General features: G+C 36.3%; 4 protein-coding genes across 6 annotated transcripts; 2 read left to right on the forward strand and 2 right to left on the reverse strand.

The window, feature by feature from the left end:
• Positions 1-35,341: 35,341 nt before the first annotated feature.
• LOC110913672 lies at positions 35,342-36,245 on the reverse strand. Its single transcript, XM_035984563.1, has 2 exons — positions 36,041-36,245; positions 35,342-35,740 (listed from the first exon to the last, which is right to left on the reverse strand). Exons 1-2 carry the CDS (start codon positions 36,238-36,240, stop codon positions 35,392-35,394), a joined length of 549 nt encoding a protein of 182 aa, XP_035840456.1. The 5' UTR covers positions 36,241-36,245; the 3' UTR covers positions 35,342-35,391.
• A 4-nt stretch (positions 36,246-36,249) lies between these two features.
• LOC110913673 lies at positions 36,250-36,651 on the reverse strand. The gene has a single exon (XM_022158498.1). The coding sequence runs from the start codon at positions 36,649-36,651 to the stop codon at positions 36,250-36,252; it is 402 nt and encodes a 133-aa protein (XP_022014190.1).
• Positions 36,652-37,257: 606 nt separating this feature from the next.
• On the forward strand, positions 37,258-41,830 carry LOC110911576 (amino acid permease 4). 3 transcript variants are annotated; one of them, XM_035984564.1, is made up of 9 exons: positions 37,258-37,410; positions 37,481-37,616; positions 37,711-37,756; positions 37,880-37,944; positions 38,219-38,312; positions 38,459-38,673; positions 40,256-40,413; positions 40,613-40,840; positions 41,287-41,830. In XM_035984564.1, exons 1-9 carry the CDS (start codon positions 37,363-37,365, stop codon positions 41,710-41,712), a joined length of 1,416 nt encoding a protein of 471 aa, XP_035840457.1. In that variant the 5' UTR covers positions 37,258-37,362; the 3' UTR covers positions 41,713-41,830. The 3 variants fall into 3 exon arrangements, with proteins under 3 accessions (XP_035840457.1, XP_022011892.1, XP_035840458.1); XM_022156200.2 differs by having other exon boundaries at positions 37,711-37,944; XM_035984565.1 differs by lacking the exon at positions 37,711-37,756 and having other exon boundaries at positions 37,870-37,944.
• A 17,528-nt stretch (positions 41,831-59,358) lies between these two features.
• Positions 59,359-59,909, forward strand: LOC110913674 (cellular nucleic acid-binding protein-like). The gene is made up of 2 exons (XM_022158499.1): positions 59,359-59,541; positions 59,643-59,909. Exons 1-2 carry the CDS (start codon positions 59,359-59,361, stop codon positions 59,907-59,909), a joined length of 450 nt encoding a protein of 149 aa, XP_022014191.1.
• The last annotated feature ends 9,915 nt before the right edge of the window (positions 59,910-69,824 follow it).

The following is a 69,824-nucleotide window of genomic DNA, read 5'->3' on the forward strand; positions in this document are numbered from 1 at the left end:
TTGGGTAAATCGATCCATGATTACTCAAATCGCATTATTACCTTTTCTGGTTTTGGGTAACTTAGTAACAAAATCCTTTGTTAAGAGTTCCTATTTCCATATAGGCATTTCTAATTGTTGGAGTAATCCTGAAGGTTTCTAGTGCTCTGCCTTAACTTGTGAACAAGTAAGATACTTAGATACATGACTGGTAATGTCCATTTTTCATTCCTATCCACCAAAAGTTATTTCTTAAATCTTGGTACATCTTATTGTTACCTGGGTACATGATATACCTAGATCTATGGGATTCCTCTAGAATCTTACTTCTTACTTTTCCCTGCTTAGATACCCAATTGTTTTCTTAGGGAATTTCCAAATTCTATCACTTCCTCATTTTAATTCTTTGGCTTGTCCTTTTATTCCTTCAGCATCGTCTTCGATTGCTGTTTCTTGAACTTTCTTTAGTTGCTCCATTAAATCTAACCGTAGATCTACTCTAAGAGCATGGACTCGCTTTTGCTTTTCAGGATACTTACGACTTAAAGCATCTGTAACTACATTTGCTTTTCTTCGTGATACTGGATATCACAGTTGTATTTATTTAGGATTTCCATTCATCTTCTTTGCCTCATGTTTAGTTCTTTTTGCCCAAATACGTACCTTTAGCTTTTGTGATCTGTATCTACAGATAATGTCTCCAAATCTTGAGGGCAAAATTATAGTTCCTAATTCTCAATCATGAGTTGTATAATTTTCCTCGTGCTTTTTCAAGTGCCTGGAGGCATACGCAATTACCTTTTTGCGTTGCATCAACACACATTCTACTCCTAATTTTGAAGCATCACGATATACTTCAAAATCTTTAGTTCCTTCTGGCAATGCTAAAATTGAAGCACTTGTTAACCTTTGATTTAATATCTTAAGAGCTTCTTCTTGTCTAGGTCCCCACTCAAACTTTAACTGTTTTACAGGTTAGCTTAATTAAGGGTTTAGTTATCTTAGAAAAATCTTTAATAAATTGTCTATAGTATCCAGCTAAACCTAGAAAACTTCGAACTTTTATGGCTGTTTGCGGAACCCTCTATTTAGTAATTGTTTCTATTTTAGAAGGATTTACATGGATACCTTCGTGATTTTCGAGATGACCTAAGAATTGTACTTCCTGTAGCCAGAATTCATACTTCGAGAATTTGGCGTACAACTTCTCTTTTCTTAACAAAGTTAAGAGTGCATGCAAATGCTCACAATGTTCTTTTTGACTGTTGGAATAAATAAGTATGATAACTTAATTTATATACATTAAATGGTTATTATTATGGTTGGATATTGATTAGTGCTGCCTTGTTTAAGCATAGGTGATCGGTCCATGCCTAACTAAGGCTAGGCTACTCAATATCTGCTCCAGACAATAACCAGAGTATTTAAAATACTGATATATTATCATAAACTTAAATCGGAATAGGAGGTGAATTTGTGTATCATTATCTGAGTATATGATTGTTTTAAGATTGCTTATATAGAATAAATTAATAAGGCAAATTTAATATAAATAATTTTAAATAAATAAATAATTAAATCCGAGATTAGCGAAATCTTCAGATTTTGTGGAAATGTCACCAGAGGGTGATCGTGATCAAAGAAACATTTTAGTGAAGTCGAAGGCCAAAAACATGTTATAGTTCAAGAGAATCAAAGTGTTTATTGGGATTAATTTGGATTTGAATATGATGCCTTAACATATCATATGGGACCTGGAATTGAATACAAATTGCGAACAATTTAACTGGGTTTGAACAAAACGAGTTGTAATAAGGAAGTTCGGACATCATTACAACAGAAACCATGAAAATCGAGTTTTTCAAGAAATTGATTTGATATTAAAGAGTCATCGCTTTGTAAAACGAGGTTTTATTATGCAAAGATCAATTATAGCGAAATGATATTTGAACTTTTGATAAAACAACAATTGGTATAATGTCCTCCTATGGTCTTCCTAATTTAAATGAACCATAAGTACAATGAACGTGTGGATTTACCAAGAAATGTAAAAATTTGCTACTATGAAAGAAATCCTCATGGTATGATGCCTATTAGAAGGAGTAAAAACACGAGAGTTAACTTACTATAGGCAGAAGTCAGAATTTCAATAATATAAAAACTTTACTTGGAATTCCGTGTGATAACTAGTGTGACGTTATTATGGAATGTCGTAAATAAAACAAAATAGAGAATTTACAAAGGTATGTGATTCCTTTTTGCAGTGTGATGATGGTTAAACTGTGCACCGATGTTTGTGAAATCTCGTTACAACGTATCTTAGCGAGATTTGTGTTGTTTGTAGAATCGTGTGGCAAGAGTGTTTCTTTCTAATTAGTCGTTTTTCTACTGGCGGAAATAGTATTGATGTCATAGTGCCCAATTTATAATTTCCAAAGGTCTTGCCTTGGAAGTCGTGTGTGATAAACTTTGACGTTTGTGGACATATAATTTAATAAGTTTCATGTGCTTTCTTGTGCATTAGCACAACTTTATTTGCGTAAATCGTATATGGTAATTCTTTTAGAATTTCTTTTACTCTTAATGATGTCCCAACTTAATGGGTTTCCATTGTCAAACGAGCTACGGGACAATTGATCAAACGGAATAATGTTTGATATCGGAAAGGTATTCCTGATAAAGAAATCTAGACACAGATGCTAGTGCTTTATTTCAAATTGTCAATCCTTATGGTTTTTGGATTTCCTTATAGATATACCTATCTATATAATCACATATTTCACATGCTGAAATAACCATACCATTTATCAGGTCAACGTATTAACAAAGTCATATTTCCAAAAACCAATCCAATATCTGGTCATAATACTATTTTAGGGAAATCTTGTCACTTGTTTGACATATTATATACCCCGTCTTACCCGGTTCGCGCCGGAGAGGTAATCTCAGTATATCCGGACAAACTGGAGAGTCTGCTACTCTATACCCAGTTTTGCCAGAGAAAATATTCTATTTCCCATAAATAGCATCTTTTCAAGATTTTTAAAAGTGCCTCTTTCATTAGGGCTTTTATCCAGAATCAAGGAAATTTGTATTTCCCTAACATATCTTATTCCCGACTAAATAATATCAATAAGTAAGAAGCAATTACGTGCTATTGCCTGCTAATTGTCATTTTTATGGAATACCAATATCCATTACATTGTACTTATATAAGTAATTTACCTTTAAAGTTTATTTAAGGCAAAATTCTTAAATTCAAGTCTAAATATCATCCGGAGTGTTATCAGATAATATTAAGCTTCAAATTTTCCGTTTAAACTTAGGTATTATTATAACACCTAATTGCGTAAACAAGTGGCTTAGCTTATACTAAGGCATCTTTTCTTATGTTCAAGTCTAAATGTTATCAGATGTGCTACCCGTTAATAGCAATCTCCTAACTCTTTTATTTAAGTTTAAGTATCATTATCACAACACTTATAGGCTTAAGGCAGTGGCTTCGCTCTGATACCACCTTTACTGTCACGACCCCCGACCCCATCCTAGCCGGAATCGGAAGCCGCGAGCAATCCAGTGGTACCGGTGATTATTTTGAAAAACATTGCAGCGGAAATTTCATCAGGACCGTGAGTTAGGAAAATATCAGAGTTTAGAAACACCGGATTTTATTTAAATAGATGGAATAAATTCCATGTTTTACAAAGGTAGCTTTTAATAAAAACAATATTTCATAATTTCATTTAAATAAATAAAATAAGCCACTTCTCGAAGTCTTTCAGTGTCGGATCCACTCCTTACTCCAATCTACTTGTAATTACCTGAAACGCGTTTTAAAAAGGTTTTGTCAGCGGGAAATACTGAGTGAATCATTCAGTTTACTGAAAACGACACATTTGTTATAATTCACAGTATTAAGATCTTTTACATATGTTTCTGATATCAACCAACTACCCACAGTATTTGTCACTCGACCGGATCTGTGACAGTGGTCATATCACCATTGGCTGCCCCAATGAATGACGTATCACTAAATTTTAGGTTCGCCCACCTAAAGTGATAAAAACAGTAGTAATGTGCACAATACCCCACATACTGGCTGTAATTTGGTGATTACATCAACTTAATCACTGTAATTATAATTCTGAAAATAGTTTGGAGTATTGTAAAACATTTGATAAAAAGAGAGAATGACTCACATTATAATTATGCAGATTCATACGGCCAAAGTTTAGTCTACAGATAAGCCTTGATATATTGCAGATTTATACATGCAGAGCTTAGCCTATTGATTTAGCCTTGTAATCTAGTGCATACGAACTAGGTAAGTAACTTAATACAACAATTACGATAACTCACGAGATCAAATTCTCACAACGAATGACAAAGTGCGATACTTAAACATCCATCGATTTAACGACGAACGACAAAGTATAACCCTAATGTGGGCGGCACTTAAACATCCATTGGATATATTGATCGGTCGGAAAATGAATCGTAATAGCGATCGAGTTAATACCCTGTATCGTAGCAGCATCCCCTCTACTAATTAGTGATTTTATAGTAATTGAACTATAACTCAGCGTAGAATTGGAATTTCTACGTCGTTTCAACTCCCAGATTCAAGTCCCAAGGCCCTCTATTTATACTGAAAATTTGCATCTCCCGCGTGTCGTGGAAGAATTCGTGGAACCTCCCGCGTATCGCCTGGGATGTCATTTTTAGGGTAGGGTAGGTACGTGTCCAACTAGCTCAGGTGAGTCGACAGTTTCGATAAGTTCAATTTAGACAACGAATTCAAAGGATAATCATCAACTAGGTTTTACCCCCCATGAGTTTTAGGGGCCCTGATCCTGATTCCGATTGTTCTAAAAATTTTAGGGTTTATGCGGAATTACTTGGGTTCCTCAATTAGGGTTTCCTTAATAGATGATTAACACACTAAGTATTAATTTTAGTGAGAGTTGTTACAGTTTTAACCCAACAATGGTTTCAAACCTCCGTTTTAACCGAACAGTAGTTTCAAGCAGTAGTTTGAACAAATATTATTTCAATTTTTAAACTCAACTAAAACAAATTAATAACGTTAAAAATTACGATCATTAATATACCTTCATGATGATAGCATATGCATGATTTTTCTTTGCGTTGTGGCATTCATGAAATATTAACACCTTGATAATATCCAACGTTAAGAATCTATGCCTCAATGCATTCCTTAAAATGTCAGGGGTCATGACCAATAGCTGTAAGAATGATGTATAACATATACGTGTGTTCAGTTTAAATTGAAAAATAAAAACTACATGATACAACAAAGGTAAAGAGTAACACAATAAAAGTTTATTACTCAAGACTGCATTTGTCTGCCTCAGGGGTACTTTACGTATTTGATCATTAGTCATAATTCTGATGAGATTGTATGCGGTCAACAAAAAAGTCAAATGTTGACTTGTCATACATGATTCTGATATCGTTGTTTCTTCCAATCAGCAGCATTCCAAAAATCAACACCTTTTTCACCCCAATACTCCTCCACTTTCAAATCAAGGTGCTTTCTCACATACTCCGCTTGCTAATAAGACAGACAAAGCTTCCATTAGTATGCTTTAACCACATGTTGAAAACATGTTCAAGAAACAACTAAGTCAACCGACATACCTGTTTGACCAATACAATAGTGGGTACCAACTACCAAGAACACAGCAATACACGGGGAGGGTTTTTTCAGCAGATAAGCGTAGTGACATAAAAGCATAATCGCGATCAACGTATTGCCTGATCCCGTCTCCAAGAACACTATAGTGTTCTCCTTAATTGCCTGAGCTAATGCTTCTATCTGATAACTACTATATTAGCCATAACATAAGAACAAATACACCCCAAATAGAACAAAAACAACAAACAAACTACAGAGAAGCCTATACAAAATCAAAGTTTTACAAAATTATTCCAGCTATCTAAGGTGAGATCCGCAATTTTTCTCCTTTTAACCATCCACCGGTATGATTTCGTTTCTGCCTTTATACTTTCCAGGAGATGTGTTGATGTATCCATATACTTTAGCTCAAAAACCCTCTCGTCTCGGTTCTTCCAATAAAGCTCTAAAACCATTTCATAAATTCAGCCAATTTCACTATATACAAATAGAAAAAACGTAAATGGAAAGAACTACATTGATATGAAACCACCAAATCACAAAACCACTTTATTACCCTTCGCTTCCACACTTTCAACACATCCAAACACTTTCAACACGCATCCAAACAGTGGTTCCAACCACTGTTTTAACCCAACAATGGTTTCAACCCTCCATTTTAACCGAACAGTAGTTTCAAGCAGTGGTTTGAACCGCCGTTTTAACCCCAACAGTGGTTTCGACCAACGTTTTAATCCAACACTGGTTTCAACCACCGTTTTAACCCAACAGTGGTTTCAACCACTATTTTCTACACAAAACACTGTTTAACCCAACAGTCGTTTGAAACATCTGTTTTATATTCTAACATCTGTTTACAACAAACAGAGGTTTCAAACATAAAACAGACCTTTGCCAAATACATGTTTCACAACAAACTTAATTTATACTATCTATTACCTAAACCGCTTTTCTGAACCACAAGTGATGATTGCATAAGGATCCAACATTCCATTCAGATTAGCACCAATAAGATTCTTCGCTGCTAACAGTTCCATTGAGATTAGCATAAGGATCCAACATTCCATTCGATTCGATTAAACCAAAACTCGTCCGATGAAACAGGTGCCCACTTCATCCATCCATCTCTACACAAAATTCAATCCCTAAACTAAATAATAAAAATGAAGATGTTATCATGCCATGAAATTAATTTGAACCAAGAATATGTGAGAGCACATACCTTGGTTTACCAAAACTTTTGGTTCACATTAATAAACTTAATTAAAAATCAAAATCCGTTCAGTTAGTCGATTATTAGGCACAAATTATCACAAGTTCAAATCATAAACATAAAGCACAATCGGTTTAACAATTGTGAATACAATAAAGAATTTTATTTCAACCCGCAAACCTTTGCAAAACTCACCTACATCAACAACTACTGCTACTGCTGCTGAATCAACAACTGCTATTGCTGAACCTCACAAATTCAATCTTCATATTCCTGAACCTCACAAATTCAATCATTTTGGTTTAACAATAGTGAATACAATAAATAATATAATTTCAATAAGTCGATTATTAACTGAACCTCACAAATTCAATCTTCATATTCATGCATCAACAACTACTGCTGCTGAATTTGCCGTTGATTCGGCTGCAACACAACTGGAGCTAGAAACCCAACTGTCTCTTTCTTCTCTTTTCATGGTGAAGTTGCAAAACATTTATATTTTCAGAGGGTCACGCTCAGATTAGGAGGTCGGTGACATTGTCGAGGGTTGTCAGGAAATGCTATCACTTTGCATTTCCTGACAACCTCGACAACGTCACCGACCCCTCCAAGTTTTCCTCCAAAACACTCTCACTGGTTGCTTCTTCAACAAAGTTACATACAGCCTCAAAAACTTGGATTTCTTACAGTTACATCGCTTGCAAGCCTCCACCTCTCCAGCAGTTTCCGCTCTACGCCTATAAAATTCAACCAAAACGTTAATAACCATTACGCTTAGCATATTGAAACGTTATACACCGACACTATAATGATCTATATATCTATATATAAAACTGAAACTCATACCTGAAAGTCTTTCTTCTTGCCACCGGAGCTTTCTCCGATAACGTTGTCATCAATTCTAACTTCACCTTTATAAGCAAGAACATATCTTCCTTTATAATAACTAATAACTAATAACTCTTAAGTTGGTTCTCATACCTGAAACTCTTTCTTCTTCTACCACAGATACATACTGATGACACGGAAATCCCCATTACCTAAATTAACAATCAACTTGTTACTCACAACCATAGTAATTAGTAATTTCAATAAAAAAACTCGTTCATCACCATTTGTAAGATCGGGGTATTCATATTTTTTTTAACTCTGTGTAAGATTATACTGCACAAATATCAGCTCATAAAACTCTGCCAAACATAAATGCTTTTTAACCTAGTGAAATTTGCTCATAATACTCTGCCAAACATAAATGCTTTTTATCCCCTAGGTTATTAATGATATATGTTTGTTTATGGGCTCATAATCTACACATCGAGGGTCAGGTAACGATTAACAACAGGTCATACAAATACAGTAATATTCAAATCGATGGTAAAGATGATGAATAAACAGTACATGAGGGTCAAGATTCGGTGTAATATTCAACTACCTGTGACCTGATGACTCTAAAAACCCTAATATGGTTCCAGTAAATAAAAAGTAAGAAATCGAAAGAAAAGGCAAGAAAACCAAGATTGAATGTTACCAAAGAGATAGAATTGTACCTTTGTGATGAAGATTTCGTAAGGCTGAAGGACGGCAGACAGAATTAGGGCAGAAGATTTCGATATGAAGAAGAAATTGAAATAATTCCAAATTCTTGCCAAAGAAGAAAGATTTATCTTTCAAAAGAGGGGCCTGCTACTGTGAACCGAATGATTTATCTTTCAAAAGATTGTGAATTTTAGAGAGAGAGAGTTGAGAGAGAAATTGATTAGAGAGGGTAATTGATTGAAGAAGATGATAAGTTATATATCTGGAGCCATAATTTTGAATTTTGAATTTGGAGCCATAATTTTGATTTTGAATCATCAGTGGTTGATTTTGAATCATCAGTTCGTGACTTTTGGAGTTGGCCAGTGGTTTGGATGATCATCAGTGTTTGCCCTTTTGCCCATTTAGATACTGATTATATATTTTAGATAAATTATTAATTAATAGATATGATTACTTCTTACAGTGCATTAATTGCTGATTTCTTCTCCCCATGCAATTTCAAACTTCCCTCCTAAAGAAATATCTTATTTACTAATAATAAAATCTGATTATATATTTTTGAAAGATTTATACATATCTAAATATTGAAAAAGGAATTATGACATCAACGATTACATGTGGCATACATTAGAAATTGACACATAGGCAGTTTTACATCAGTTCATAATCTCTTATTATAGATAGTATAGATTCTTAGTGTATGTATCAATGCAAAGTTTGTTCAAACTTTGTATGTTAGCATCAATGATTGATGTAACCTATTATAGTTTTTTTCACAAATTCAAATATATAAAATTGATGTTACTTACAAAACTTGGTTGGGTAAGTTTAATAATCCAATTTGTTATAGAATTGTAGCATTGTGTTATTGTATTAACTAGTAATGAATGTGTGAGATTTGGGTTTGAAGGAGGAAGTCGTGAGATGTTTTGTATTCTCTCATTGGGATATTTAGGGGGGTTTGTTTTTCTTGAAAAGCTCTTCTTCTCCTTTTATGTCTGCGCCACACAGACCACGCGCAGACGTTTGAGTCTGCAAATTGTTTGTTTTCTAGAAGACATTTCATTTAAAAAGGTTTGTCTGACCTCTTTTTGGTGCAGATGTGGGAAAGGGTCTTCTCACCTTTTCTAACATCTTCTTCCCTTTCTTTCTACCTAAATCACAGATACACAACACAAACCCTAGCACAAATCCTCCTTCTCCTCCACCACCCCTCCTCCATCACTCCAGTTGCCGCCACCGTTCACCTTAGCGTCGACGCCGCCTCCACCTTCCACCGCAGCCACCTTCCACCACCACCTACACTTGACATCGCCTCCTTCCACCGCAGCCACCTCCTTCCACTGCGGCCTCCTCCTGTCGTCGCCCTTCAATACCAATTCATATTTTTCCAATCACCGTGTTCGTCGCTGGAAAACAGACCAGAAATCAACCGGCAAAATCAGTCTTCGTAACGTTTACGAAGTCATCGGAAACTTTTGATTGTTCAATGCTTGAATTCCACCGTAGATTCGCCGAAATCTGTGTTACAGAATTGTCGAAGATGTCACCGGTAAAGAGAAAGATAAGAGAGGAATCAAATCAGTTATTTGATTTAATCAGAGAGGTAATGTTTTTCCGATCACCGAATTCACAGTTATTTGTATTCGTTTGTTCAAATTTCATTTTTTAGGTCAATTCAAGATTTAATGTTATTGTTATGTTTTTCTTTTTAGAGAAATTGCCCCCAATTCGATTTTGTTCATTGTTATATTGTTTTGAGTGAATCGATTGTTCTTGTTGTTTATGCAAATCGATTGGTCTTGTTGTTTATAAAAATCGATTTTTCTTGTTGTTTTGAGTGAATCGATTGTTTTTGCAGAAGTTAAAAAACAAACAGTCTTCTTCTTGTAGACTGCAAAGGTTTGGTCCACTTCTTCTACTACAGATGTCTGCAAATGTGGTCCGCAGACTGCAGACATTTTACCTCTGAAAAAATAAACAACACCTAAAAGTGGAATGGCGGTGGAAAGGCTTCAGGTTTTCTAACTGGTTCACTGACTACGAAAGGTTTGTAATTTATTAAATAGTGTAAGGGTTCGTGTTTGAGCTATGTAAGATATAAAATAATAAAAACATAATATATTGTTCGTTTCTCTTTTTAGACCGAGTGTAATGGAGTGGCATCGGGATCCACATAAGCCACCAAGCACATGTGGCACGGGGGGGGGGGGGGTGTTTCAAGCACCTTGTTTAGTCAATTAAACAATTACGTATAACACTTCTTTTTTTATTTTCTTTTGACTTTATTTTATTTGTTTCACTGAAATCGTCACACACGTTTAGACCATTAAACATTGTCTAACATTTTTTTTGGGGAGGTTCGGATGATAAACAAAAGATGTGTTGTGTAAAATAGGAGAAAGCGACGAGACCGAAGGAAAATGGGGGCCTTGGCCTCACCCCGCTGCGAAACGCGAATATTGCTTTATTAACCAAATGGTGGTGGCGGTTTAAATTAGAAAAAAATGCACCACGGAAAAAGGTTATTGAAGCGATCCATGTCAATAAGAAAGAACACGCCTATTTGGCGGTGGTCCAGTCGATGGCAGGAGTGTGGAAGGCAATTGCAGGGTTAGGAAAAGATCTAGTACAACATGATTTAGATCTAGAAAAATTGATGGAAGCTAAAGTGGGGAAGGCTGTCGACATCCGGATGTTGTGGGACATGTGGGTGGGGAGCGAACCGCTTTATAAAAGTTTTCCCAATTTATATAAGATTGAAAAACAAAAAAAGATCATGATAAAAGATCTAGTACAACATGATTTAGATCTAGAAAAATTGATGGAAGCTAAAGTGGGGAAGGCTGTCGACATCCGGATGTTGTGGGACATGTGGGTGGGGAGCGAACCGCTTTATAAAAGTTTTCCCAATTTATATAAGATTGAAAAACAAAAAAAGATCATGATAAAAGACTGCTTTAGCAAGGAGAATGGAGAGAAGAAATGGATATGGAGATGGAAGAAACAAAGGCTTAATCAAAAAGAGAAGGTATGTTCTCAGTTGCATCAATGAAAAGCCTTCTAAGCAATGCGTCCCGGATCCCAAATAATTTTGCTTGGAAATGGAACGGATTGGTTCCCATTAAAGTAAATACTTTCATGTGGAAGGTTGTGAACAACAACATCCCTACTATGTTAGCTCTCAGAAGAAGGAATGTGAATGTGGATGGCACCTGATGCAAATAGTGCGGAGAAGTAGACGAAGACTCAGATCATCTCATGTCTTATTGCTTGGTGGCTACAATAATATGGCAGTTTATTAGTGACTGGTGCACGATGCCATGTATTTATGCTTTCTCAACCAGTGGCGGACCCAGGAATTTTTTCATGGGGGTGCGGAACATTTTTAAAAATTTTAGGCCCCTAGGTATATAAGTAAAAAAATCGGTTCGTATCGGGTCGGGTCATGTAAAATAAACGGACATCAAACTAATTTTATATAATCATCAAAAACATGTCAAACCTTGTTACAAAGATAATTAAAACGTCGACGGCCTACGGGTTTTCATTTTTTGAAATCTATCCAAAACATCATCTAAAGCTAATTTCTTAAGCAATTATTTCTCTATATAACATAAGTTCATCGCTCCATAACATAATATTTCAATTTTAATTTTCAACTATTCAAGCCCTAGAAATCATAACGTAAGTTGTAATCACCCTAAAAAAATATAAACAACATAATCACTCTAAAAATCATCTAAACAATCATAAATAACGTCAAAACACACAAAATTTCAAACCTATTTAGCAACTTTATTACCCTTTTCTCCTATAATATCAACCAAAATCATCAAAATAACAAAGAAACTTACCCGTGTTAGGATTCCGGTTAGATTTTGTGTCGAACGACGGTGGTATGGTGGCTGATTACGGTGGTTGCCGGCTGCTGGACTGTTGTCGCTGGGTGATGTTGTTCGTTGGCAGTGCAAGGACGTGCGCGCGCGCGCGCGCGAGAGAGAGAGAGAGAGAGGGGGGGGAAGAGAATTTCTAAAGGTTTTGGGCTTTAATTATTTTATTATAGTTTGAAATATTATTGGATTTGGTTAATGAGCTAAGACTTAGTGGGCTAGCTAGTTAGGAATTATAAGTGGGTAAATGTATGGATATTTGGGTTTAGTTAGTTAGGTATTAAAAGTTATATAATTTAGGTAGTATTTTTTTTTTTTTTAAATAAGAGTTTACTAAAAAAATTTTAAATATAAATTGATAACACTTTTTACCTAAGGGGTGCGGACGAAAAATTTCAAGGGGTGCGGTCGAAAAATTCCAAGGGGTGCGGACGGGATTTCCGACGGAACTTAGCACTAAATTTTTTTCCCCGGAGGTGCGCCCGTCCACCTTGGGCTAGGCTTGGGTCCGCCCCTGTTCTCAACTAAAGATTTGATTGATATCCACAACCAAGTGAAGGCGAGTAATACTAAGAGGAAGGCTGTTCAAGCTGTAATATTTACGGATGTCTGGTGCATCTAGAACGCAAGGAACGGGACTGTTTTCTAAAACAAAACGATAGGTGTAAACAAGATAAGGGAGAACATAAAGGCTTTGGGCTATCTATGGATAAAAAACCGATCTCCTTGTTCGGAATACAATTGGAGGGATTGATATGTTTTTGATTTGTAACGTTTATGTTGTTTTGGGCGCTAGCGATTTGCTAGTGTTTTCCTTTGAATGAAAGTGGTTCAAAAAAAAAATTAAAAAAACTCTTATACATAATCTTATTATACGATCCTCACATTATGACAACGATTTACAATCACTTTTTAACTATTTAGTTAAACCATTACATATAGTCTAACTATACGATATAAACTGAAACAAAACCATAAGATAATTATCAGTTATTTTTTATAAAAAAAAACAATTTCAAAGAGAATATTTTTGGTAACTTTGTAGTGATGTAAATGGGTATGCCGGGCAAGTTGATTCATGTGACACCAATGATTTTCGGTGGATTGGATAATTTTGCCCCCTTCACCTATCCTTTTTCCTGTTTTGGGTTATTGTTATTCTTTTAAAAAGTGGAATTATTCTTTTACATAAAACAAGATATATATTATTGGTGTTATCGATAAGTTGTGAGAGGATGAGCAAGAAATAAGAAAAAGTTTGCTACTTTGTACTCATTAAATTATTTTCTTTTAAAAAAACACGAGATACATATATTTTTTATTAGCTAAACTAGGTTAGAACCCCGTGTATTACACGGGTTGAATAAATATAATTTTATATATCAAGTAACAAAATAGTTACATCTTTTAAAAACTAGTGTATTGCACGATTTGAATAAACACATGTCTTACACGAATAATATAATCCGTTAAAACATTTAGTCATCAAGATGTGTTTTCTAATAAAAGGAACTTTTAGATACTATTTACTTATTGTAACATCTTACTTTATTTTTTATTAGGTTAAAAAATTGTGTATTACTACATGGTTTATAACATTTTACTTTGTTTTTTTATTTATTATTAGGTTAGAAACTTACGTATTACCTGATGTTGGATAATTAGCAGAAAAAAAAGAAATATTTTAGTAAAAAATATTAAATATACAAGAAATAAGCTGGATATTATGATTTAATATTATTATTTTATTGGAGTATAAAACGGGATAATGAGATCCTTTATTAGAAATAGAATTTTAAATATACCATGTATAAAAAAATATATATGTTCTACATGTATTGAATAAATCTTTTTAACGAAATAGTTGATTAAAATAAATATTTTTATTTTAATATGTGATTATCAGTTATTCTTGTCCTTATCATCAAAATATAAAAACAATTAAAAATACCAGTTAAATAAAATCTTTATCTTTATAAATATTTAAAACGCTAATATATTTTTTAAGATTTTAATAGTTAATATATGATTATAATAATTAATTTATTATTATCAGTTATCTTTGTCTTTATCATTAAAATCTCTTCTAAAATTTTAAATTTAATATTATCAATAATAACTTTCCATAATAAATATTTAGAAAAATAATTAAAACTGTCTCATAGAACGCCATGTGTCCCTAACATGGTTTCTTTTATTATAGTAGATAGATTTGTAACATTACATGAGACGTATTTGGTTTAAATCATTGATATTGTTATGGAATTATAAACCGTAACAGACGTGTTACTTTCTACAACGATAAATAGTGTCAACGTGTAAAAATTACAAAAAAAAACTTTAAAATATGATTCATTAAAAAATAACTAAACATTAAAGTATGTAAAATCACAAAAAAAAAAAAAAACTTTAAAATATGATACATTAAAAATAACTAAACATTAAAAAAAAGTTCTTGTAATAGTTTAGTGTTTTGTAGTGTGTGTAAATGTGTATGTGTGTCCTATAAGTTTATACTAAAAAGGTATAAAATAGTTCTAGGTAGAGGGTTTACCTGCTAAGGTGTGAGGATATTGTAATATAAGTTTACACTAAAAAGATATAAATGGTGAAGTTGTCTTGATGACTTTATAGGTAGAGGATTCTGTAAAAAGTGCTCAAAGTGCTCAAAGTGTATTATAACACTATATATAATACTATATAACACCATATAAACACCGTATAACAATATGTAACACTATATAACATTATATAACAAATATAACACTATAGTTTGTCTGATAGCATGTCTATGATAGATGTATAGTGTTATATTTGTTATATAATGTTATATAGTGTTACATAGTGTTATATGATATTATATGGTGTTACATATTGTTATACGGTGTTTATATGATGTTATATAGTATTATATATAGTGTTATAATACACTTCTCACACTTTAGGCCCTTTTTACACTATCCTTATACTTGTAAAATAAGGAAGTGTCGCTAGGGGAGAGACTCGTACTTGAGATGTCCCCTATAAAAATGTGAGAAACAAACCAACTTCATAAAAAAATTATATTGAGATATAGATACAATGCATATCGTCGCAACGTTGTATTCAAGATTTAACACTATATATGAAATCTTATAAAGGAAAAAAAGAACTTGTATTGAAAATAAAGAAATAAAAAATCGATTATGTTTGATCCGAAGTGATTTTGAATAGAAATTTATATTGAAACGTTGATAATTGTAAGCACATCGTAACGTTAAATTCGAAATTTCATAAAACATTATATTCTAAAAATTATTTGAGAAAAAAATATGTTAAAAAATAGTTATATTATTCAAAATAAACTCCTTTAAAGACTTGTATATCTATAACTTGCACCATGCTGTTTGATTTTTACTATTCAAACAAGTTTCGGTGTGGTTTCTTTAACATATGGATATGTGCATATGTAATAATTAGGCTATACGGTATGGGGATCGGCTTTGGACCGTCTCCATCCGTCGCCGACCATCCAGCCATGCCGCCCCCCAACGTCGTGTCGTCTCCGTCGGTATTCCGACGTCCAGGACGGAGCAAAACAGTGGGCCCCATTTTTTTTGTTTGTTTGTTTGTGGGATTTGTACATTATGCTTTAATACTTATACATAGTTTTGTGGGGTAGAATCATCTAGCATCATCCTCCCATGCCCTCTAGTTTTGGAGGATTGACCATCTTTGGGAGGACTATGACGCGGCGCCTACGTAGCGGATCATCCTCCAAGGATGAACCATCACCATACCCAGTAGCCTTAATGTGTGTAAAATAAAGAAAGTGAGATCGAGACTCGAGAGTGAGAAACACTGTCATGGCGCCAATATCTTTCTAGATCTCTACCAACCCAACAATTATTATCTGGCCATGAGCCAACCAACCATCACACCTTTTCAATTATTGGTCATTTAATTATTGTAACAACATTTTTTCAATTCCCCCTTTTGATCTTTTAAAAAATTGAAATTATGGTTGTAATCAAATTATCATTCTCTTCTAACTAATACGTAAATAAGCAGCACTTTTCATGTGTTATGAGAGACTCTAATGGGGCTTTATAAGAAAAAGAATGCTTTTACATGTCGTTATGTAGACATGATATAGACACAAGAGCTTTCACATTTCACATCTTCAAACCTTTGTCGTGGCCACATGTCCCTAGAGCCCCTCCCCCTTCAGAAAAACCTTCGTTCCCCTTGCCCTACACCCGTGACTCCAATCAAGTACTTGAGCCCGCGCCCTCATTTTTAGCAATGAATATATTGTATCAAGAAAGAAAAGGTTTAGCAAGAAACTACCCAGAGGTATACCAATGCTATATTTCACAAATTTCATTGAATTTACACTAGATGGACCATTCAAACCATTTTACCCTTGCCATATTAAATCCACAGGAAAGCCATGACTTTTATGTCCTCCATGACCCTTTCTGAGTACAATACCTTGTTTTTTAAGAGTTTGTCATTTCTCGATCTCCATATACGTACCATATTGTTGTTGAAAAAGATCATATCAATCGCCCTTCTATGGGACTCGATCCTTAGGATCTCGTAGTGAAGAACGAGCCTGGAAAATCAATCCATCATCTCCAACAAATTATGCGATTTTACCACATTTCCTTGCAACCAGGTTCTTGTATTAGGATCTTGACAACTCTCATAAAATATGGGAATCTTGTCAGTTGATCCGTACGATAAACATAATAGATTAATAATTATTCTATCAAAAAACAAGATGTTAGACGTTTTGTTAAATGGTGGTATACGACATGGTCGTATGATGTGAGAATCTCATCATCTAACTCTTTAATTAACCGTATACAAACATATAACACTAATTTCTCATATGGCCATATGTTTCATTTCATTATTCAATTTCCAATACTTTTCTCTCAAAACCATATGCTGATTTATATTTGATAAAAACAAATTAAACAAGATTTATATATTTAGCTATTAAAAACCTGTGGTATTGGTTTTAGATGATCAATAAACATATACACAAGATTTCTAGAAGGAGCACTTAAATGGGTAACATAGAATATTAGAATATGTAACCACTTTTTACCAAACTTCGGTGGTGAGGTATGAAGGGACATGATTAACCACTTCTTACCAAGATGAGTAAACTATTGAAATAACAATAAAAAAGGATGTAATAAAAAAAGAAACAGTTTTTCAGTGTAGTGTAGGGCCGGTTAAGAGTTTGATATAAAAGAAAGGCAGTTGAAACCCCTAACCCTAAATGAAGCCACTGCCCCCCTTCATTACTTTAAAATGAAAGGAGTAGCTATTCAAGATTCACCAACTTCTGTTTATAGTTTGTTTAATGGTGTTAGGTACTCACACATTCGAACCTTCCATAGGTAAACAATAGCATACATACATATATACACATATGTTAACAAGTTTAATAAGATGTTTAAATGTATGTATGTAGAATGATAAGATAGTTATTTCATGTATATTTAACAAAACTTTAACGTCGTCTGTCAGTATTGATAAGTACTAAACAGGTTTCGACTTTGTGGTAAGTACATTTGTTTAGTTTTACTCCCATGTCTATTACATCTACGTTTACGTGGACGAAGAGATGGGTGTAGATCTTAATTGGGGCAAAAACCATTTGGGTCATTAATCTTATGTGCACCCATGATTTGTGGACATGAATGAAACTCTATAATCTTGATTTTGTTGAACAGTTTTACTTTGAACCACTATATTTTTTTCTTCAAATTTGTCATTGTTTTATTGTTATAGCTTTAAAATATGCATCTCAAACTCAATACTTAGGGATTACAATTTTCATATTGTACAGTAATGAGGGAGATTATAGTATAAATAGATCTCCTAGTCGTTAAAAAGAAAACTAATGTTATTAATGAGGGAGATTCTTAACTTAATTAATTAAGTTTATGATTTTCATGGTATAAATAGATCTCCTTGCTCCGTTGGAAAAATAAAATGAAACAAAATACAAATATAGGTTTCAAATATATACAAATTTACAAATAGGAGAGGAGTTATTTCAATTTTGTTCAAATTGATGAATAAATGTTCTTACACCAAATTTACATAAGCATTTGATATATACATTAAATATAATCTTAGATTGCGATGTACCTAATATTTTATTGGTTTGCCCAACTACAACCAACATCACATGCATATAACTAGTGGGGTTATGCCTAATGCTATTACATTTAATATTTCATCTTCAATTATATATTACATTTGTGGGAATCTAAACATAAAAGTATATGAATTTGACAATCAAAATCAACTTTCAAATATATTACATTTGTGGGAATCTAAACATAAAAGTATATAAATTTGACAATCTAAATCAACTTTCAAAAAATAAAGTAAATGCATTAAAAAATGTTTAAATACGTTTAATTATAAGCTTATGTATTAACATTGAACAGCCACGGGGGTATTTTCAGAGTAATGGAGAGATAGACAGCGACGTGGCTCACCGTATCCAGGTTGGATGGTGTAGGTGGAGAGCAGTCACGGGGGTATTGTGCGATAAGAGGTTCCCTGATAAATTAAAAGGGAAATTTTATAGGGTTGCAATTAGACCCTCTATCGTATACGGAACAGATTGTTGGGCCATCAAGAAAATGCATGCTCGAAAGCTAGAGGTAGCGGAGATGAGGATGCTAAGATGGATGTGTGGGCATACTAGGTTGGACAAGATAAGAAATGAGGTTTTAAGGAAAAGACTAGGAGTCGCTAGTATTTCAGACAAGATAAGGGAGGGGAGATTGAGATGGTTTGGGCATGTCAGGAGGAGGCAGACGACAGACCCGAGTAGAATAGTTGAAACACTCACTGTAGATGGAAGGAGGAGTAGAGGCAGGCCGAAAATGACTTGGGATGAGCGGATTAGGCAAGATTTGCTAGATTTGCACCTCTCTGAGGACATGGTCGAGGACAGAACTTCGTGGAGACGTAGGATTAAGGTTAAGGACTTTTAGGATTGTGGCCTGATTTTTGGTTTAGGTTCTCGTCTTATGAGTTTAATTTTTCAGTTTGTATAAGGTGTGATATAGCTTTTATAAGTTCTCACATAGTCCCGGTGTCGTAATTTACTAACACGTACTTATTCATTTATGTGTTTATTTTTATTCCCCCTTTTTAGTAGTTGTGTGCTTATATAATGTCCCAGAAGCTTATGTCTTGATTATGGTTTATAGAGCCGGGGGTCTCACTGGAAGCAGCCTCTCTATCCCTGGGATAGAGGTAAGGCTTGCCTACATCCTATCCTCCCCAGACCCTATCAATAGCTCTGCTATAGGTGGGATTATACTGGGTATGGTTGTTGTTGTTGTTGTATTAACATTGAACAGCATTTTCAACCCTTCCAAAATTATTTAACATTTATCTGTCATATTTTATAAAATTTTAGTGTAGTATGCTAAAATTACACAAATCAATATAAAAGAAGCTTCAAAACTCAACAAAAAAAAAAAAAAAAAAAAATCAAACGTCAGTTAATTTTTCTTTTTGTCTTTTTAATAGATTGATATTTATTAAAATGTTTAAATAAGTCGAATCATTTAAACTAAAATAAGTCACCAGTTCTACCAGTTTGAGATTTATACAGTTAGCATGTGAAACATTGATGGTGTAGAGCGAAGAACTGCTTGGCCATTTCAATTGGTAGTTTTTCCATTTTACAAGTTTACAATTATGTATATCTATTATACAAGTCAAAAAACAATATTATTATTTTATAATTATAAATTTTAATACAATCGAATATATCAAAACAGACCAGATCAAATCGTCAACCGCTCGGTCCCGCTACCCCACTCGGCCTGTAGCCCTGGAGGGTTTAGTTTGGCATCAACAAACTATAGTTAATAGTTTCACCCAAAATTTGTATACACAACAAAGTGCTATAAAACTTGATATAAACTCTCTAATCAAGGTATCATAGTGATATAATTTTTTGATGTACTCTTTTCACTTCATTATTTGACACAAGTAAACTTTCACTTCACTATTTGACACAAATTTGTTGCAACAATTTCTAGCACATGTTTCTAAAATTCCTTTTCTTATAAAATATAACATAAAAGAAATTTTAATTTATAAGATATTCAAAAAAAAAAAAAATTCATATGGAGATCTATAAATAAACATCGTTTTGAGCATGGCTTCTAAGTTATTTTTGTATCCACTTATTTGTCATTATATAGCTAGTTAATTATTAATTAAATAATTAAGTAATAAATTAAATGTTGTTTTTAGTTTTAGTAAAAAAGTTAACTAAAAAAATCTTAATATGCAAATTCAGATTAACTAAATTAACAACACTTGATGTAAAATCATATATAGTCATTTTGCACCGAACTTACATAAATTTATAGAATTGCATGTTGTAACCATACATTTAAATTCGGCTCCTTGGCGCCGGAGGCGGTTCAGTTCTTGGCTAGAGTTCAGCGTGTAGTCCACAACAACTTTTCGACCCTAAGGGGCGAGGCTTTGTTTTTAGTAGATTAGGGTTTTCTATTCAGAAGGGGATGTCGACGCAGTTTGTTGCTCGTCTACCTGCTATTCTTATGTAATTTGCCCTGATATTTGGAATGGAATATAAATTTTCCCTTTGGTGTAATAAAAAAATATCATCTCAATTCCAAAGAATTTTGCAAACCAAACGGCCATGAAGGGTTGATAAGTTCATGAGTTTCATATTATCTAAGCATGTTATAAGGCTAAAAGTTGTAATTTTTAACGAGTCAGGTCGGTTCAGCTTATTATCTTTTCATTTTTTTAATCCCAATCTATAACAAATTAAGCTACCAACCCATTTTTTACAACCTAACCCTATCACTTTTCTATCATTTTTATATCAAGTCGTACAATATCATAAATTTTAACTTGTAAACTTTTATACGTTAACCTTTAGACATACCTCTTCTTCAATATCTATTATATAGTATAGATTTTTTTTTCTGCAAGTTTAGTTACCTAAACTATATTTAATTCTTATCTTATTACTTGGATAATACTATATAAATTGCGTCTAATATTTTAAAGTTAAAATTTAAATTTAAATGGACTTTTAAGCATACAAAACCCATGCGTGATGGTAATGGCAACAAGAAGGGTGTGAAGTATGCGGCAGAAAAACGTCAATATCCCATGAGCCATAACCTACCTGCTCCTCCTGGTAGTTGGCTGCTGCCGACGTCAGATCACGTGCTCGGTTGCGGCGGCGGGTCCCACCATGTGGGCCCCTTTATACAAGGATAATCACGAAAATCGAACCTTATCATAACAGAAGCTTCACATGACACCAGCCTACCTTTATTTTTTTAATCATTTTCAGTTTCGCTCAACACTTATAATAATAGAATAACAATAAGCCCAAGCCCAAGATACTTCGACATAAAAAGCCCAGAATGCATAGAGCTTGAGAAAGCCCAGGAGTACCCATCCAACCTTTTCCTCTCAAGTAGGGATGTAACTGGTACTGATATCGTACCGAATCGATACCGTACTATATATTACGGATATTGATGTTTTGCTAAAATCAAAAGCAAATAACCGTATCGTATATGTTCAATCGGTAACGTTATGGTATAATACTGCTAAAAGTCCCGAATTGATACCGTACCACATGGCACCGATATCAAAATTGAGTTAAACTCATAACCGAGTATCGTATCATATATGTTTAGTTTGTACCATATCGAAATTGAGCTAAAGTTATAAACCGAATATTGTATCATATATGTTTGGTTTGTACCATATGGTATAGTACCGATATGATATCAGCAGGGTACTGGTTTTAAGTTAAAAATTCTTATACCTGCTCTCAAGAATTCTATTGTATCAAGATTATTGTAAAACGCTTGTCACTTAAATTATGTTAGTTATATAGTGTTGGATCAAATACAAACAAATTTTAACGTGCGAATGATACGGATAACTAGATTAATTATACTAACAATAGGTTAATTATTGTTACATTACTGGTTTATAGTGTAATGCTAATTACTGCAGTTCATTTTGTTGTAGTGTCAAAATTATTAAAATACAACAAAATGAACTATCGTTAACGTTATTAAACTACTTAAAAACCAATGCATCTTTAGCGTAATAATATTTACTCTAGTTCATGATGCAAACAACTGAAGCAATTCAAATTGCTTAAATACACTAAAGAATATTATCAAACGATTGGAACAAAAAGGTTTTTATTAAGATATAAACTAGGAAAGTAGATAAGATTCGAAATTACATAAAAGATATAGACATAAAAGTTATTAAAATCTTGGTCTTCATCCTTGGCACCCCAAACCGTATTCCATAGCATAGCCAATTAGATTGTAACACCCCAACCCAAATAGGGCTGGTGTATTACAATAAGACATACTTTCATTTAGTTTTAAAGTTGGAAATACATAACATAAGTCAACTTGAACCCGAAGGTCAAACATAATTTACTTAAAGTTCAAAGCTAATGGACAACATTTGATTTATCCTAAAGCATGACTTAGCATCTTCAGATAGCATCCTATGGTTTTATTCCACTCTCTCCATCCCGCCCAAAGTAACCTATGATGGGAAAAAGGTTTACGGAATGAGCCAAATGCCCAGTATGGAATAATAGGCACAAAATAACAACGATGACTGCAATAACAACGGAAACTGTAATAACAACGAAAACTGTAATATAACCACCAATATACATAGTAAACAGAACATAACCAGTTTTACGACACGGTATAGTGTAACTCAAAGAAACAGATCTTATCTTACAGATGTACCCATGAGCCCACATAAACAATAAACATAGCATGACGATACACAGGCGGCCATTCCTGTGTACCAACCACATGAAATAGCGCAAGCTGGCATACCCACAACCATTTCCCGTACCAGAAACAATAACATAGCTAGGATCGATCCATACGTCTCCTAGTAGCTTTGTACCATACTTGTACCTAGGGATGCCGTGAACTAATCTCTCAGTCACGGAAGGAGCACATGTTATTGATGCAATAACAACACGCTCGTGGGGCACTCCACGAGAAGCTAAACTCCGGGTAACAGAGCGCAATATCTTAAGCAAATAATCTTATACAATAACCATAGTAATGACAATCATAACAACTTGTAACATATATTAGAACATGCAACAATGAGTTTAAGAAAGGATAAATCTACCGCATATAACGAGGTCAAAGTCAAGACATTACTGCAAAAGCATAACAGATACTAGTCATAATATGAAACTCGTATGTCCGGATTAACGGTACCTTGATAATGTAGCAGGGTGTTTATATATAGGAAGTACCGCAACGTATCCACCACACGCAAACACGTTATCAAAGTTCCATTTACCAAGATATTCGAGATTCATATACTTTCCTCAAACAACATATTACAGTAGTGGAGTACAAATTATAATCATAAAGAACATTAAATGACGAACGGTCAAATGAATCGAGTGTCAAAAGACGTTAGGAGTTCCAAATGTATATATATAATAAAAATGAGGTTTTATAAACAATCGAACCAGATAACAAAGGAAGAGGGTAATGATCGATACCTGAAAAGATGATTCACGGTTATATTATAACTTTTTTTTTCTTGATGGGGGTTGTTATATCCTAAAAACAATTATACTTGATGAGATTTATACTTTTAACATCCAAATGTCATATAATTTAGTGTTAACATTAATTGTTATGCGTGTTTATTTTTAAACTAGATAAAAAGTAGACAAAAAATGTTGAATTACGCATGCGCGTTGCGACATGTTAACAAGCCAAATTTAGAGCGATAATATAGTAGTTAAATAAATTAATAGAGTATATGGTTTATAAAAATTCAAACTAAACCATAAGGGTTTTTTGTTTTGTTTTTTTTACTAATTCTCTAAGATAATAAAAGTAAAATATATCACATGCAATAAAAGTTTGTACATAGAGCTTGTAGTTAAATAAAATAAAATTTATAAAGTATATGATTTATTATAATTCAAACTACGCCGAAAGGGTTATTTTGTAGTTTTACTAAACCTTAAGGGAATAAAAGTTATAAAACTAAAATATATCACATGCAATTAAGACATATACATAGAGCTTGTGAAGATATAAAATAAGGTGAGTGTGGCTTCCAAATTGTCTCCACCAATTGGTCAAAAAATTGAATAGTAATATCTTCTCACAAACAAAATTAATAAGGGAATTGGTCTGTAATAATCTTAGCTAGACGTTATTAGACCGTCCGTAGTGGGGCGTTTTTTTTAAAAATTTTTGCCCGAAAACGCCCGATAACGCCCAACCCCCCATTACATGGGGCGTTTTGGGGCGTTATAATTCAAAAATTTGGAGGCCGGCGTTTTTATTAAAACGCTTATTTGGTTCCTTGTGTGGTTTGACCCACCAATCAATTTTAAGATTCCCTGACAACTTTTTGAGCAACCAATCAAATATGCTGATTTGTTTTTTTTTTTTAAACGCTGATTTGTTTTTTTTTCATTAAAAATAATATGGGCGTTATTGGCATAATGCCCCACTACGCCACTTTTGTTATAATGCCCCAACGCTGACTAGGATGCCACGTGTCGGATAATGCCCCATGGTGGGGGCATTATAACCCTCTACCACTACACATGGTCTTAGTCATTGTCAGTCTCACATTTGAATATTCCCAATGCCAGTCCCACCTTTCACTTATTTTTCCTTCACCGGTCCTCAGTTAAAAAAACTTAACTCCGTTTAGTTTTTTTTTTCTGAATTACAAGCTGACTTTTTAGGGTTTTTGATCAGAACGAGGATACGAGTCGAATAATGTAAAACTTACCTTGAAATTGTGCTCCAAACGATGAAAACGGTGCTTCAATTCGGGTGTTTAAACTTCCAATTAACAAAAATCAAGTCGTTTGGAGCAGCGTTTTGAGGTAAATTTTACATCAATAGACTCGTATTCTCGTTCTGATCCAAAGCCCTAATACGTCAGTTTGTAATTCAGAAAAAAAAAAAACTTAACTCCATTAAGTTTTTTTAACTGAGGAACGTTGGAGGAAAAATATGTGAAAGGTGGAACTGGCATGGGGAATATTCAAATGTGGGACTGCCAATGGCCAATGACGTCTAATTGAGATTATTACAGGCCAATTCCCCTAATCAATATTGGGAAATATTTTATTATTATCATTACTTTTGAAAATATTCTATCTTTTAGTTATAAGCTTTTAAAATACGGTATTTTATAAAATTCCAAGTATGCTATTGTGGCGTACTTATTTTAATATACGTTCAGATATAAATTTTACTCCAGATACAAGTATACATGTCATCAAACCTACATCATTATATAATATTTTTTTTCTTTTTTAGAATTATGTGTATACCCTTTTATTTATTAGAGACCCAATTTGAATGCAGGCCAACTATAACATGAAGCCCATATGGGTAATTAAATTGATGGCCCATTCCATGCTTTCTTTCTTTCTTCCTGCACGTTAGAAGAGAATTCAATTAACCACATCATAATCACTATTAATTGTTGCCTCGCTTCTCGTGTGCATATATAATGTATATATGTCTGGGCGTTCGGAGGGTAAAAGTGAAAGGGTACTAACTTTAATGTTATTTTACTAATCTTGTGAAAATAACGTTAAAAGTGGTGGATGGTTAATCATGCATCATGTGATGACGTTGATAGCTGAAAGACACGGGGGTACATGCACCAATAGGTCTCTGTCCTGATTGTTTGAGTGTTATGTGTCTTAGGTCCAAGGCTTGATACAAAACTACAATCGAGCCGGGGGTCTCACTGGAAGTAGCCTCTCTATTCCTACGTGACAGAGGTAGGGCTATCTACATCTACTCTCCTCAGATCCTACCTTAACTTTGATATTGATGGGATTTACTGATGTTGCTGATGATGATGATCACTATTAATTGTAATCAGTTCAATTGAATGTTTTTTTTTTCTATCGTTTGCTCCTAACTATCCAAAAGAACAAAATAATTCTTTTAATCATTAATTGCCATATTTTCCAAATTCATTTTATTGTTTATTTGTTAATAAATTCATTCACTACAATTAATAAGTATATGTTTAAACACATTAAACTCATTTTAAGCTAATAATTTCTTCAAACCAAAAACTTATAAAAACCAGTAAAAGGAACATAGTTTATACCAACATCAGTGCATTTGTAAGAAAACTAGTATTCATTAACATTTACCAAATATGCACTGATCACTTGCGATGGGCCAACTTTTGTTGGTTGAACCATGTTGGGTTGAGCTTCTGGTATCGCGGTTTGTGAACCTCGGGTGTTTAGATGGTATTCGTAATAAAAGTTCGACGCTACGGCTTGTGGTGACTCAAAAATTTGATCCACAGCCGGCCGATAACAACCGGTGAAGAGGTAGTTGTTGGGTTGAGAGTTTGTTGTGTTGGGGATATTTCGTGTGTTGGGAGTATTCGGTATGCTTCGATAGGGATTCCTTAGGTCTATGTTGTCCCAAGGAAACATGATTTTATAAAAGTGTTCGGAGTTTTATAAAATGTAGAGGAAAGAAGGTTGAAAGCGGGTGTTTGGTATACAAAATGTGAATGAGGTGGAGATTTATATGTAATTTTGAATTGAAAAATAAATAATTTATTATTATTATTATTATTATTATTATTATTATTATTATTATTATTATTATTATTATTATTATTATTATTATTATTATTATTATTATTACAATACTTTTGAACTGTTATTGGTTTAATTTCCGTTGACATGACGGCCCAACACCGTCAATATCTCCACGCCGTTTCACCCCTCATGCCAACTCCCACCCCACCCTGTCCATTGGTGTTCCGGGTCCGATCATGCCGAGCCCCTTACCATATGATAGGGGCGTCACTCAATAGAGGACAACCTGATAGAAGATGCATTTTGACAAAGTTAATATTCTATAAATTAAATCTGTTTTTTTAGAAATGAATGCTTAACTCTCATTAATTTGATCTAGAACACAGAATATTATAGAGGTAAATCCTAATCTTAAAACCATGTAGCAAAATCAATTTATTTTTAATATTATTGATAGTCCAATTTTTTCAGACTAAAACTACTTCGACTTTGAACAATATTCAAGTTTACCCACTCTAAAATGGTTTGCTTTATTTATACATGTGGCTTCAAAACTTGTACACATAGTAAAATTACTAAAAGGGTAAAAAACCCAATTTACTTAATAAAATTTTCTTAATTTAATTCAATTAATGGTAGACATAAGTGGGTATGGATTCTAAGGATCAAATGTCTAGATTGCCCTCAAAGTGTCTTAAAACTTTGGATAATATCCAAGTTTACCCCCTCTAAAATGGTTTGCTTTATTTATACATGTGGCTTCAAAACTTGTACACATAGTAAAATTACCAAAAGGGTAAAAACATAGATAAGTCTTTAAGCTATGTGTACAAGCATCTATTGCATATAAACATTTATTTGTATTCCCTTGGACTATTTCTAAAACTAAAAATCTTCCCTTAGATTATTAGTATAACTGCCATATAACTCTTATGGTTTACTTTTACTTTTAGTTAAACCTATACTTTATAAATTTATTTAACTATTATTGTTAGTAGTATTATTTTATAAATTCAAATCCGATTGCCTTGCGAGTTAACACGCCACAACGCGCATGCGTTGTTCAATGTTTTTACATCTAATTTTGTTTGATTTAACAGTACCGCTGCAACGGACTTCACTTTTTTACATATGATTTCAAGTATTGTCAACGTCTTTGCTATAATGCGTGGAAATTCTTTTTCATTTTACGTTTTGGTATAAATTTTGTGGTTCAACGTTTTTAGGTCTATTTTTTTGATTCGGTATAACAGTCTCGCCGCAACGCACATGTCCTAACAAATAGTTATTATAAAATTTATAACTATGGACTTTGGATTTTGACCTAATGGTCTTTTAAGAGGACATCATTAAAATTAAATAAATGATCAAAAAGTAATTATTTTAACCTAGGTGTTCTTTAAGATTATTTTTTAAACGACTAACTCACACAGATTAATTCTATTTCTAAATCTACACATGTATTTATTATGGGTCTATAATCCTTAACCACCGAAGAACGGACACGTTTTCAACAAACTTTGATATCGCTAAGCTACATGTCATTTAATAACTGTTCTTTAAGTAATTCTAGAACCTAATCTATATCTATAATGTATAATAATATATTAAGCATTTCCCATGTACTAAACTGTAACTTCCCCATAATTTTTTAAGACGCTCATCCAAAGGTCATGCTTTTCTCCCTAAATTTTCATCACCTCTCCCAAATATGCCCCCATTCAATATCAACTCAATGATTCCATTGAACAAAATATGTGAAATTGATGACGCAATTTCCCATATACTGAATTGTAATTTCCCCATGATTTTTTAAGACGCTCATTCAAAGGTCATGCCTTTCTCCCTAAATTTTCATCACCTCTCCTAAATATGCCCCCATTCAATGTCATCTCAATGATTCCATCGAACAAAATATGTGAAATTGATGACGCAGATGTAACTGTGGGAACAATTAATATTGAAATCAATACGAGATTGAAAACTTCACCTGCGTCGCTTCAGATTACCCTACCCCCTCCATTTACCGTCAATTGAATCCCCCTATCCCTATCAATTGAAGCCACTTTAAGCCTATTTTTGTGTGTTGTACCATTCGTCCTTCAAGCAATTGGCGTTTCGAAGCAAGATCGATTTGGAATCAGGCTCTGGAAGAAGAAATTTAGATTATTTTGCAGTTGTGATTTGATATGCAGAAGCATTTGCCAGGTAATTTTCGTTTCATTATTTGTTGTTTTTGAGTTGCAATCTGGTCGAATCTTTATTTTCTTTTCGGTAACCGTTCCTCAGATGCATGTAAAAGGAGTGCAAACTTGAAGTATATACTTGTTCCTTCGTTTTCTATGATTCTATTTCCATCATTATTAGTGAATAGTCCTAATTGTTCTACAGTCGAACCCTGTATTTTCTGAAACAAACACTAAATGAATCTAAATTCCTATCTTAGTATTTTGTTTGCAATTTTTCTTATAATGTTCATGTTGTTATACATCTGTATAAATGAAATAATTTTTTATGTTTTTTGAGGAAGCATAGGGAGTGTTAGTTAGGTGTTGGTTGCATTGATATCTCTTGGTAATAATTCTTAATATAAATTGGTTATGCAGGTCGAGGAGTTTTATTCTTTTGATCTTGATTCGCTAAACTGGATTAGGTTAATCTTTAACAAATGATCTTCGGTACAGTTTATCTTTATTATTTCATCATTTTGTCGTTAGTTATTCATCGTTTAATCTTTTCTTATTAATAGTTTGTTTGTGTCATTTCTTTTTGCGATGCGATGAACCTTAACTTTTGCGTTACAGGGATCTTTTGTAACCAGCTTTATTGATTGGTTCTCACGCTTACTTGTAAGAAAATCACTAAATTATAGAGCATGTTAATTTGCGCTTCCTTTTAGCAATAGTTTGTTGAACATAAATATTCGAGTACTGATTATTGTGCGCGCGCTATTTTGGCCTTATGAAAACAGAGTAAATTAGTACTTTTGTGGGTGTGATTCCACCAGGGGTTTGTTCAGGGGGGGGGGGAGTTGAGTAGGTTAATGCTGTTTTCGAATTATTTTTTGGGTGGGCTTTCGTCTATCTCGAATTGTTCCTCGCTTTTTCGAATTCGACTTGAAGATAATTTGTTTTCAGGTGATATTGATTTGGATTTTAGGATTCTTAGTGATATTTCTTATGTTGATTTATCTGTAAATAGGTTTACTGGTGGGATTCCTTATGATATATTTCATGCTTTAAGTCTTGAGCATTTTAGCGTGTCAAATAATCCGAATCTCGGAGGGATACTTCCCGAAAAAGCATGGTCATTGCCGGTTCTTCGCTATTTTTCAGCCTCATCGTGCAATATTTCTGGGAATTTCCCTGAGTTTCCGTTCTGTAAGTCGTTATCGTTTATCGATTTGAACAGGAATCACTTATCGGGAAGTATCCCGGAAAGCATTTCGGTTTGTGAGAATCTCGAAACGTTAAATTTCGCAGAAAATAATTTATCCGGTGAGATACCAGTGAAGTTAGGAAGCTTGATGAAGTTGAAGTTTCTTAATCTGTCGTATAACGATCTTTCGGGTTTGATCCCGAACGGAGACACATTTAAAACGATGGATAAAAGAGTTGGGTAGCTAACCACAGGCACAAGATGTTATCTGAGAACTTAAAATCCCAATTAAGAGGTCCCCAATGAGACTATGGCTAATATAGTTCCTTTAAAATCAATGACGATTTAGGACAGTCCCCAATGAGACTAAGGCTAATATAGTTTCGTTAAAATCAAAGACGATTTAGGACATCAGAAACTCATAAGGTTAAAAAAGGGGTTTGGCATGTGATTAACAATCTGTAAGTGTGAGATCTGGCCTGTTACCTTTGGTTTCGCTCGCTGAAATTGGAATTATTTAACATGAATCCTGTTGTTGTGAACTTTTTTTAGATTTGACCAGTTTTTTTAATGAGCAAACTATGATTTGAAGATGTTTTAAAACATGATTTAAGTGGAAGGCTTCTTAGCGTAAAGTCGTAAAAAAAGTTAGACGGGTCTGACGTGTTCACGGTGGAGAGTATCAAAAGGCAGCTGCAAAGGATCAGATTACCGGTCTCGGATTACAAATTTAGTTGGAATAACTGGGTCCCCAAGAAGGTATCGCTAGTTGTGTGGAAAGCTGAGAAGAATCGCCCACCGACAATGGATGTTCTAGCCAGAAGGAGTATATATTGCATCTCAGATCTATGTGCTTTCTCTGGGGAGGTTGAAGAGTCATGCGAGCATACTTTTGTTTCATGTCCCTTCATACAATCCTTGTGGCAGGTTATTGGTCAATGGTGCAAAGTGCAAGCGATTTATGCCTTTAGTTTTCGGGATCTCCTGGGATTACATGACTCCATCAACGGGTCAAAAAAGAAGAGGAAAGCATTTCATTCCATTATTTTGACAACAATCTGGTGTGTTTGGCGAACGCGCAATGATGTAGTGTTTAATCGGGCGCTGGTGTCATTAGCGAAGGCGATTGAAGAAACAAAGGCCATGAGCATGCTTTGGGTGAAACGCAGAGCCAAAGAGTAGTCGATCACATGGAACAAGTAGCGATCTTTTATGGTCTTTGAAACCGGTCAAGTTCTGTTTTGGTGGTGGCAATTGAGTTAATGTGCTTTGTACTGATTATTTATTTTCATTTGGTGGATGTTTTTATCTTCTAGCAACTTGCTGGGTTTTGGTAATAAAATTTATGTTGGCCTTTCAAAAGAAAAAAACTGATTCTATTTCCTTTTCTTTAACTTATGTGTAGATTGAAGTTATTATTGAGTTAGTCATGTAGGACGTTCCAATTGGTGAGACTATGTTATTTCTGTGTTTGGAAGTGTCAATGATCGAATTATTTATACGGTCTTGTAGTTTTTTTATATATATTCTTAAAAGTTAAGCTATTAAATTAATAAATATAGTAAGCACTTACAACCTACAAAGAATGGAGCTAGTTCCATTAAAACAAACTAATCCACATACTATGAATAGGCCACGAAAACTTGTTAATAGAAGTTGGTCTAATTCAAATTCTTTTTTCCTTGTAAGTTGCACGCACTTCTCATCAATTGTTTGTTATGGATCTTTTGTAGCTCACTGTTTTTTGATAGTTTTAAAATAGTTGTGGGGTTAGCAATATCCTAATCATAAGTTGTGTAACAAATTTATAAAGTACTTATGTCCCTATTTCTTGCATTATTATTTAATTGAGATATGTAACTCCTGTTATGTGTACCATATCGACGCTACTAACTTGAAAACTATAAGAAAAAGATAGTACAAATGCGAATAAGAAAACTAACATAACTATTGTACAATATATCATGATTCACAAGAAGATTGCTAAACTAACAATAACAAATATATGATTTTTTATCATTTTAATGTTTAAATTATCGCCCGGTATTTATTGGAATATTAAACTTAATTCAGTTATTTTATTATGTATTAAGTGTAATTAGGATAATTAAAGTTATTATTATGTGTGTATGTAACGATATGAACGAACGGAAATGTTGGTTGGTTGACACCGTTTCATATAACGGTTACTCCCGCCAAATTCAACCACCGCATAACCGTCATATTCATATGTATATATTAACAGTTGCCGGGAACCATTACCCGAACCAAGACATTTTCACAATAGAAATTGTCCTCTCCATTCTTGTCTGCATACCTTTCGCCCACTGCACATTCACATTACCAACATGGAGAATTCTCACATTCAAACAACTTCCGGTGCACATGTGTTTAACATCCAACAAAGTGGTATCAGAGCCTCGTTGAAGATCGATCCATCAAGAAGCAACAAAACGAGACCGCAATCAAGAACCAGGATTTCCAGCGAAGAAAAGAAGATCCTAAAAAATCTCAGGAGGATGCGATTGGAACAAGATGTTGTTCCAACAATGAATTACGACTGCAAGAAGAACCGTTGAAAAGCGAACGGAATCGATAAGGATTCCCATAATTTAAAATACGGACAAGTAAGTGTCCCAAGTTCCAGCCATGTGAGGGTTGAAGACGACTATGGTATGGGCCGTAATATTCACACAAACAGAGAATCATTCAACAGTACCAGACGGGGAAAAGATGAAGTACCAAGCGTGAAATTCGCAACACGTGCAGATGACGAAGAAGACGTTCGATCGAATAAGGTAAATCAAAGCGAACCTTGCGGGTCTTACAATCGGTGATGACAGGCTGATGTATAAAGACGATAAAAGGCTAACCAAACAACAGGCCAAACGAGCAAGGATGAAATTCAAAAGGGCCATGATTGCACATTCAAGACGAAGAAACACAAAAAATGAAATCAACGGATTATCGAAGGAAGATGAATTAGGAATGAAAGACAAAAAAAAAACGTGATGCAGGGCATAAGAATGTATCGACCAACAACCGCTGGGATGTAGTGGAAAAGAACATGGATTATGGGCAGATACATGGCATGAATGTTGTCACCGGATTAACAAGAGAAGAGGAGTTAGGAGAAAGCGAAAGAAGAATAGTGATCGATGAAGGCCTTGTACATGAAGAACAAACTGTGGATGATGCCAACAAAAGTGTTCTCAAGCACTCTCTAAAACTGAATTAAGTTTAGGGGAGTGTATTAGAATATTAAACTTAATTCAGTTATTTTATTATGTATTAAGTGTAATTAGGATAATTAAAGTTATTATTATGTGTGTATGTAACGATATGAACGAACTGAAATGTTGGTTGGTTGACACCGTTTCATATGACGGTTACTCCCACCAAATTCAACCACCACATAACCGTCATATGCATATGTATATATTAACAGTTGCTGGGAACCAAGACATTTTCACAATAGAAATTGTCCTCTCCATTCTTGTCTGCATACCTTTCGCCCACTGCACCTTCACATTACAAACATGGAGAATTCTCACATTTAAACAACTTCCGCTGCATATGTGTTTAACGTTCAACAGTATTGATGTCTACTCCGCCGCAATGCGCGGGTTCCCCACTAGTATTTAAAAGATATATCATGAACTTGTCAAATTCCCATTGGGACTTTTGATAAGTGCAGGTAATCATGAACGATTCATAGGGGTCCGGTTCCCAAGTCCAAAAGCAAACCAACCAATTCCGGACCATTCGCATTGTAGGACATTGACTTTGATGGTCCAGTTTGTTTAAGTGGGGACCACATTCACACATACCTTTTTTAGTGTAAAAGTGGGGTATGATGTGAAGGCTTAGAATGGTTTAGTGTTGAAGGAAAAAGTGGGTTTGGAATGGTTGAGCTTTAGAATGATGTAGCGGGTTTTTATTTTGAACTTTGACCAGCATTGTGAATGCTCTTAGCAAATATATCAATTGGGTTTCAGCCGAGGGGTCTTTGACCTTAGTAGTATCATGGTGTGTAAAACGATGTCAATTAAGACTAGGGTTTGAGACTTAAGATGAATAATGATGTAGATTAGGATTAGATTGATGTTAAAAAGATATTTTTCATGATGAGTATATTGATTGCTAAGATGACGATGTATGAGAATTAGATTTTTATATCAACTTGAAAGATCAAATGGAACACTAGTTGCGCAAAGGATACTCAAATGTAGTTTGTCCGATTTCATTTAACTATTTAATTTGTTATGGGAAACCTCCGTACTTGATAATTGGCATAACTTAGTGGATAGTACATGGTTGATTATGATTAATGATGTTGGATGAATTATCGTTCACTAGTATAGTAGTTGTATGACAATAACTTTATTCTTAAGAGGATATCATCTTGTTATAGAAAGTGCATGCATAGGTAAGGGCAGAGCCGTCCCCGAAAACTCTTGAAAAAATTTAGGCCTCGGGCGACGAAACGAATTGGGCCCAAAATTATAGTTAAGGGTAAATAGATTACAAAAATAAAAACTAGTGATGGAGTAAAGACTTGAACTTGAGTCCTTTACATTAGTTTGAGATGGTTTTTGCCACTACACCACCAACACTTTTCTACACAATAAACGGATAAATATACAAAATATATAATTTAATAAATATATACAAGCTTATAAACACTTTTCGAGCCCTTTGAAATTTTGGGCCTCGGGCGTCGGCACGGGTTTGCCGGGCCTAGAGTCGGCCCTGGGTAAGGGTATAAGGAGTGGTTAAACACTTTAAAGTGGCAAAACAAAAAACCGACCAATCAGAGCGCGCCATGTCAATTAGGCAAAAGTGTTTAAACTTTGCTGAAAAGTGTTGGCAATGGTTTAAATACTTGCTGAAGTGGTAAACTTTTATTATTATTTTTTTTTTGCAATAATTTATTTAATATAAATAAATTTAGGATATATACATTAAATTAAAAAACAATAAAGTTTCATAAATTAAATTAAAAACATCAAAGTTACACTAAATTAAAAAACAATAAAATTACATTAGCATGAAACAATTTAAACTAGTCTTCGTCGGAATCGGCCAAAAGATGGGGTAAATCTTGACTTGCGAGATGATCTATGAGATCGTGTTTGAGTCTCCAATGGGTGTCTTCATTCAACAACTCGCCCAGCACCGTATCGTCTAGAGCCGGCTCGACCGGAGGATCCCGAATGTGCACCGGTGCTATCGCCTTTCCATCGTCTTTCAAAATCATGTTGTGTAAAATAATACACGTGTACACGACATTCCTAATTTTTTTAACCGATCTTGCTCGCATCGGTCGACTCAATACACCCCATTTCCCCTTCAAAACACCAAAAGCCCGTTCGACGTCTTTTCTTGCCGCCTCATGTTGCCTCTTGAATTTCTTTTCGTTTACTTCGTGAGGGTAAGGGATCGACTTCACAAACACGGACCACGAAGGGTAGATTCCATCCACGAGCAAATAACCACGTTTGTATAAATGGTTGTTAACGTAAAATGGACATTTTGGCGCGGTTCCATTTCGTTCCGTTAAAAATAACGGAGATTGTTGTAGAACATTGATATCATTTTGAGAACCGGGTGGACCGGCAAAAGCATGCCAAAACCATAAGTCTTGAGAAGCAACCGCTTCGAGCATAATAGTCGGGTATCTATGATCTCCTCGCATATATTGGCCTCGATACTCTGTCGGACAAAAACGCCAAACGAAATGGGTGCAATCAAGGCTACCGAACATACCTGGAAGGTGATGTTTTTCCTCATGAGCTTGGTATAAAAGTGCCATGTCGTGGCTTGTCGGTCTACGTAAGAACTCTGGACCATATATTTTGCAAACCGTGTCACAAAAATATTCTAGGCACTCGCGGGAAGTTCTTTCGGCCATATGCAAGTACTAGTCGTTCTCGTCTGGAGTGTTTCCAGTTGCGAGCTGTTTAATAGCCGATGTCACCTTTTGCAAGGGCGTAAAGCCCTTCCTACCTCGCGCATCGGGGGCCTCTACAAACCACGGGTCGTTCTCTTCCACATCGGACACAATTTTTAGAAACAAACGTTTCGACATACGGAACCTATGCCGAAAGATATCTTCGTTGTACTTCGGGTCTTCGACAAAATAATCCGCCATGAGTGTCTCATGCTCCTCCTCACGTTGACGTTCAATATATCTCCTTCGGTTAGATGTGCCGGTATCTTGAAGTTCGGCTTCTTCGATGAGATTTTGAAAAAAAAGAATGCTACTATCGGATGAATCGTCGCTACTCATGGGTGGGAACCATAACGGGAGTTCATCCGCCATTTTGTATGGTAAACTTTTAGAAGGAATTGGTGGTATTTTTTGGTTTGTATGAGTATAAACTTGAAGGTATATGGTTAAATGGTTTATTGTGATATATATATATAGTTTAATTTAAAAAAAAAAATTATTTTTTTTAAACGGTAATATTACCGTTGGATGTGCCCCCCCTTTTCCATTTCCTTTTCCCGAGTCGGCAAAGGGTTACCGCTCATTAACTTTTGCCGCGCCCCATGTTTATCGGCGGCGGTGTTTGCCGCTCGGCAAACTCGATTGCCGATGGTTTGCCGCACCCACTCCGTATCCCCTAATGCCGATTCATGGCTATAGTTAATCCTTATATTGTGTGATTTTGTAGGTAAAATAACAAATATCTTTGATTTTGCTTTCTAAATTATATAGTCTTGTATTTACAAATATGATAATTCCATAGTGGACTAAGTGTAACTCACATAGCTTTCTATGTGCTATCAAGGTGGTTGTTGGATCATGAGAGGAAGGATATTAAAAATCTAGTATAAAAGATGTTTTCGTTGCAAATTAGATTAAGACTAAAAAAAGAAAATTAATCTGCTTGGCTCCTCTCACTATTTGTACCCCATTTAATATCTATCACTTTTTCTGCTATAAAACTCACCACAATTCCAATTCATTTTTATCAATACATCCATCTCTTTCTCCCCCATCAAATATAAACACATTAAAACATTCAAAATGTTGCCAAGAAGTAGAACCATGCCATCAAGAATCCGTCATGGAGTTGTAAGTTCAATTTATTTACACACAAATATACTATTTTTATCCACCATTTACCGTTTATTTACCTTGGTAGGTTGAAGAAAGAAGAGATATTATGCACTATTCACAAGTCGAACCTCAAACTAATCCTGATAACCCAACGCAAGCCATCAACATCGAGGCCAACTACTCAAAGAGCTTCGATGATGATGGTCGCTTAAAGCGTACTGGTAATTAATCTTGTATAATATTTCACAACTGAGCAGTACTTCTCATGTTCAATCATTTTTCTAGGACTTATTATGATCTTTTATGAACTTTAAGGTACATTTTGGACCGCATCATCACATATAATTACTGCGGTGATCGGGTCGGGAGTTCTATCATTGGCATGGGCTGTCGGGCAGCTCGGCTGGGTAGCTGGACCGACTATTATGATTATATTTGCTTTGGTCATTCTCTACACTTCTAATTTGCTATCAGAATGTTATAGGTCGGTTGACCCTGTCACTGGGCCTAGAAGCTATACTTACATGGAAGCTGTCAAGGCTCATCTAGGTACGTACAACCCATTATAACATTACGTCTCTCACTCACTTAGTGGCGGAACTAGAACTTTTTGTCGGGAGTTATCATAAGGGACTCATTGCTACTGATTACAAAGAAATAGATTTTGTATATAAAGAAATACTATCTAATATAGATTCCGGTGACTGGTGGTCAGCAGACCCTGTTGACCCCTTTGGTTCCGCCCTGCTCTCACTTGAATTCGTAAAAAAATAAGAGTAAAAATACTAAACATGTTGTTGTCCTTCTTGTTTTCTCTTTTTAGGGGGGGATAAGGTGAAAATATGTGGCATGATACAATACATCAACTTATTTGGAGTAGCAATTGGCTACACAATTGCAGCCTCAGTTAGCATGATGTAAGCCATTATTTACTTATCTTTATGACCTACATTATGCTTTTGAAAAAAGTATTGATAACGTAAGAAACCTAACTTGACATGACTGCAGATTGAATCATTGAATATTGTTGGTATGATATAACCATCATTGTTACTATTTTCAGGGCAATAAAAAGATCAAATTGCTTTCACAAAAGCCATGGGAAGGACCCATGTCACATGTCAAGTAATGGGTACATGATAACATTTGGGATCATAGAGATTCTTTTTTCCCAGATTCCGGATTTCGACCAAGTGTGGTGGCTCTCCATCGTTGCGGCTATCATGTCATTCACATATTCGTTTATCGGCCTTGCTCTTGGGATCGCAGAAACTGCAGGTGTGTAGATAGATAACATACTACAAAAACAGGCAAATGCTATAGATTTTTGCTAAAAAAGTATTTGCTATATGGATATTTGACAACAACAAATCTAAAATATATGTGTTTTAAGTAGTTCTATAAATATAGAACCAAAGGTACAAATATTTGTGTATATTAATCATGGTATCTGCCTTTATCAACTATGCATATAAAACTTTACTTTAACGTGGAACATAAACCTTGGAGCCAGACAACTTTAATTATTGAAATAATAATAGAAACTTTTTTTGTGACTTATCATGTCCCCTCCAATACACACATGCATGCCGAGTAAATAGTCTTTTTATGTAGATAGGTTAGGTTAAAACCATGATATTTTTCAGGATCAATGATTGATGTCCGAAAACAACTGTAAATAAATGCACAAATGTTAAGTAATCTAAACTCGAACAAACCATCAGATACTACTAATGCAAGACTTACCAAAATGATCGTTTTGACCTATAAGTGTGACAATATCATTGACTTACTTTTTACAAAAATATTATTTGAAATTTTATGTTTTTAGTTAAGAAATTGTTTCGACCAAAAAATTTCCATATGGAACACCGTTCTATGCCGGCCCAACATTTTTTGAGTTGGTGCAACAGATTAAGGTAGCGTTTGGTACGAAGGAATAGAAGGCGGAATGGAATGGATCATTCTATTGGAATGAAAAAAACATGTTTGGTTGTCAAGTGGTAATGGAATGGAGCATTCCACAAGGAATGTAAACCTTCCAAATATAATAATTTTCATTCCTTGGTAAGGTGGTGTTTTTTTTTCATTCCTTCAAGGAATGGAAAGATATATTATTATATTTTTTTTACCATTATTATTATTATTATTATTATTATTATTATTATTATTATTATTATTATTATTATTATTATTATTGGTTTTAATAACTCACTCACGGGCGACACCACTACTGGCATAGCTACCGCCGTGACTACCGTCGCCGCCGTCACCCACTTTTGCCGCCGCCACCACCACCCACCTCCACCCAGCTGTTTACCGCCACCACCCACCTATCACCACGTACCCATCATCACCGACTACCGTCACTCATCACCGATTTTATTACTTCGTCTATTCTTTCCTATCAAACAACACAAAGTAATAATTCATTTCATTCGCACATGGTAACCAAACAAGACATGGAATAGTAACGATCCATTCCATTACATCGTCCATTCCATTACCTCGTACATTCCATTCACCCGTCTATTCCATTACGCCATACCAAACACACCCTAAATATTTCCGTCTCGCACTTGAGGATGGACTCGTTGCGCCAAGATAAAAAACTATGGCGTTAAGGGACACTTATCAGATGTCTGTTTAATTGACATATTTTTGGGTCAAATCTATTTTATCAAACTTAATAGTCAAAATTGTCATATCGTACTTTTCCCTAAAATAAATGTACCATGATTCTTTAGTCGTATAAATATGCGTATTCTACTGTTTTAAATTGTTATATACGTAAAAAGACATATAATGTTTCAAAATAGTCCCATAATATCTACAATATAATTTTATACAAATTTTGTAGAAAATAAGGTTATCAAAGGGAGTTTGACCGGGATAAGCATAGGAACTATTACCCATGCCGGTACCGTTACTCCCACCCAAAAGTTATGGAGGAGCTTCCAAGCATTAGGAGCAATTGCTTTTGCATATTCCTATTCCATCATACTTATTGAAATTCAGGTACAAATGATTTTATAACATAGGAGTTTGATATATCCTACTCTAAACTTATAAAAGTTACATTTTTTCCTCATAACACAAGCTTTCAATGCATTATATATAACTTTTTTAAGCATGATTTGAGAAAATATGTAACTTTGCTAGTTTAGATGTGGATATATGAAACTGCCCCTTTATTTAACGTTTTTATATATTTTAGGATACGCTTAAAGCGCCTCCGGCAGAATATAAGACGATGAAAAAAGCGACTTACTTGAGCATTTTCGTCACAACAACTTTCTATCTGCTTTGTGGGTGTATGGGTTATGCTGCATTCGGAGATGAGGCCCCAGGGAATCTACTTACCGGGTTTGGGTTTTATGACCCGTATTGGCTACTTGATATAGCCAATATCGCCATTGTTGTGCATCTTGTTGGCGCTTATCAGGTACCAAATGCTTATAATTATAGATCCCATCAGTTGTCATTTATGTTCCAAGTCATTGTTGTCTTTTTTAACATTGTACATATCTAAAGTAACTACTACCATAGAGTATTTGTGAAACAAAAAAAAAAAACACTGGTTGCAAAATTTAGCCACCGATTTGCGACTGAAATTATTATGGTCTTTAGGTCCAAAAAAAGGAAAAAAATTGGGAAATTTTTCAAAAAAAAATGCCATTTTTTGAATTATAGCATGTAAACTAATAATTTGCAACCAAAAACCGTCGCAAAAAAGAATGGTCACAAAACTGGGCAGCCGTATTGGTCGCCAAAAGCGGTCGCAAGTGGTGACATCTTTTTTGAAAGGTTTTCAACCGCCATTTTTTGTTCAAAATAAACAGAACATGTATAAATATGTTGTTATCAATTACTGACTCATGAACCATTTAGGTGTATTGTCAACCACTATTTGCATTCATAGAAAAATGGAGTGCACAGAGATGGTCCAAGAGTGATTTCGTAACAACCGAATATGACCTTCCAATACCCTTTTACGGCATCTACCAACTTAACTTCTTTCGCGTCGTGTGGAGGACTATTTTCGTGATCGTTACCACAGTACTAGCCATGCTCTTGCCTTTCTTCAACGACGTTGTCGGGTTGCTAGGCGCCTTAGGGTTCTGGCCCCTGACTGTTTACTTCCCTATTGAAATGTATATGTCTCAAAAGAAGATCAAAAGATGGGGAAGCCAATGGATCGGGTTTCAGATACTCAGTTTCGGGTGCCTCTTGGTTTCCGTAGCCGCAGCGGTCGGGTCGGTTGCTGGTGTTGTTCTTGATCTAAAAACTTACAAGCCATTCAAAACCAGTTATTGAGTGTCATCTTTGTTTTATCATGTTTAAGCATATATGTACACTTATGATCAAACTTCTCAAATAATTATGTATTTTATTAGATTGGGTCATGTTATAAAAGTATAGATTAAATGTTCAACTTTTTGAGTTTAAGGTGGGGCTAACATATTTAGTGACAATAGATTCAACATCTTGACCAATAACAACAGCATATGGTGGGTATCAGACCGGGATGATGTCAGAAACCACTTGACCCATTGCCCGTATGATTACATGTAAATGGAAAGTTGTAGTCTGAGAAAAAAATAAGTGACAATATCAACATAATGATTTGTAAGACACAAGTGATATAGAAAATGGTACTATAAGGCCACCCGGGGTGTCCCGTGGTGACAAATCCTTCATGCGTTGAAGGTAGTGAAACACCACCGCCACCTTCCTTTATAAAGTGTGGATGGGTTAACGCGTTGCCATGGTCACGCGTGAAGATGTTTGTGGTGCTGCACATGTTCGGTTGTTTTTCAATGGAAGATGTTTGTGTGGTGAGTGATGGGCATTTCCACTAAAATCCATCACTAGTGATGGAATAAGCTCGATGACATGACAGAACTTGATTGAATGCTGTGAGTGATGGAACTCCATCCATCACTAGTGGAGCGCCCCTACCTCTTAAATAATTTGGATGGAAACAAAAGAGTACATTTGGTTGGATGGTAGATTATATTGCTCTTTTATCAAACAGACATGCAGTCTAGCACTATTAAGGTTTATAGAAAAGGTGTCTCTTTCTACGTGGTTAGGGTTCAAGTCAAACAAAGATGTAGATTAAGGGACATGATTATAAAACATGTGGATCGGTGGGTCAAAATAAATCATGTTGCTCTTTTCTCTCAAATCCCTACACTCCTCTTTCTCTATGGACGTAACGGGCTCGCCTAACACGGATTAGGTCAAGCGACCCACGCAATTTCTTATATGTTATCTAAAGTACTGATAATCTTATACCAAATATCGATTGATAGACATACGAAGACAAAAAGATCAGCCACTATGAAAAAAAATTATGGATTCTCCCTTACGCTTCTCGTATAGAGACGTGAGGTACAAATTGTTATGCTAGCACCTATTAGTGTTAAGTTACTAGCCAATCATTAGTTGCGTGTGTATAAACAATACTTCTTTCATAAGACCACCCGTAGTGGCTAGTTGGTTGGTCGTGAAGTGGCTTAGATCACGCCATAGCGCCGCAACACTGCCCCCGAGGCATTTTCGTCAAAAAAATGCGATCGGCATTTCCTCAAACATGCCCGGACTAAATTGAAATGGCTAATCAAAAGCATTCAAATGTTGTGCAACGGTCCCCTTTCAACGGTTATTTAAAAAAATAATTCCAGTATCTATATATATACGCATACTCACAACTCTCCAACAAACAAACACAACACCACACCAACTTAAAATGGATTACCCCACATCTTACTCATTTGTTGCAAATTATTATTTCAGAGAGTTTTTAGCCGATGACGGTGACACGACCGATGAGGCGGTCGAGCAAGAGGCGGTTACGAGTGCATATCAGCTCGCGGCGAGGTATATGAAACATATTCGTTGGCCTCAAAGCCTGATTTTGCAAAGAGAATATACAGAACGAGACCAAATTGCGGAGAACGCTGGTTTGACGAAAGATGACTTTGACGAAGCGCCGACATACGCAAACCCAAATATTTTTAGGCGTTGTTTTCGGATGAGTAAACGTTTATTTCTATGCATTAGCGGAGATTTGGAAAACAAGTTTGATCACTTTAAGCAAAAACCGGATGCGAAAGAGACACTTGGATTTACCGCTATTCGAAGATGTACTTCAGTGCTACGCATGCTTGCCTATGGAAAAATGACCGACATCAATGATGAGTATTTAAATATGGCTGAGAAAACAACACGCGACACCTTGGAGTATTTTTGTTATGGTATACTACAATTTTTAAAAAATTATATTTTACGTTTCATTTATTATAATAGTTTTTAGTTAGTTAAATATGTATATATATAAATATATTTCTTTTTATAATGGAATAATAAACTTGTATGGTGCGTGTTATCTGAGAAAGCTCATGTCACACCCCAACCGATGGCGGAAACATCGGGGTGCGAGCACTAAACGTTCAGATTGCTCATGAGATTCCATAACACTATTTGTTCCAATAGAAATTAGATCCAATTCATCATAATATTGTCTAACATCAAACACATCCAACACAATTATCAATTACAAACCATAACGAATATTGTTCAAATTGTTTCAAGAGGTTCTAAGTTAACTAGGTGACGTTTCTAAGCATCCCTTAGATGGATTCCATGCATTCCAAAGTATCCTATCAGCCTGCAACATGTATTAAAATATCAATACAAAAGTATTGGCGAGTATACAAGTTTGATAATAGAATGATAGAAACAACTCATATCCATAGTGTAAACAATAAAATAGTTTCAGCCGTGCTAGTGTCGCAGTCCACGCAGTGATAGCCCAAGTTTCCAATGCGTTAAGTGCCTTTCTCAAAGTTTAACGGGAGGTTATATGTCTCCTCCTAACAATACCCCAAAGATTAACGGGGAGGTGCATTACTCCTATAGCGCTACTATTGTTAAGGCGGAACTACACACTCTGGATTAAACGTCACATAGCACAAAGAGTCAAGAGTCAAGATTCACAAGTTTCACATAGGATAGAGTATAAGTTTCCAAAGAATCAAGTTTAAGTTTCATAGAATACATGTTACACCCCAAAAGTTTAAAGTAAAAAGGGGATCGAGTATACTCACAGTGATTGCTTAACAGTCGCAACTGTTATTGGATCAAAGGGAGCTCTTTTGAGATTAGCCTGATTAGATTGCAATAGGGTAAGAGTAGGGCGAAGTATCGAGATTGAATAAAGTGTCAACCAGTCATTGGATCGGCTGGCTGTCCGATCGGATGGCTGTCCGATCGGATGGATAGTCGGTCGGATGACCTTATAAGTTTGGTGACAATGGCTGCCTGATCGGATGGCTATCCGATCGGGTTGCCACTTGGTGCAAAGGGGGTTAGGAGAGGCTGTCCGATCAGATGGCCATCCGATCGGCTGGCCTCTTAATGAAGAGAGGCTGCCCGATCGGACGGCTGTCCGATCGGCTGGCCTCTTGTGAAGTAGGCTGGCCTATTGTTCTTGTTTACCAATTTCATAAAGTTTCTAAGTTTGAAAAGTAATGGTGACGTCACGGCACGCACTGAGACAACAGTAACACACCATTTTACAGACATTCCGATCGATCGGGAATCACCCCAGTCCGATCCGTTTGTCCGTTGATGACGGTTTTATGCCGTAATCCATCTCGTGCTCGTCTTGATCAGTGAATAATCCGTTCCTAAACCAACTCCAGACCACCGTTCAAGTCTACAGTCCGTTTAGTCACGTTTATCACCGAAGTAAATCTAAATTTTGAAGAAAAGATGAAGAAAGAACCCAAGTTTTACATGAAAAGTATAGATTTAGCTTAGATTTAGTGTAAAAACGTATGAAATACCTTAGATCTGAGCTAGATCTTGCTCAGAATGACATCACATGATAGTTTTACAACCACCATGATGACATCATCCTCAAGAACTCAGATCTGAGAGATTTCACGGTGAAAAGTGTGATTTCAAGTGAGAGTCACGTAGAGAATGATGTGTAGATCACGAAAGTACAAGAATCTAGCTTGAAACGTACCGAAATCGATGAGAAAATGGAGAAATAGTGTGCACGTGCGTCTGGTTCGGTCAGAGCTGTCACATCACTTGAAATGGTGATGTGACAGCCTATTTATAGGTGAAAGGAGAAGGGAGGAAGGTGGTTCGGCTGGGTGTCATCCGATCGGCTGGTCGTCCGATCGGTCGGCCACCCTGGCCAATCCATCCTTTCGCGTTCCCGAATTCTGATTCATTTTATGCGTTGAGTTAGGCGTTGCGTTGCAATTAGTTTATGTAAGGTATCTTATTAATTAGATTACATCATAAGCACTGAAGTCTCAAAGTTTCATAGATTCCACCAGTGACAAGGCTCCAGTCTCTCGTTTAACCAAGAATCAAGCTTCACGAGTCTAAGGAGTCAAGCACCATTTTAAGTCTCAAGGGTCAAGAATCATCGTTTCTCAAGCATCAAGAATCAAGAGTCCAAGTATCAAGTATCAAGTATCAAGAGTCCAAGTATCAAGTATCTAGATTAAAGAATCAAGTATCTTAGCATCAAGCATCAATATTAATAAAATTCACACCAAAACGTCCAAAGTATCAACATCACGTAACCACAAGGACTAAAACTGTCAATTACAGGGAGTTCAGGGACTGATCTTGCCAAGTGTCTTAAAGTTTAGGGACGCTGGGCGTTACAGTCTCCCCTCCTTTAGGAGATTTCGTCCCCGAAATCTTAGATGAAGACTGCTCGAAGAGTTGCGGATACTTGGCCCTCATGTCACTTTTCAGTTCCCAAGTGAATTCGGCACCACACTTTCCTTCCCATCGAACCTTAACAATGGGAATTTTGTTGCGCCTCAGACGCTTGACAGTTTGATCCACGATTTCGACCGGTTTCTCCACAAATTGAACAGCTTCATTTATTTGCAAGTCCTCCAGAGGAACTTGCAGTCCCTCATCGGCTAGACATTTTCGTAGATTGGACACGTGGAACACTGGATGCACGTTCCTTAGTTCCTGAGGCAAATCGAGCTTGTACGCCACCTTTCCAATCCTTTCAAGTATCACGAAAGAACCCACATAGCGAGGAACGAGCTTTCCCTTTTTACCAAAGCGAACTACTCCCTTCCAGGGGGATACCTTGAGAAGAACTCTGTCTCCAACAGCGAATTCCAGAGGCTTGCGCCTCCTATCAGCATAGCTCTTTTGTCTGCTTCTAGCCTTAGTCAAGTTATCACGGATCTGAAGAATCTTATCCGTTGTCTCTTGAATAATCTCAGGGCCAGTGAACTGCTTTTCCCCAACCTCATGCCAGCTGAGGGGAGATCGACACTTTTGCCCGTACAAAGCTTCGAAAGGAGCCATCTGAATACTGGAATGATAGCTATTGTTGTACGAGAATTCTATCAATGGTAAATGTACATCCCAGTTACCACCAAAGTCGACGACACAAGATCGGAGCATATCCTCTAGGGTTTGAATAGTACGTTCGGTCTATCCATCCGTTTGAGGATGAAAAGCCGTGCTAAGATTTAAGTGCGAACCCATAGCGGACTGAAACGTTTGCCAAAGACGTGAAGTAAAACGACCATCAAGGTCAGAGATTATATCAAGAGGTACGCCATGACGGCTTATAATCTCGTCGGTATAGATTCGAGCAAGTCTCTTCACTCTTTAATCCTCACGAATAGGAAGAAAGTGAGCGGATTTGGTCAGTCGATCAATAATTACCCAGATGCTATCGTGACCTTTAGAGGTACGGGGTAGCTTGGTAATAAAGTCCATAGCAATGCTATCCCATTTCCAGACAGGTATTTTAGGTTGCTCCAAGAGTCCAGAAGGACGTTGATGTTCAGCCTTCACCTTCGAGCAGGTAAGACATTTAGACACATATATAGCAATGTCCCTCTTCATACCAGGCCACCAATAAGTCGTACGCAGATCCTGGTACATCTTATCGGCATCTGGATGTATGGAGTAACGTGATTTGTGAGCCTCAGTCATAATGAGCTCACGGAGATTATCGCGATCTGGCACCCAGACGCGATTCAGATAATACTGCAGACCATCAGATTTAGTTTCGAGCTGATTCACATTAGGGCCATGAACTTCGACAGATAGACTTCTTTCATTAGCAGACGGATTTGAGCTTCGCGAATGCAAGCATGCAGATCACTAGATAAACGAATAGCCTTGAAATGAGTTTTACGACTAAGGGCGTCGGCTACTACATTTGCCTTACCAGGGTGGTAGCGAATTTCGCAATCATAGTCGTTAAGCAATTCCACCCAACGCCTCTGTCACATGTTCAGCTCCTTCTGGTCAAATATATGTTGAAGGCTCCTATGGTCGGTGAAGACCACACACTTAGTACCATACAGGTAGTGTCGCCAGATCTTTAACGCAAAAACAACTGCACCAAGCTCCAGATCGTGATTAGTGTAGTTTTTCTCGTGCAACTTGAGTTGACGAGAGGCATAAGCGATAACCTTGTCCCGCTGCATGATCACACAACCCAATCTACGGTTCGAGGCATCGCAATATACCACGAAATCGTCATTCCCATCGGGTAGAGTTAAAACAGGAGCATTACACAAAAGGTTCTTAAGGGTCTGAAAGGACTCTTCTTGCTCGGGACCCCAAATAAAGGGTTTCTCCTTCTGGGTTAGAGTAGTAAGGGGAACATCGATTTTTGAGAAATCCACGATGAACCAGCGGTAATAACCCGCCAATCCTAGAAAAGAACGAATCTCAGTCACGGATTTAGGCGTACACCAATTTTTCACTGCCTTAATTTTCGAAAGGTCAACATGGATACCCTGACTACTGACAATATGACCTAGAAACTGCACTTCATCAATCCAAAATTCACATTTAGAAAACTTAGCATATAGACGTTCACCACGTAAAAGTTCAAGCATACGACGTAGATGGCGAGCATGATCAGCTTTAGACTTCGAATAAATAAGAATATCATCAATGAAGACTATAACGAAACAATCCAAATAAGGTTTGCAAACCCGATTCATAAGGTCCATGAACACGATGGGTGCGTTAGTCAAACCAAAGGGCATGACCACGAACTTATAGTGTCCATATCGAGTACGAAACACAGTTTTTGGAATATCATCTTCAAGGACACGTAGTTGATGATATCCAGAACGTAGGTCAATCTTAGAGAAACACGACGCGCCTTGTAGTTGGTCAAACAAATCATCAATACGGGGCAACGGGTAACGATTCTTCACGGTAAGCTTATTAAGTTCACGGTAGTCGATACACATACGGAACGAACCATCCTTCTTCTTGACAAATAATACAGGAGCACCCCACGGGGAGGTACTTGGACGAATAAAACCTTTATCGGGCAGTTCCTGTAGCTAGCTGGATAATTCTTGCATCTCGGAAGGTGCAAGACGGTAAGGAGTCCTGGCGACAGGAGTCGCACCAGGTACGAGATCAATACGAAAATCGACAGATCTAGGAGGAGGAAGACCAGGTAGATCCTCGGGAAAGACATCAGGGAAATCACACACAACTGGAACATCGTTTATGTCTTTTCCCTTGCCCTTTTGTTCCACCACGTGGGCCAAGAAAGCAGGGTTCTGTTTACGTAAACTTCTGCTCGCTTGTGTGCATGACATCAGCCTTAGTCCTTTCAAAGGTCGGTCCCCATAGACATGTAAAAGATCACCAGACGGAAGAGGGAGACGGACAAGCTTCTCGTGACACATGATTTCGGCATGGTTCTTACGCAACTAATCCATACCGATAATGACATCAAAACTACCCAAACGCATTGTGATAAGATCAATAGCAAATACGTGATTGTTAAGTATCAAGGAACAATCATGCACGATAGAATTTACAAGAATCGACTTACCATTGGCGACCTCAACAGAGAACGACTCAGGTAACTTAGAGCGTGTACAATTTATCAAAGACTCGAAGTCCACGGACACAAAACTCTTGTCGGCACCAGTATCAAATAGAATCGAAGCATAGAGATTATTAATGAGAAACATACCATTCACCACGTCGTTCTTGTTGCGAGCCTGGTTAGCATTGAGATTAAACGCTCGTCCACGAGCGGCTGCCGGTTGCTCTTGGTTCAGCTGTGGGCAACGATTGCGAAGGTGAGTAGTATCCCCACACTGAAAGCATGCACGAACGGCATTGGCTCGTCCTGGGTTCTGTGGAGGAGCTGGAAGTGCTGCTTGGGCTGCTTGAACTGGGACTTGCTGAACTAGGGTAGGGTTAGCTTGACGGCAATACGGGGTCGTGTGACCATAGCGGTTGCAGTTGGTGCACAGACGACATGCAGAGTTTGTCTAATGATGATAGTTGCAAGTGGTACACCTTGGGTGAGATCTAGTGTATTGCTTCTTCGCTTCAGGTGCAGCAGGGTTTGCAGCAGCAGCAGGAGTAGGAACAGGTTTAGCAGCAGGGTTAGCAGCAGGGACAATAGCGTTGCATCCCGAACCCTGAGACTTCCTTTTCTTGTTCTTGCTGCCACTAGGCTGCTGGGTCACTTGGTTGGCAGTCTTTGAAGGAGCAGGGGTAGCAAACTGCTTATCACGCACATGATTGTTGTTCAAACTTGCTGCCAAATGATAGACTTCTTCAATTGTATCCAACTGAGCTGCCTCGATAGAATCACGCATTGCAGATGGTAGGCCGTTGATATACTTGGTTATCATCCGCTTAGGAGTCGAAACCAAGTGAGGAACGATGAGACTCAGCTGCTTAAAACGAGTAGTATACGCCAGGTTGTCATCACCAACTTGCTTCAGATGCCAAAAATTTTCTTCAAGCTTCAACTGCTCATGAGGAGGGCAGAACTCGAGCATCATGAGTTCTCGCACCTCAGCCCATGGAAGAGCATAGGCTTCTTCATTTGAACGGATGTTTCTCTCATTCGACCACCACTCTAATGCTCTGCCCTGAAACATCCCAGTCGCACTCCTAGTTTTCAGATGATCTGGGCACTCGCTGTTAATGAAGGTAACTTCGATGCTGTCGAACCATTCGAGCATAGCAGTCACTCCATCACTGCCCGTGAAAGACTTAGGGTTGCAAGATATGAAATGTTTGTAGTTGAACTTTGTAGGCTTCTGTTTCTCAGCCTTGGAGTCCACAGAGGATGGAGGAGTGTTTGATCCTTGGAGCTCAGAGACGATCTTTGGCATGACTCGAGCAATCCGGTCAGCCATAAATGACATCATCTTTTTCTGAGACTTCTCCCTAGATTTCCTGAGAGTGTCGGATAGCTTTCAAGAAGACATCCTAAAGATCCAACAAGAGGATTGTATAAGTCTAGGTTACGAAGTCCCATAATAAGATTCACTCATGATTGATTAAAGGATTATGATTCGAGATAGACTAACACCACAAAACGCACGACTTTCACATGGCACGTTGTACGAAGTTTGGTCAACATGTTAGAAACGCTTATATATAGGAAGTACCAGCGGCGTATCCACCACGCTCCGGGCACATCGCCTCTCCTCGTACTCGGTGTCATACTACGTGTCGCCACACTCAAAGTAACAATCATCATCATCATCATATGTCCACATAGATTAATAGATTACCGTAGATCACTCATAGATTACTCAATTACATCATATAGAATGCTCAAAATAAATCATCGTAGAATACCCAAGTAGATTAACATAGATCATCTCATAGATTGACATAGATTATATTGATAGATTATCATAGCTTGCCTTAGTAGATAACTTAACATAGACTAACCAAGTAAATGATCATAGATTAATCCAACAGTTCAAGGTAGTTTAACATAGATTAGCTCAAAATAGATTATCATGCTAGACTATCATAGCTTAACACAATAGATCAACCTTAGACCATGCTAGAATTCTTATAGATTACATAGACTTTCCATAGACATTCCATAGATTGTATAGACGTTCCATAGATTACACAGACGTTCCATAGATTACACAGACGTTCCATAGAGTACATACACGTTCCACGACAGTCTGCAAACACTAAATCTCGCATGGCACTTGGTACGAAAGTTGGTAATATGTCGGAAGCACTTATATATAGGAAGTACCAGCGGCGTATCCACCATGCTTCAGACACACCACTTCTGTCCCGTACTTCCATGTCATCTTAGTGTTTCACACCTCAACAACATATCATACAATAGTCGATTAAGTTTACCATATAGATTACACATAGAATAAAACTTCATAAATTTAGTTCGATCTGAGCTTAGAGTTTATGTTTTAGGTTGCGGACAAGGTCAATTTGCGTAAAAGTTTTTATAAATAAATGAAGAATTAAGTTCAAAATCTTATAAGTAAAGCCACCTTCATAAAATCGAGATAATCAAAAAAAGAGATATGCTTTTTCAAACATAAGATTGTTCCGGGTAGAGGAACGGCGACTAACCAAAGTGATTCGAACCCCTATCGAATTGAGGTAACGCGTCTTGACTTACTTAGACAAGTACGTCATCGATGTTAGGCCTACGATATTCGTCCTTTTAGTCATTTCACGTACTCAATTGATTGGCATTTACGAGACTTTGGCGAGACATAAAATCATCAAGGAGTGGTACTAGTTATCAAGGTCTGAGTTTCACCTCTATCTTGACAACATCGTACCGTAAGTGTTGTAGGCTTTCATTCGCAGACAAAACCGACTTAGAATAATATGGAGATTTCCCCTCAAGGTTCGGATGTCACTCCTATCCTGTGGGCAAATCTCGTGCTAAAATAAACACTGTGTAACAGTGTTTTCATAGTGTAAAGTGTACATTATAGCAGCCTTAGGAAAGGCATGTAAGTTTAATAGGAACATGTGCTGCTAGGAAGCAGATACGGTAGAATGCATAAGTCTTAAACAAAAAATAAGAGTCAAGTTCCTAAAACTATAGACTAGGGCAAGTATTCCTACTTATCCTAATTCCCTATAGTTATGGCTCTGATACCAATCTGTCACACCCCAACCGATGGTGGAAACATCAGGGTGCGAGCACTAAGCGTTCAGATTGCTCATGAGATTCCATAACACTATTTGTTCCAATAGAAATTAGATCCAATTCATCATAGTATTGTCTAACATCAAACACATCCAACACAAGTATCAATTACAAACCATAACGAATATTGTTCAAATTGTTTCAAGAGGTTCTAAGTTAACTAGGTGACGTTTCTAAGCACCCCCTAGATGGATTCCATGCATTCCAAAGCATCCTATCAGCCTGCAACATGTATGAAAATATCAATACAAAAGTATTGGCGAGGATACAAGTTTGATAATAGAATGATAGATTAAAACAACTCATATCCATAGTGTAAACAATAAAATAGTTTCGGCCGTGCTAGTGTCGCAGTCCACGCAGTGATAGCCCAAGTTTCCAATGTGTTAAGTGCCTTTCCCAAAGTTTAACGGGAGGTTATATGTCTCCTCCTAACAATACCCCAAAGACTAACGGGGAGGTGCGTTACTCCTATAGCGCTACTATTGTTAAGGCGGAACTACACACTCTGGATTAAACGTCACATAGAACAAAGAGTCAAGAGTCAAGATTCACAAGTTTCACATAGGATAGAGTATAAGTTTCCAAAGAATCAAGTTTAAGTTTCATAGAATACATGTTACACCCCAAAAGTTTAAAGTAAAAAGGGGATCGAGTATACTCACAGTGATTGCTTAACAGTCGCAACTGTTATTGGATCAAAGGGAGCTCTTTTGAGATTAGCCTGATTAGATTGCAATAGGGTAAGAGTCGGGCGAAGTATAGAGATTGAATAAAGTGTCAACCAGTCATTGGATCGGCTGGCTGTCCGATCGGATGGACAGTCGGTCGGATGACCTTATGAGTTTGGTGACAATGGTTGTCTTAATGAAGAGAGGCTGCCCGATCGGACAGTTGTCCGATCGGCTGGCCTCTTGTGAAGTAGGCTGTCCCATCGGCTGGCCTATTGTTCTTGTTTACCAATTTCATAAAGTTTCTAAGTTTGAAAAGTAATGGCGACGTCATGGCACGTACTGAGACAACAGTAACACACCATTTTAAAGTTTGCGCAATAAAGGGTTAAAAGCATCAACATGTTAATTCTTACCTCTGAGTGACCTTTTAACCAACCGAGAGCTTCATGATATTTGATTATACTCTCGGGAATGCCAAATAATGGCCGTCTAAGGTTTTTATGCCTATAAGTAAAGTTACGCGCAACTTTGCAAGTTAGAGGGGCTAAAAGTGTCAATATGTTTAATTATACCTCTGAATGACCTTTTAGCGAACTTGAAGCATCGTGATGTTTAATAATACTTTCAAGAATGCCTAATATGGATTAGATGAGGCTTCAATGCTATTAAATGATGAGATGCGCAAGTTTGCGCAATAGAGGGGCCTAAAGCGTCAACTTTTGAATCTACGCCTTTCGGTGACCATTTAAGGGAACGAGAGTGTAGTAATATTAAAGTATATGCTTGGGAATGCCCATTATGGGCCATGGAAGGCTTGGATGTCATTAAACGACATTCCGCACTAGTTTGCGCAATTAAAGGACTAATTACGTCAAACTGCAAAAGTGTACCTATTCGTAGGGTATCGGACCTTCCGGAATATGCCCATGAGTTAAACATACCCTATTTATTATTTTTATAGCTTAGATATAGGCTTGGAGGTGTTTGGTGCGCAAAAATAAACTTTTATGTCATGCAGGGACTAAAAGTGTCAAAAAGTGCACAAGTTTGCACTTTCGCGCATATCTCGCATTCTGAATATCCCCGGACACCCAAAAATTTATTTAAGCACTAAAATATTTTATTTTAGTGTTTGGATTGATAAAATCCCATTCGTCGCGTAATTTGGATCGTTTTTCGCATCCGTTCGTGTTTCGTCGTAATTAGCCGAACAACGCAACCGTACGGCCAAATGAACCGACATCCGACATGTTCTTGAGCATGTTTTATATTCCTTATGTTTAGGCATCATAATAGAGCCTTGAAATGAGGATAACGGGCTTTAAATGTGTCAGAAATGGCAAATAACAAATGCAGGGGCTGTTCTGTAATATTTCAAAGTTGCTGAAATCAGCTTTGTTCAAATCTGCTGCTGGTTTCTGGTTTCCACTCACACATAATTCAATCTAGGGGCTTGCCCACTGAAATATAAGACCATTTGACACCTGTTATGATCTTGTTATCCCTCTACAACACTTGTCATCATCCTATCATCCTCCAAAAACTATAAATAGGAGGTGGGTTTCATTGTTCAAGCTCACCATTTCATTCCAATCTTACTATCTTCTCATTTCTGGAGGAATCTGAGCATTTGGAACCTCCTTGGAAGTTCTTTTCAGTACTAAGGACCATTTGTAAGTATCCTTAACCTCCTAATTACCACATTTACTTAGTTAAATTATCGGGTCAAATAAAAGGTCAAACGGGTTAGTATTAAATAAAATACATAACTATTAATATAAAAACCATAAAATCAGTTTTCTCACTTTAATGACTTGGTAAATATTAGTTGAACATGCCTAAGCATGATTCAACCCGACAATTCTAAGTATAGGCTCGGTTCGGAACCGAAAGTCGCAAAAGTTGACTTTTGCTTTGATTTTCAGTTCTGACCCGATTTGGCTTAATTTAGATATGCCTTAGGTTTCCATTAGGACCATATTATAGGTTAGTATAATCCCCCGAGGTTATACAACTTGGTTCCATAGAAATCCTAGTTCATGCTTGTTTCCGTTAAATGCCTAGATGTTGACCATTATGCCCTTTTGACCTTAAAACGATATTTTTGAAAATGTGAGAGGATAGAAACCTTCACTACTGAATTATAAACTTGTCCTTAAAATTTGACATCAGTTTGAGGTCTAGGTTAGGAGTTATGCTCAATAGCGTAATTAGAAAGTTTTTTGTTAATTAAACGACATCATTAGCGTATAGCCTATCTAAACCCAATTTTTGATACCAAACTTTTTACCTACTGATATAAAATAATATTTTGGGATTTTTAAAGATTTTTATTTATTTTTTAGGCTGAGCATAACATAGGGTTCTAGCTCTAAGTCGGTAATTGCCGGTTTTGCCCTTTTGGGCTATAAAATGAGTTTTATAAATCCTTTTGACCCCAAACCTTTTTCTACTGATCTAATATGATAAATACAATATTTTGAACCTTCTGGAGTAATAAAACTATCAGCTTTCCTTTGAAAACCCGGAAGTGGCTCTAAATCGTCTTTTTAAGCGTTTTTAACGCATAGTATGTATTAAAAACATTTTAAACATATAAGAGTTGATGCCTACTGATATTTTAAGTAAATTTATATATTTTAATAGTAAGGGAAAAGTTTTAAACTCAGATTTCCAGTTTTGACCTTTTAAGCTTATGTAAAATTACCAAAATGCCCCTACGGTGCATAGTTTGGTTATAAGTAGTAAATTTCACATATATGCTATACCCTACTGTTATAACTTAGTAAACTAAGTATTTTTACTGATTATATCAGACCTGGAACTCAGAATGATATTTAAACTCTCTTATAACCTTTAAAATGACCAAAATACCCCTACGGGGCATAAATTGGTTTTAAACTCGTTTTGGGCATAATGAAAGGTATCCTACTGATATCACAACATATTTAAGGCATATTAGCTTAGGAAACCTGTTCATGACTCTTGTGGTTACCCGTTGCGCCATTTTCGCGTTCGGATCGGCTTTTGTAACTAGTTTGCATAAATTAGCCTAAACGGGTCAAACCATATCGTTTTTGTCTCAAAATTCAGAATGTGTTTAAGTTACCCATATTAAACAAGCATACAAGCTTGTCGGGTCAAAACCACATTCTAAACCGGTCCTCTCTTTATCATGCGTTTGAACCGTGTCCTCCTTTTGAAAACTAACCGGTCTAAGCATAGGCTTAATTAAAGACCCCTCTAATAGGTTATTAAAAACCTTCGTTCCAGATTTAGGAGCCCAGTAAAAGCTATCTATACTTGCTTGGTGGTATACGGCTGGGATAAATTGTATAAATTTGCTCAGGTAAATACTTTTAACTTATTTTCCCTTATACGGGCTTGGGGTACGGTATATAAAATACCGCTTGGTCGGGCATTTGACCTTAACTCATTAGTAGTTGAGTACTATCAATATGACCCGTTTAAAAATTTGTTTTGTTTGTTTTACGCCTTTGGGAGTTTAATAACCATGTCCCGGATATCCTTGGCATCATTCATGAAATGGCCACGACCTTAACACGCGGGTGTAGGCGTACACCGACAGTGTGTTTACATTTATTAAAGTATAACCGCTGGTTCCCACCGCGGGACTATACTATGTGGTGTGTCTATTAATCTTTAACCCGGCACGAACCGGGCGACTGAACGCATAACAGACATGTAATTCTTTTACAAGTTAAAATTTAATTAATTATCCCAAGTTATAAAAAGTTTTGAGCCTTGTGCATTCAAATCAATTTTTAAAAACATTTTCAAAATGAGTCAGTTAAATTGTATTTACCAGTGTAAACTGACGTATTTTCCCAAAAAGACTAAGTGCAGGTACTACGCGTAATAGGCTGGTCTCTCCTAGCATCAAATAGAAGTCTCGCAAGCTTAGATGTTAAAGTCTGTTGAACAAGTTTCCTCTTTATTTTGATCCGCCTGTGGATCTGTTTCAATTGTTTGTGATACGTAATATTACAATATTATTCGGTTGAAATAAATCTATCCTTTGCTTCTGCTGTGCATTTAAATATTGTGTTGTTTGACTATGATGATGTCAACTACGTCACGATACTCCCCACCGGGCCCACAGGTAATACGTGGAAATATCGGGGTGTGACAGGTTGGTATCAGAGCCAACGCTGAGTGAATTAAACACTAGCCTTTTGTGTTTAATCTCAGTCACGCAATTGCACATTTCTTAATTCTTGAGTCTAGACAAGAACTTACGACTAATCCTAATTCGTTTTATTTTGTTCTTATTTGTTTCCTTTGTTATTTTTCTGATTAGCCCTGCATGGGCAAGTCATTTTTGTAGAAGTCCCGTTTAGGGCAACCATGTAATTGTTTAAATTTTAATGGAATGGTTAGATTTAAAATAACGTTCCTATTATAAGATCTACCATTATAATAAAATGGAAAAATCTAAAAAGGACAAGACCTAGCTCGTGTGTCATCTGAAGACAGGGCCAAGATGGTAGTTCCTCAATTAGATTCAGATCATTGTTAACATCTCAGTTTAGGATTGTTCTGCGTTAAATATTAAAAAGAATCTTAAAGGTAAAACCTAGCCTAAATGTCATTGCAGACATGGCCAAGATGGTACAACCTATCCAAAAGATTCTAAACTTTGTTAACATCTGAAAGTATGTTAACATGCTTGGCAAACTGTGTTGTGATAAAATCACACAGGCTATCTTAAAATTGGGTTAATGTAATTTCCCTGTAATTATGTAACCATCCCTTAAGGATGAAGTGCCTACGGGCAATAATTAACGTCCTCTGGGACTAAAGACAGTGGTAGCCTACAATTCCCTGTTAAGAAAAGGTAATGAACTTGGATTCAGACCCTAATACCTCGATTCTGTGAGAATCCTGGTTATAAATTAAACTTGTCTACGTGACTAGGCCTTTTGTGCCAATATTAAACTGTAATATAGGATTGTAATAAAGGTCCTGAATATATGAATGATTAACAAATTAACCAAAAATGGCTATTAAAACCATGGTTAATAAATCATAATACTGTAAAACCTTCTAAAATAAACCTTGTCCATTATTTCTTTATGTAGCAATTAAAGCTACGTGGCAAGGTCAGATGAGGTAAACAGTCGTTCGGTGAAAAACCATGGGTTATAAATTTTAGTAACTTCATATAAGCCTATTCTAAAGTGTCAAATCCTTGTAAACACCTGTAAACATGTTAACATTCCTGGCAGATGTGATTCAATCACATAATTCATCCTTATACTGGATTCTCCCGAAATCCTTCTTATTTGGTGAATAAAGCATCCATTAAGGATGTAATGCTTACGGGCCATATTCATTGTCATATAAGACAAAAGACAGTCGTAGCCTACAACTCCCTGTCAAGAAAAGGCAATGAACGATGTTCAAAGCCTAAATACCTGATTCTACAAAATCATGGGTTATAATTTAAAGTTGCCCTTGTGACTTGGCCTTTTGTGCCATAGTTATATTTTAAATAAGTTTAGGAAAATTATAATGAAAATCCTGAATAGAAATAAATATCATTCCTTATTTTGCCAGTGAATATATTAAAAAGAATCTTAAAAGGTATAACCTAGCTTGAATGTCAGTAAAAACCTAGCTATGATAGTAAAACCTGTTTAAAAGAGATTCAATTCCTTGATAAACATGTTAACACTCCTGACAACAGTGATGCGATAAAATCACATTTGTCATCTTTATATTGGGAATTTCCAAACCCCTTCTTTAGCCTAAATGATCAGAATAAATCATTGCTAAAAATCGTCGAACATGATATATCAAAACGTCCATTTGAGATGTATGCCTACGGGTAAAGATGTATTCATGATAAAGATAGTTATTCATAACTTCCTGTCAAAAGGTAATGAGTTATGAAATTTTTCCGATCCAAAGGAATCATTGATTATGTTTTAGATTGTCCTTGTGACAAGGCCTTGTGCCATCTAAAAATCCTTTGAAACAAGCCGTTGCGCTGTATAAAGTGTCTGTACGACATTGACAGTTGTGACTTATATCCCCTGTCTAATAAATAAGAAGGATTAGATTCTGTGTAAACACCAAAGATGGTTTATTTAAAAACCTAGGCAAAACATAATCAAATAAATCTTATACTATCTAGTGGCCTATAAGGTTTAATTTCACCATGGCTATTTAAACATAAAATTCGACGATTGGTTATATAATTAAATAAATTATTATTACCCGGTTTTTAGCCTTCAAAGCTCCATCATGGCGGATTCGTATGAAGCCCACAATCATCCAGTTGATCGGAGTAATACTGTAAGACCGATCTTAACAGGCACTGAGCTACAGGCTATGTTAGAAATAGCCGTAAACAAAGCAGTGGACCGAGTATTAAAGGATCATAAGCAAATGTGTGAGAATATCCCAAATAAGGGTTACAAAAAAAGGGTAAGACTGGTCCAAATTATAACCAGTTTAAGCCAAATAAGGCAAAACCCAAATATAAAACCTGCGGGAAACAGCACTTCGGAAAATGTATCCATGAGCAGATCATGAGATGTGGCATCTGTAGGAAGACAGATCACAAGACTCATGAATGCAAGGACTTGAAGGACGCCACATGCTATGGATGTGGCGAGAAAGGACGTGTAAAGACTCGCTGCCCAAAGAAGGCGACTAAAGAGAAGGGCACTTGGAATTCACAAGCTAAGCCTTGTGGAATCTGCAATAAAGAAGGGCACAAAACTTTGGAGTGCCAAGACATAAAGGACGCAACCTGCTATGGTTGTAAGGAAATAGGGCACACCGAAAACTAATTGCCCAAATAAAACCAAGAAGCCTGGGGAAGCTAAGAAGACCAAAGCTAGAGGCTCTCAAATGGATACTCAAGAGGCTATTCGGGATGACAATGCCACAACAAGTACTTTCTTATCAATAACGTTCATGCTAGAGTATTATTTGAATCAGGTTCAGATAAGTCTTTCGTAGACAATAGATTTATTAAATTATTAAATCTGCCTGTTAAAACTCTAAACGTTAGGTATGAAGTAGAAATGGCCGATAGTACCTCAGAGACTGCTTCAGCAATATTAGATGGATGTTTTATATCCATTAGGAATTATTCTTTTCCGCTGTCCTTGTTTCCGTTAAAATAAAGGGATTCGATATAATGATAGGAGTGGATTGGTCGTCTTGTAACCAAGCCCATATTGTGGGTAATAAGAAGCAAGTAGTCATCAAGACTCCTTATGGTAAGCCTTTGACAATTCAAGGAGACATATGGTATGGATTGCCTATGTATCTGCTAAATTTGGTATTTAATACCAAAGCTTCGAGTATGGAAAACTCAGAAAAGACAAACAGCGGTCGCGAGGCTAGAAAGGCGACAAATGTTAATGGTGCATCAAATGTGAACATCAACGTTAATGGAGTTAATCTCCAAAACGGTAATTTAATGCAGCTGTTAAAAAGGCTATAAGAAAATTCATGAAAAGGCTCAAGGAGCCTAATGCTGCTCACTTTAAAACACATGTCATTGCTCATAGGAAGAGCTATGTTCATACTTCAAATGCGAAGAATAAACCCAACAAAAGCATATATGGCAAGGAGCCCCATTCCTTTTAGGATGTACTTAAAAAGTACTTCGTCTCTTGGAAGTCAAGAGACTTCAATAGTAAAAAGAGGCCATCGATTACAGGAAATTGTTGGATGAAGTAGAAACCATTAAGGTGTATCAGCAGTAATGCTGGAAAGGACACGGTGAGGTATGCATCACAATCATTCGAGGGCAATAACCATAACTAGTAAGGACATTAATGAAGTCCACAAGAAAGACCCTCTTATACATTATTGGATGGTCCAAGTTCTGAGGACCTTATTAGAAAAACCTAATATCCGCATCACGAAATGGAAAAAGATGGGATAAGAATTTTCTGACTCTCACCATAAAAGTTCTAGACTGTCGACAGTATGTCGCAAATTTTAATTCATTGGCTGAGATAGTGCCCTATTCAGTTTACCCAGAAATCTAAGCTTAATGCAATAACTATTGGTGGTTAGTAACGGCAATAAGAGGTCACATTAAGTTGTCAAAGTCTGCTCATTATAAATCCATTATGGATCTACCTCAGCTACTCACATTATATAGATTAAGGAATAACCAGTCAAAGCTGAGTTTGCCCTAGAATTTATCAAAAATTTCACAGCTAAGTTTAAAAGGATTAAGAATGGAGGCGTTTAACCCTCCCGATGAATGATTAGAGGTAGTTCACATTAATAATGGCACCATACAAATCCCTTATTGTGATTTTAAGAGTTACGTTGGTTTCAGATACCGCTAAGTCTCTCATAAGACCATAAGCTTAGCAAACTTTTAGAAATTTTTCCCGTAAGAACCCCAGATATTAAGTATAAGGTAAAACTTACAGGCGAAATCATAAGAACCATTTCTTCTCTTCTTGTCAGAGACCTTCAGTCGTAAAATTTTACAAGTATCCTATCTCTAGAAGGAAGTGCGTCAGCATATAATTGATATCTCTTGGATCTCTATTGATTACGAATACCAGATGGTATGACAAAAAGCGCCATATAAGGATTGGGTATCTTAATAAGTTCCATAGATTGCTTCCATGCCTGATCAGTATGGAGGTTTAATGCATGGAACCACAAAGATATTTCGATGGTCATATGGTACCAAAGTCAGCTAATGGTATTCAAAGAAGATATCCAGAATGGAATTGTCCAAGTAAATGTCTCTGATTAAGGGAATCCATAGACTCGTAATGTGAATGTGTCCCTTATCTGACACAAGCAATGATGGATGGACTGGAGTATGAGATTTGGAAAATCTTTGTAATCTCCGTGTGTCTTGATTATCTTCTCCAAAGAATTACCCTGTTTACCTCCTTAGAGGCAGGTAGAGTTAAGATTAACATCCCGTTTTGGGCTGGAGTATTGTGAAAACTCCATGTTGACTATGGAATGATCAAAACCCTGATTAAGTAAGTTTTAAAATATGGGTTCATATAGACCAACTCAAATATTCTATGAGTTGGTATTGCTAATTAAAAAGACGGTTCATTTTGCTTATGCAATGATTACCGCAACCCTAATTAGGCAACAATTAAGAATCGCCATCAGCTGCGTAGGATCGTCGATTTGTTCGACTAACGGCAAGGGTTAGCCATCCCTTAAGATTAGTTTTAAGCAGTGATTGGAATAACCATCTCACCTTGAGATAAGCTTTTCTATAATAATTGATGTATAAGTATTAAGGCTGCTCCCTGGGAGACCTAGTATAGATGGAATGTTAAACATCTAATGATAGACGGAAAATTGGTAAGTCCAATTATCAGAATCTGAAAGTTGCCTTGGGAACAACGAATAAGATCGAACGAATCCATAATCATCTGTAAGTTGCCAGTATTCGGCAGAGAATCAAGGATTAATGAAAATAACAACCCTCCTAAGTTCTTGTTAAGGAATAAGGTTCAACAAAAGATAGCACCCTGGAAAGGTGTGCCAAATTATTAATTATCAGGCTAGTTAAGCTCTAAATATATAAAATCATTCGAAGGAATCGAATGTATCAAGATCAAATAGCTTACGAGCTAAAAACCATTTAAGGAGCTTGGTGGAACTCATAATGAGACCCACACTAATGGTTTAAGGATATGTTTCCCCAATAAGTCAAGAAGCATTATCATCTAATGATATGCAGATTAATGAAGATTTTTGGTTTAATAAGAAATCCATATCAATTAAAGATCGGCAAGTTAAGAAGTTCCAAAAAGGGTACATGTACCAATTATAGAGGTCGACTTGGGTGCTTGAAGAAACCCCAAATATACTGTGGAAGTTAAGTCCATGATACATCAGAAAGTACTTCCAGTAATTTAGCAAATCTCGAGGTCGAGATTTCTTTTAAGGGGGTGAGGATTTAACACCTCGTAAAAGCACGTCCAATGTTGTATTGACACGTGTAATAAACCCTAATAAAGTCCAATATTGAATTTAAGGGACTAAATTTTTCGAAAAATCAAAAACTTTGATTATGAAAGGACTGGAAGTGTTAGCAAACCTAAAATAAGGTTTTAAATAACCTCTCACGATGATTATACTCACAAATGAGCCACTTGTTGATCAAGTGTAGCCGTTTGAGTAATTAATTGAAAGTTTGCGCAATAAAGGGTTAAAAGCGTCAACATGTTAATTCTTACCTCTGAGTGACCTTTTAACCAACCGGGAGCTTTATGATATTTGATTATACTCTCGGGAATGCCAAATAATGGCCGTCTAAGGTTTTTATTCCTATAAGTAAAGTTACGCGCAACTTTGCAAGTTAGAGGGGCTAAAAGTGTCAATATGTTTAATTATACCTCTAAATGACCTTTTAGCAAACCCGAAGCATCGTGATGTTTAATAATACTTTCAAGAATGCCTAATATGTATTAGATGAGGCTTCAATGCTATTAAATGATGAGATGCGTAAGTTTGCGTAATAGAGGGGCCTAAAGCGTCAACTTTTGAATCTATGCCTTTCGGTGACAATTTAAGGGAACGGGAGCGTAGTAATATTTAATTATATGCTTGGGAATGCCCATTATGGGCCATGGAAGGCTTGGATGTCATTAAACGACATTCCGCACTAGTTTGCGCAATTAAAGGACTAATTGCGTCAAACTGCAAAAGTGTACCTATTCGAAGGGTATCGGACCTTCCGAAATATTCCCATGAGTTAAACATACCCTATTTATTATTTTTATAGCTTAGATATAGGCTCGGAGGTGTTTGGTGCGCAAAAATAAACTTTTATGTCATGCAGGGACTAAAAGTGTCAAAAAGTGCACAAGTTTGCACTTTCGCGCATATCTCGCATTCTGAATATCCCCGGACACCCAAAAATTTATGTAAGCACTAAAATATTTTATTTTAGTGTTTGGATTGATAAAATCCCATTCGTCGCGTAATTTGGATCATTTTTCGCATCCGTTCGTGTTTCGTCGTAATTAGCCGAACAACGCAACCGTACGGCCAAATGAACCGACATCCGACATGTTCTTGAGCATGTTTTATATTCCTTATGTTTAGGCATCATAATAGAGCCTTGAAATGAGGATAAAGGGCTTTAAATGTGTCAGAAATAGCAAATAACAAATGCAGGGGCTGTTCTGTAATATTTCAAAGTTGCTGAAATCAGCTTTATTCAAATCTGCTGCTGGTTTCTGGTTTCCACTCACACATAATTCAATCTAGGGGCTTGCCCACTGAAATATAAGACCATTTGACACCTGGTATGATCTTGTTATCCCTCTACAACACTTGTCATCATCCTATCATCCTCCAAAAACTATAAATAGGAGGTGGGTTTCATTGTTCAAGCTCACCATTTCATTCCAATCTTACTATCTTCTCATTTCTGGAGGAAACTGAGCATTTGAAACCTCCTTGGAAGTTCTTTTCAGTACTAAGGACCATTTGTAAGTGTCCTTAACCTCCTAATTACCACGTTTACTTAGTTAAATTGTCGGGTCAAATAAAAGGTCAAACGGGTTAGTATTAAATAAAATACATAACTATTAATATAAAAACCATAAAATCAGTTTTCTCACTTTAATGAATTGGTAAATATTAGTTGAACATGCCTAAGCATGATTCAACCCGACAATTCTAAGTATAGGCTCGGTTTGGAACCGAAAGTCGCAAAAGTTGACTTTTGCTTTGACTTTCAGTTCTGACCCGATTTGGCTTAATTTAGATATGCCTTAGGTTTCCATTAGGACCATATTATAGGTTAGTATAATCCCCTGAGGTTATACAACTTGGTTCCATAGAAATCATAGTTCATGCTTGTTTCCGTTAAATGCCTAGATGTTGACCATTATGCCCTTTTGACCTTAAAACAATATTTTTGAAAATGTGAGAGGATAGAAACCTTCACTACAGAATTATAAACTTGTCCTTAAAATTTGACATCAGTTTGAGGTCTAGGTTAGGAGTTATGCTCAATAGCGTAATTAGAAAGCTTTTTGTTAATTAAACGGCATAATTAGCGTATAGCCTATCTAAACCCAATTTTTGATACCAACTTTTTACCTACTGATATAAAATAATATTTTGGGATTTTTAAAGATTTTTATTTATTTTTAGGCTGAGCATAACATAGGGTTCTAGCTCTAAGTCGGTAATTGCCGGTTTTGCCCTTTTGGGCTATAAAATGAGTTTTATAAATCCTTTTGACCCCAAACCTTTTTCTACTGATCTAATATGATAAATACAATATTTTGAGCCTTCTGGAGTAATAAAAATATCAGCTTTCCTTTGAAAACCCGGAAGTGGCTCTAAATCGTCTTTTTAAGCGTTTTTAACGCATAGTATGTATTAAAAACATTTTAAACATATAAGAGTTGATGCCTACTGATATTTTAAGTAAATTTATATATTTTAACAGTAAGGGAAAAGTTTTAAACTCAGATTTCTAGTTTTGACCTTTTAAGCTTATGTGAAATTACCAAAATGCCCCTATGGTGCATAGTTTGGTTATAAGTAGTAAATTTCACATATATGCTATACCCTACTGTTATAACTTAGTAAACTAAGTATTTTTACTGATTATATCAGACCTGGAACTCAGAATGATATTTAAACTCTCTTATAACCTTTAAAATGACCAAAATACCCCTACGGGGCATAAATTGGTCTTAAACTCGTTTTGGGCATAATGAAAGGTATCCTACTGATACCACAACATATTTAAGGCATATTAGCTTAGGAAACCTGTTCATGACTCTTGTGGTTACCCGTTACGCCCTTTTCGCGTTCGGATCGGCTTATGTAACTAGTTTGCATAAATTAGCCTAAACGGGTCAAACCATATCATTTTTGTCTCAAAATTCAGAATGTGTTTAAGTTACCCATATTAAACAAGCATACAAGCTTGTCGGGTCAAAACCACATTCTAAATCGGTCTTCGCTTTATCATGCGTTTGAACCGTGTCTTCCTTTTGAAAACTAACCGGTATAAGCATAGGCTTAATTAAAGACCCGTTAGGATTCTAATAGGTTATTAAAAACCTTCGTTCCAGATTTAGGAGCCCAGTAAAAGCTATCTGTACTTGCTTGGTGGTATACGGCTGGGATAAATTGTATAAATTTGCTCAGGTAAATACTTTTAACTTGTTTTCCCTTATACGAGCTTGGGGTACGGTATATAAAATACCGCTTGGTCGGGCATTTGACCTTAACTCATTAGTAGTTGAGTACTATCAATATGACCCGTTTAAAAATTTGTTTTGTTTGTTTTACGCCTTTGGGAGTTTAATGACCATGTCCCGGATATCCTTGGCATCATTCATGAAATGGCCACGACCTTAACACGCGGGTGTAGGCGTACACCCGACAGTGTGTTTACATTTATTAAAGTATAACCGCTGGTTCCCACCGCGGGACTATACTATGTGGTGTGTCTATTAATTTTTAACCCGTTATGAACCGGGCGACTTAACGCATAACAGACATGTATTTCTTTTACAATTTTAAATTTAATTAATTATCCCAAGTTATAAAAAGTTTTGAGCCTTGTGCATTCAAATCAATTTTTAAAAACATTTTCAAAATTAGTCAGTTAAATTGTATTTACCAGTGTAGACTGACGTATTTTCCCAAAAAGACTAAGTGCAGGTACTAGGCATAATAGGCTGGTCGCTCCTAGCATCAAATAGAAGTCTCGCAAGCTTAGATGTTAAAGTCTGTTGAACAAGTTTCCTCTTTATTTTGATCCGCCTGTGGATCTGTTTCAACTGTTTGTGATACGTAATATTACAATATTATTCGGTTGAAATAAATCTATCCTTTGCTTCCGCTGTGCATTTAAATATTGTGTTGTTTGACTATGATGATATCAACTACGTCACGATACTCCCCACCGGGCCCACCGGTAATACGTGGAAATATCGGGGTGTGACAAATACCTTAGATCTGAGCTAGATCTTGCTCAGAATGACATCACATGATAGTTTGTACAACCATCATGATGACATCATCCTCAAGAACTCAGATCTGAGAGATTTCATGGTGAAAAGTGTGATTTCAAGTGAGAGTCACGTTGAGAATGATGTGTAGATCACGAAAGTACAAGAATCTAGCTTGAAACGTACCGAAATCGATGAGAAAATGGAGAAATAGCGTGTGCGTGCGTCTGGTTCGGTCAGAGCTGTCACGTCACTTGAAATGGTGATGTGACAACCTATTTATAGGTGAAGAGAGAAGGGAGGAAGGTGGTTCGGCTGGGTGTCATCTGATCGGCTGGTCGTCCGATCGGCTGGTCATCTGATCGGCTGGTCATCCGATCGGACGGCCACCCTGGCCAATCCATCCTTTCGCGTTCCCGAATTTTGATTCATTTTATGCGTTGGGTTAGGCGTTGCGTTGCAATTAGTTTATGTAAGGTATCTTATTAATTAGATTACATCATAAGCACTGAAGTCTCAAAGTTTCATAGATTCCGCCAGTGACAAGGCTCCAGTCTCTCGTTTAACCAAGAATCAAGCTTCACGAGTCTAAGGAGTCAAGCACCATTTTAAGTCTCAAGGGTCAAGAATCATCGTTTCTCAAGCATCAAGAATCAAGAGTCCAAGTATCAAGTATCAAGAGTCCAAGTATCAAGAATCTAGATTAAAGAATCAAGTATCTTAGCATCAAGCATCAATATTTATAAAATTCACACCAAAACGTCCAAAGTATCAACATCACGTAACCACAAGGACAAAAACTGTCAATTACACGGAGTTCAGGGACTGATCTCGCCAAGTGTCTTAAAGTTTAGGGATGCTGGGCGTTACAACTTACTTGGTACGATCGGTTATTCTTCAATGACATAAACGATTCGAATAGTCGCATGTGGTAGAGGATTTCATTTCTGGTACAATAGCAGAGGCTTCTTTTTGGGCTAACGGAAACTGCTACCCACACGGTTACTATTTGAGTGATCGAATATATCTCGTAAAGACGTTTAGCGACCCAATCAATGAACAAAGAGCACATTAAAGAAAGTTCAAGAGTATGCGCAAAAAGGCATTGAGAGATGATTTGGGGTTCTTCAACAGCGTTGGCATTATTTGAGAAATCCTTGTTGTGCATGGACCAAAGAAAAAATGAAAGATGCTATGTTTGCTTGTATAATCATGCATAATATGATATTAGAAGACGAAGGAAAAACAATAGGTCAAAATTCTAAACCAAACGCTTTTCAGCGATATCCTCAAGCAACAATGGTTGAAAGAGTGAACAATGCAAATCAAATGCGTTCCTGACTAGCACATTGCGCGTTAGCGTTGGATTTGGTCCAACGTGCATGATCGGTTGGGTATATTCCAAACGAGGGTGAAGAAGAAGTGGAAGATGAATACAAAGGTGAGGATGAATACGAAGGTGAAGATGAAGATGAAGACAAAGAAAGATGAAGATGAGTATATGGCTAAAGCGAAGATGAAAATTAAGACGAATAGTATTATTTATGTGTTTTTTTAATATTAATTGTAAGGACCTTCAAAAATATTCTAGTATACCCGTATACGAAAACCCGGACCCTAAAACCCTAACCTACATGAAAAATCAAGTAAAATCAGATTTTTGGGGTTTTAGGCGGGCCGCGTAAGATATAACGCTATCTCACGCGGGCCGCTTCAACTTAATAACATAACCGGATTAGTTATGAGTCCGGGCGGGCCGCGTAAAGATTGAATGAACTTTGATGCGGGCCACGACAACTCAAAGTTATCCGGAAACCTAAACGGGCCACGTTTGGGCCACCTGTTAAACCTAGCCCATGACTAATCAGGCCTACGCCTAGATTAGGCGGCAATGCGGGCCGCGTAAAGGCTATGCGTGATCCCACGCGGGCCGCGTCAGGGTCATTTTCAGGCTATAAATAGCCTAGACCAGGGGCTTTCATTCCGTGTCGTTCAAATTCGTTTTCAAACGAAGCTTTACTGTGAAAAAATTATAATTTTCATATAGTAGCGAGGTGCTGCCACATTACCGGGTAATAACTCGATCGCTATTACGATTCGATATCCGATCGATTAAAACTATCCAACGAGTGTTTAAGTGCTGCTCAATCTGGGTTTATACTTTGTTATTCGTCGTGATTCCAACAGGATATTTGAGCTATGCTGTGTTATTCGTTGTGAATCCGCTGGATATTAAGTATCGCACTTTGTCATTTGTTGTGAGGGTTGTATCTCGTGAATTATTGTAACGGCTGTATTCGTTACTAACCTGGTTGTGTGCATTATTGTTAAACTAGGTTATTCGGCTCATCAGTAGGCTAGGTACTGCCCGTCTAAACTTGCAATGTGAGTCATTCTCTTTTTATCAACTGTTTTACAATACTCCAAATTATTTTCCAAAGTTATAATTACAGGGATTAAGTTTATGTAATCACCAAATTACAGCCGGTATGTGGGGTATTGTGCACATTACTATTTTTATCACTTTAGGTGGGCAAGCCTAAAATTTGTGATAGTCATCACTATTGGGGCGACGGGACCCAATAGTGGTTTGACCACAGTAACAAATACGGTCGAGTGACAAATACCTATTCTTGTAAATTTGTTTGATAAAAACATTGTAATCTCTCTTAATACTGTAATTTATAACAATGTGACTTTTTAGTTAAAATGAATGATTCACTCAGTATTTCCCCGCTGACAAAGTATTTTTACAACATGTTT

The sequence above is a fragment of the Helianthus annuus genome, chromosome 15 (genome assembly GCF_002127325.2).
Source record: "Helianthus annuus cultivar XRQ/B chromosome 15, HanXRQr2.0-SUNRISE, whole genome shotgun sequence".
NCBI classification, from domain to species: Eukaryota; Viridiplantae; Streptophyta; class Magnoliopsida; order Asterales; family Asteraceae; genus Helianthus; species Helianthus annuus.

Bases quoted from the DNA above. Each gene is read 5' to 3' on its own strand.
- LOC110913672 (XM_035984563.1), bottom strand. From the start codon at position 36,240: ATGGCCGAAAGAACTTCCCGCGAGTGCCTAGAATATTTTTGTGACACG. The intron at 35,741-36,040 runs GTATCGAGGCCA...AGTAAACGAAAA, and splicing joins TGGCGTTTTTGTCCGACAGA to GAAATTCAAGAGGCAACATG.
- LOC110913673 (XM_022158498.1), bottom strand. From the start codon at position 36,651: ATGGCGGATGAACTCCCGTTATGGTTCCCACCCATGAGTAGCGACGAT.
- LOC110911576 (XM_022156200.2), top strand. From the start codon at position 37,363: ATGTTGCCAAGAAGTAGAACCATGCCATCAAGAATCCGTCATGGAGTT. The intron at 37,411-37,480 runs GTAAGTTCAATT...TTACCTTGGTAG, and splicing joins CAAGAATCCGTCATGGAGTT to GTTGAAGAAAGAAGAGATAT. The intron at 40,841-41,286 runs GTACCAAATGCT...TGAACCATTTAG, and splicing joins ATCTTGTTGGCGCTTATCAG to GTGTATTGTCAACCACTATT.
- LOC110913674 (XM_022158499.1), top strand. From the start codon at position 59,359: ATGGCGGATTCGTATGAAGCCCACAATCATCCAGTTGATCGGAGTAAT. The intron at 59,542-59,642 runs GTAAGACTGGTC...ATCCATGAGCAG, and splicing joins ATAAGGGTTACAAAAAAAGG to ATCATGAGATGTGGCATCTG.